General features: G+C 58.1%; 1 protein-coding gene across 1 annotated transcript; it reads right to left on the reverse strand.

Moving 5' to 3' along the window:
- Positions 1 to 14,035: 14,035 nt before the first annotated feature.
- On the reverse strand, positions 14,036 to 42,757 carry MUC5AC (mucin 5AC, oligomeric mucus/gel-forming). The gene is made up of 49 exons (XM_072758774.1): positions 42,665 to 42,757; positions 41,417 to 41,488; positions 40,744 to 40,794; positions 40,330 to 40,591; positions 39,941 to 40,055; positions 39,578 to 39,668; positions 38,788 to 38,897; positions 38,465 to 38,678; positions 38,245 to 38,370; positions 37,971 to 38,088; positions 37,569 to 37,707; positions 37,251 to 37,361; positions 36,549 to 36,618; positions 36,337 to 36,474; positions 36,077 to 36,241; positions 35,714 to 35,808; positions 35,071 to 35,197; positions 34,626 to 34,881; positions 34,495 to 34,547; positions 34,093 to 34,193; positions 33,768 to 33,919; positions 33,473 to 33,611; positions 33,256 to 33,369; positions 32,975 to 33,154; positions 32,035 to 32,274; positions 31,673 to 31,829; positions 31,048 to 31,176; positions 30,675 to 30,837; positions 30,182 to 30,225; positions 29,904 to 30,092; positions 22,057 to 29,412; positions 21,554 to 21,762; positions 20,952 to 21,126; positions 20,359 to 20,609; positions 20,081 to 20,264; positions 19,555 to 19,762; positions 19,075 to 19,253; positions 18,643 to 18,730; positions 18,433 to 18,536; positions 18,213 to 18,244; positions 17,694 to 17,865; positions 17,196 to 17,297; positions 16,897 to 16,934; positions 16,253 to 16,375; positions 16,072 to 16,170; positions 15,595 to 15,714; positions 15,335 to 15,398; positions 15,120 to 15,234; positions 14,036 to 14,737 (listed from the first exon to the last, which is right to left on the reverse strand). Exons 1-49 carry the CDS (start codon positions 42,735 to 42,737, stop codon positions 14,398 to 14,400), a joined length of 13,953 nt encoding a protein of 4,650 aa, XP_072614875.1. The 5' UTR covers positions 42,738 to 42,757; the 3' UTR covers positions 14,036 to 14,397.
- Between the last annotated feature and the right edge of the window lie 26,491 nt (positions 42,758 to 69,248).

A 69,248-nucleotide genomic window follows, 5' to 3' on the forward strand; every position in this document is an offset into this window, starting at 1 on the left:
GCTCTTACCCCATGCCTGAGTGTGTCTGAGAGCAGCCCAGGGGGCACACCCCGGGTGAGAAGCAGGGGCCCCCAGGCAGTAACCAGCTCGTCAGGTGCTGGGCAGCTCCTCCATCGATTTGGGTGATAAATAGCAAGAAGTACCTGGTTACGTCCTGCCTGGTACCCCCACTGCCTGGTACCCCCCTGCCTGGTAACGTCCCTGCACTTGTCTTTTTGAGGATGAGTTCGTAGAAGTGGATTTGCTGGGACAACCAGAAAACCACCTTCCAAACTGTGCCCCCTCTGCTTGTCTGGCGGCCCCTGGGGGCAGGTGTCTGGAGGCTCACGGTGGACACCTGGGATCTGCTTTTCATTTGGTTCCCGGCGTCTTTGGAGCAGGGTGCACCCGCCCCGGAGCCGGCCCATATTTCCTGACATCGGAGCTCCCGCGGATGGGCCTGGCCTGGTGCCTGCTTACGTTTACCGCCCTGCAAACCTCCAGGCTGCCCTTGGCCCTGACCTCCGTGGCTGGCCCCTCTGCATCCCTGAGGGTCCTGATTCTCAGGATGTGCCCCCACCTGCCAGCCCCACGTACACACGAGCAGCCCTGGGCTCCTTGGATGCCGGACTCCAATAGAAGTTATTCGGCGCTTGGAATTTGCCATCTTCCCCCCACCCCCACCCCACCACCTCGGAAGGAGAGCCTCATGCGCGGGGGCCTTGCCTCTTGTTCACGGCTGGCACACAGCAGGCACTCAACACATGCGTCAAACGCGAGGTGGAGACTTGGCGTGGCCCAGGTAGTGCCCGCGAGTGCTGTCCCCTGGGTGGAGGCAAGTGGCGGGCCCGCCGGGGTGCAGCTATTGAGACATCCCGGATGCGGCTCAGGAGCCTGTTTGCTCAGCCAGTTTACCTCTTCACACTTGATGGAGCTGAGGACGGAGATAAAGGAGAGAAGGGAAGCGGCTGCCGGGAAGGAGCGGGCTCGCCAGGGACGGTGCCAGGAGCCTGTCCCGCCTTGGGTCCACCCCGCCCTCACCCACACAGACTGGGTGGCCGTGGGGGTGGGGGCCACACGGGGCGGTGCAGAGCCAGAGCAGATGGCCCCCGCCCCTCAGGGGCTTGGTAGGTGTTCAGGGCCTCTTCTGAGCTCACCCCTCCCTGCACCCTAGCACCGCAGCGCAGGCTCGGGGGAGGCTCCCAGGATGCATCAAGACTCGGCATTTGTAGAGTGCTGCCAGTTTGCCCGGCTCCACCTCGGGCACCGTGGAGGGTCCAGGAGGACTGGGGCCTGGTCCTGGGAGTTGCAAGCATGGCCAACTCTAGGTCTGCTCACAGCCTGGCCCTGGACCATCCTGGGGGTGGGCTGTCCACACCTGCTGCCTCTTGCTCCTCAGATAGCTGTGTGGCCGCAGCCATGGGCACCCTGGATGCCCCGGTCTACAGCCCCCGGGGCTCATGCTCCCTTAGCTAAGGCACCCAGTGATGGACTGACAACCTAGGCTGGGTGACCAGGTGAGGAGGGTGACTCAGGCAGAGATGCACCCCAAGGCCCCATATGTGAGCAACACGCCACTCTCTCCTGGGCCCCCAACACACTCAGGGTGCCTCCTGTGAGGCTCCAGGGACCAGCCTGGTCCAGAAGAAACAAGTGGAGGATGCGTTGGGCCATCATGACCCCTCCAGGCTGCCAGGTTGTGCCCATGCCAGGCACCTGGGATGCAGACCAGTAGCCTTGACAGTCCCACTGGAAGGGGCGAGTCATGGTGGTAAGGGGTGAGACTGGGGGGCGCTGGGCCCCGGAGCCACCCCACTGCAAGCAGAGAGCCTGCCACCTTGTCCTTGGGCTGCAAGAACAGAGCCTCCCGAGGGACACCCCCAAACCCAGGAGGAGACCGCAGGCCACCCAACCTCTTCTACTTTTTCCTGCTCTTCACACAGATCCCTTTCCTCACCTGCATCCTCTCTTCCTGCCTCCTGTCTTCCTTCCTTCTATCAAATTCTGAGTCCCAGGGTGGTCCTGCCCTCGACTCAGGGATTCACCTTGGATGAGGAGAACAAAAGTCTTGCCCCTGCAGAGCTTACCATGCATGGGGCCATGTGGGGAGGGACTCGGGGAGACCAAGAGAGTGATGGCACTGTGTGGGGTGGGGCGCAGCCTTCAGCACTGCCCAGCCGGATCACCCCTCCTCTTTCCAAAAGGAGACTCTACCCATTAACAACTCCTCGGCCCCTGACGCCCACCATCTCCTCTCTGTCTCTGGATTTGACGGCCCCCGACCACACGAGTGAGGCCAGGCAGTGCCCACCCCTGGGTCTGGCTTATTTGCTCGGCATCACATAGTGGCAGTTGTCAGAAGGCCCTCCCTTTCTTAGGCTCAGGGGTGTCTCGCTGTGGGGATGTCACCATAGTCTGTTTCCCGGGTCATCTGCTGACCGACACGGGCTGGTTTCCACCTGTTGGCTCTGTCATTATGGGTATGCAAGTGTCTCCCCAAGTCCCTGCTTGCAGTGTCTTGGGGGACGACCATTCACGTGGGCTCCACCCTCATGACCCCATGGCCTCCCAAAGCCCTCACCTGCTGACACCATCACCTCTCAAGGAGAGGACTTCAACAGGTGGATTTGGGGAGGTCGTGTTCCGATCAAAGTAAGCTCCAACTCTCTTCTGGTGGAGTTTTTAGAGTTTTCTACGTGTAAGATCACGTCATCCATGACCTCCTTTCCAAACCAGGTACCTCGTAGTTCCTTTTCCTTGTCTGATTGCTCCCGCCCAAACTAACAGGAGTGGTGAGCGTGGGCATCGTTGTCTCGTTCACGATCTTGGAGGGAAAGCTCTCATTTTTCACCACTGGGAAGCCCGTGGGGGGTGGGCTTGTCACATGTTACCTTTACTACCAACATGGTTTCCTTCTAATCCCGCCTTGTTGAGTGTTGTTATCATCAAAGCCTGTTCTGGCAAATTCCTTTCCTGCATCTGTTGAGATGGTCATGTGCCCCGTCATTCTATCAATGCTGATCCCTGCGTGTGGGCTGTCCTGCATGCGGGTGGCCCTTGCGCCCTGGGGATACACCCACCCACCTTGGTTGCGGTGTATAATTTTCTGATGTGCTTCTGACTTGGTTTGCAGGTACTTTGTGAGCACTTCCGCCCCCATGTTCACAAGGGATACGGATGTGCGTTTGTCGTGTCCATATCTGGCGGGTGTTGGGGGAGTGCTGGCCCCACAGAGCAAGTGGGGCGGTTCCCTCCTCTGTGGTGCTTTGGGGGAGTTTGGGAAGTATTGGTGCTGCTTCTTCTCTAAATACCAGGGAACGCTTCTCCCTCTCTCTTTTTTAAGATTTTATTTATTTATTCATGAAAGACAGAGAAAGAGAGAGAGAGGCAGAGACACAGGCAGAGGGAGAAGCAGGCTCCATGCAGGGGGCCCCATGTGGGACTCGATCCCAGAACCTCGGGATCACGACTCGAGCCAAAGGCAGACGCTCAACCACTGAGCCACCCAGGCTCCCCTAGGGAAGGCTTCTCAAAGATCCCAAGATCTTTGTGGGGGCGGCTGTGATTGCCCACTCACCTCCATACTAGGGACAGGTGCGTGTGCTTCGTCCATCTTGTGAGGCAGCTTTGTTGATTGTAAGTTTCCAGGAACTTGTCCGTGTCTTCAGCAAATCTGGTAAAAATCATCCACAGTATTAAGATCACTTATTTGTTGTTAGATCAGTAGCAACATCCTTTCCATTTTTTGATGTCAGTGCTTTGAGTCTTCCCTCATGCCCGCACAGCCTGCAGCTCATCAGCTCTGCTGGTCTTTGCAGAGAACCAATGTTTGTTGGATTTGCTGGTTTTCCCTATAGCTTCCTGTCCTCTGTTTTATTTATCCCCACTCTGAGCGTTACTGGTGCCTTCCTTCCAGGACCTCCGGGTTCAGCTCTCGCTGCCCTTGCTTCTGCCCTGGGGTGTGCATTGGTGCCCACAGCTGCATGCTGCCCACCCATCGCCCCCAGTGCTCCCCTGGCCAAGCCTCTCAGGTTTTGGCATCTCCTGTTTCACCATTTCCACTGACTGTTATGTATTCCCTAATCTCTTCTTCACCCATTGTTGGTTGAGACTGTGTTTAATTTTCACATATCTGTGAATTTCACTTTTTCTTCTTCTCCTTTTTTTTTTTTTTTAAAGATTTATTTGTTTTAGAGAGTGAGAACACAGAGGGCGAGGGGCAGGGGGAGAGAGAATCTTAAACAGGTTCCCCACTGAGCATGGAGCCTGATGAGGAACTCGATCCCAGGACCCGGGGATCCTGACCTGAGCCAGAACCAAGGGCCAGACGCGGAACTGACTGTGCCACGCAGGTGCCCCCCACGAGGCTACTTCTACTGCTGACCTGTAGCTTCGCTCCTTTGTAGTCAGGAAAAAGTTTTTGCATGACTTTTAACATTTTAATAAAGATGTATTGAAACCTGTTTTGGAGCATAACACATAGTTTACCTTGGAGATCGCTCCGTGCACACCTGAGAACTTGGATCTCCTGCTGCATGGATGATGCTACGTATGTCTGCAAGTAGGACAGGTTTATAGTGCATGCGAGTCCTCTGTTTCCTGGTCAGCCTCCTGCCTGCTGGTTCTGCCCATCACAGAGAGTGTGGGGCCAGAGCCTCTGCCCCCTGTGCTGTCCTGTGCCCGTTCTGCAGCTGTGTCTGTGTGGTGCGGTGCATGCGTGTTTATAATTGCAGTATTTGCTTTCTCAGTAAATAATATCCTTTGGGACACCTGGATGGCTCAGCGGTTGAGCACCTGCCTTTGGCTCAGGGCATGATTCCGGGGTCCCAGCATCAAGTCCCACGTCAGGGTCCCTTCAGGGAGCCTGCTTCTCCCTCTGTCTATGTCTCTGCTTCTCTCTGCATCTCTCATGAATAAATAAATAAAATCTTTAAAAGAAACAATACCCTTCTTTGTCTCTCCTAATCACTTGGAATTTAAAGTATACCTTATGTGATACTGATGGGGCCACCCCACCTCTCTTTTGGTCATGCCATGTGTGGGATATATGTTTCTAACCTTTCGCCTTTGACCTAAGCTGATGGTGTGTCGTTGGATTGTTTTCTGGATCATTTCTGCCAACATCTGTACGTTTACAGGGATGACTGACTGGGGCAGACCTGTGTCTGCATGGACTGCATGCCTCCCACATGTCTTCTGGCTTCTTTGCTCCTCGTTCCCTCCATTACTGCCATCTCTTGGGTGGAGTTGATTTCTTAGAGATGATGATGATTTTTTATCTCCTTCTCCTTTCATCTTCTGCCTAGTGTGCAGGCCCTCTCTGTGCACTGGCTGTGGGGTCACCTAACACCACACACTTGCATGGGATGTGGTGCCACTTGAGCTCCTGCAGCAGATGCTCCTGTGTAGCCCCATCCTCCTTGTCCTGTCACAACAAATCACACCTGCCACAGGGTGGAGGGGCACCCAGCAACACATATTTATGATTGTTTCTGTGCATCTATGTTTTAGATACTATTCGAAATTACAGTAATATCAATGTCTGTATTTGCCACGGGCTCAGCTTTACGGCAGAACTTTAGCTCCTTGCACAACTGCGATTTACCATCCTGTGTCCTTCATCTCAGCCTGAGGGGCTCCCTTCAGTGTTCCCTGTAAAGGAGGCCTTATGATAAAGCACCCCCCTGGTGGTTGTTTATCTGGAAAGTTCCTAATTTCTCCCCCATTTTTGAAGGACAGCTCTGCCAAAAAGCGAATTCGTGACTGACTGCTGCTTCTTTCAGGGTGTCAAAGCCCATTGCCCACAGCCTTCTGCCTTCCAAGATCTCGGATGCTACGTCCTCTAACAGTGTCACTGGAGAGAACTTGCAGGTGCTGGGCCACTTCTCTCATGGCGCTTTCAGGACCCCCGCTCCATCTTGCAGCAGTCTCATTATAACATGTCGGTGTTGATCTCTCTGAGTTTATTCTACTTGGAGTTTTTTTGGCTTCTTGGAAATTTTTGCTTTAATTTCTTCAAACAATGTCCCCTTTATCATCTTTTCTGGGATACTTGTCACACATGTGTCAGCTCGCCCGGTGGCATCCTGCCTGCTTGCTTTTCTTTATTCCTGCCTTTGAGCAAATTTCCTGCTCCAGTTGCCATGCGTTTCAGCTCCAGAATTCCTGTTTGTTTGTTTTTTATTCTAGGTTTATCTGTTTGTTAATACCTGTTTTTTAAATATATATACCTGGTTTTTATCTGTTTTGTCTGTTTCTGGTCTTGGACATGCATCCGTCTGGGCTTTGCTCTGGCCCTCAGACCACACCTGACCCAGATGTTGCCAAGTCCTCATCCAGCAATTCCAACACCTGGACTTCCTCGTGGACCATGTTGGTCAGTTTACTTTATTCCTTTTCATAGCCATGCTTTCTTGTTTCTTTGTGAGCCTTGTGATTTTTGTTGAAAACTGGGGATTTGACTTTTATAATATAGTAGCTCTGGAAGTTAGATTCTCTCCCCCTCTCTGGTGTTTGCTGGGGTTTTTTCTTTTTTCTCCTCTCCTTCCTTCCGTTATTGTCAAAGGCTGATGCGTACCTTTGTTTTGAGACTTCTCCAGATGATGTTTAAAAAAGACTCTTCCTTGCCTGGTATGATCACTGCTGTCTGCTCCCTGAGCTTGTGTTCAGCTAACGTTCTGGCAAGGGTTCCATGACTCTCAGGGGCCCCCAATCTTATAGGCTGGCTCTGTGCTGGGATGGTCCTTCAGCACTCAGGAAGGCTTGCTTTGAGCCTAGGGGGTCTTACCTGAGCGTGGTCCTGGCTTTCCAAATCTCCATTTGCACGTACATGCTTTCAGATGTCCTAATTTTCCAAAAAGCCCGACCTCAACCTGTGTGGACTGAAGGTAGACAACTGTATGTCTCCCCCACCTCCCAACCATGATGGCTTGCTCCAGAAATCCATGGGTCTGCAGCCACCTAGCACCTTGTATGAGCCGAGCCCGCTGCTTTGGTTGCGTGAGTTCCAAGTTAAGCAAACAGAACTGAACATCTCATGTCAGTCTTCTGGGCACCTAGCAGGCAGCTTAGAACAGACGTGCACAACAATCTGCAGACGTGGCATTGTCTACTTCTGGTTTGGGGGGGAAGAATGAGAAGTGGGCTGCTAATCCAAGGACAAAGCTGCCAGTGCACTGGCGTCAGGGCTGGGGGGGCAAGGATGCACACTAGCTTGGTTTCTGTGAACCTTTACTGTGGATAGAGCTCCAGCAGAGTTGGCTCAGACCATTTGTCTTCGTTTTCTCCTCCCAGTGTTTCTGTGGGGAACAAAATCTTAGAGCTTCCCACTCCACCGTTCTCCTGATTGATTTATGTTTTTAAAAAGGTTCATACTGAAAATGGAAGTTCACAAGCCTGTACAGATATAAATGAATAAATGAAAAATAAATAAATGGGAAGGAAGAGAAAGCTGTTCCTGTGGCGGAATGCCAACCAGGAAGAGTGGAAGTGACTAGAAAGGTCATAGTGACTGCCTGAGGTGTGATACCTGCAGGCCCCCACCACCCCCGACATCTCCATCAGACCCTTCTTGGCTCCAGGGTGGGGGGAAGTGGCTGGTTTCAGGGCAGAGACCAGGCAGACACACCCTGAACCCAGTGACACAGGTGGATATCCATCCCGCCAATGGGTCCAATCGATGTTGGGTGCCTCCAGAGGTGACATGCAGAGGATGCAGCTTGCTACGTGTTATTTTCCAGCCGAAGGTGAGGAAGCCGCATACAGACCCAGATTTGGAGGTGGTGCATGGCCCAACCAAACTGCACCCCTTAAAAGGTCACAGTTAAGGAACACAGAATAAGACTGAGGACATATTCCAGGTGAAAGAGGGATGGCACTCACGAGACACGTGGTCCTAGGTCAAATCCAGGACTGGGACCAGGACGACCAAGGACCATGGTTCAGAGGGTGCCACATATCACTGCTGACTCTGCTGAGGGTGACCCCTGCCCTGTATCCAGGAGACACCCACCCACCTATGTAGGGATGAAGGGGCATGCCTCTTAAACCCACATGGCTCAGAAAAAAACACGTGGCTACAGAGGGTGGGCAGGTGCACGCACACACGCGAGAGCAAACAGCAAAGTGAAGGGAGCAAGATGCAAACATCCGTGTATCTGGATAAAGGGCAGGCTGGGGCTTTTTATACCAACTCTGTGATTTACCCATAAACTTGAAATCACATCAAAATAAAAGGTTCTCCAGAAAGCTTCATTCTGGTTGCCATCTGGGGAATGGACCTGAAGGAGGCTGGTGTGAGTGAGTGGTACTGATGGGGCCGTGGGGGAGAAGACGATGGGGGGAGTGGAGGAGGAAGTGGGGCAGAGCCACATGAAGACTCAGCAGATGGGTGCACGAGGGGCTCCACAGTCCAGGGGCCCCGCCCTGTGGCAGGTCCTAAGGCCGATGCAACCGGTGCCTCCTCCTCCCCATCTCTGCTCTCCCTCCTCTTTCCCCCAGCCCTGGAGGATCTCCAGGAGACACAGCTCCCCCATGCAGGGTCTTGGGAAGTCTCCGGAGCATGGCTGTGGTGGGTGGGCATGGCCCACCGTGGGCCGGGCAGGTGTGCACGGAAGGAAAGGTCAGAGGCAAGCCTCTGAGCCCGGTTTGCTCAGGATTAACACAGCAGAGGCAGAGCAAACAGCAGGCCGGGCAGCAACGTCCTGGTGGAAGGCAGAGATGACCAAGTGTCAACCGGCAAACAGACCCTCCCTTCCCTCCAGGAACCCCAGTGTTGACTCAGCACCCACAAGATTGGCAGAGGGGCCCAGATGCAGCCACACAACCTGGGGTCACTTCCCCACTACGTGCCGAGAGAGGCGTCCGTCTGGGCGGCTGGGGCAGCGGGGCATCCACACCCAGGCCCGCCCACTGGCCCTGGGGGCCCAGCAGTGACCAGCGACCTGGAGAAGGGACGGGGGACACACCCCCCTGCTGCATGCCAGCCTCATCCTGGCTCAGGCCCCAGGGTTGGGGAGGCTGAGCAGCGGAGCACAGGCCCTTCGTAAGGCCCATTCCTCTTGGCGGATGCAGGGCCCCCTGCACCCTGTCACGTTTTCTTAGGGAGGCTGTCAGGGGTCCCCTCGTGCCTGGATATCTTCCTCCTTGTGTTCTGTCAGGGTCCCTGCTGCGTCCCGACGCCGGGGATGTGGCCGCCGCGCTCGGTGAGTAGGTGTGGGGCGTGTGGAGCTACCATGGTAGGGGTGAATGTGTCCATGCTGCTCCTGTGGGGACGCGAGGTTACATCCCAGGCTTGGGTCATGAAGCCCCAGGCTGGGGCTGGAGCTGCCCCCAGGTCAGCGGTGGCTGAACTTGACTCTGACCTGTTAACCTAGCAGAGCAAGGTCTGGGCGATCAGGAAGGGCCCCTGGGGGCACAGACAGTGAGCTGGACTTGTGTGTGGGTGGGGGTGGGGGTCAGAGCCTCGTCCCCTGCCCAGCCAAGGCCTCTCCAGAGGGGGCCCTTCTGCTGCCCCAGGGTCCTGGTGCCCCCACCTGTGCCCACATGTGCACATCACACCCATGTACTGTGTGTGTGATATGCACACCCTCATGCAGACAAATGAGCAGCTCCGTTTCTTCTGAGAGCTGAAAACCAGCCCAGCTGTTGCTGGAGAGACTCAGTTTCCCTGATGTCCGGAGTTGGAGGTGTGGACACTGCCCGGGGACAGCTGTCTGTGATGACCCTGGTGGGGAGGGAGGGTCCCAGGAAGAGCACAGTCGGCTTCCTGAGCAGAGCGTATTCCTGCTACAGTGAATGAAGTGCCGGCAGTGTGACTGGGCCCCGGGGGCCAGCGCAGGTCCTGCACCCACTGGGGTGTGGGCCCCCCCGCCCGGGGATGCTCTCCACGAAGCTTGGGTTCCATGAAGTGCTGACTAGTCTCTCCTGGACCTGGGGAAGCTTAGGAGTCATCTGTTGAGGACAGAGCAGGTCTGCTGGATAGGAGGACACTTGTCCAGGCTGGGGCTGTTGGGGAATGGGGACTCCCGCCCCGTGAGCTCCAGGCCCGGCTTCCTGCTGAGACTAGGTTAAGCAGTGTCCTGGGGCCAGGCTGTGGGGGTGGACCACAGGGAGGAGCCCCCCACCCCTGAGCTCTTCTTGGGATCCCCAAAATGCAAGGCCAAAGCTACTGCCTGGGGACAGACTCCAGACACCGGGCTGCCTAGGGCTCTGGCTCCAAGCTCTGTGGGGTACTCCTGGGCTGGTTCCCCTGGGAGGAGGAAGGGCAGGAGCCAAGGCGGGCACTTTCTGGGTCCCCCTGTTCAGACAGAGCCCCTGCAGTGGGCTATGCCTGTTGACAGGCTGGGTCCCCCCGAGGGCACCCGACCTGCCCTGTCATCACATGGGGGATGGGGGCTGCGGTGCTCACAGGGGGGCAAGGCGGTCCTGAGCTTGGCAGGGGCACCTATGGAGGGAAGGGAGGCACATGTCCCTGAGCACCACTGTGGGGCCATCCAGGCTGTTTCCCTTGAAGGAGCAGTGAGTCCTCACTGAGCTGCATCAGCTCCCACCTGTCCTGGGCGTCCTTCTCGGGACCCCCCACCAGACCTGCCGGGCAGCCCCTGCTCAGGCCCCGGAGACCCTGGGGCCGGCCCTGGGTGGACAAGGATCTCCGGAAGCCCGCGTCATCCATGCATTTTCCTCCCAGATCAGGCACATGGGCTTTATAACGGTGACCCTGATGTCTTGCTTTAGCTCCATCCTCTAAAGAAATAAAAACCTGGGTGTGACCCTCTAGTGTTACGAGCTGTGAGAGGCCACCGTTTCCGCGGGTGTCCTGCGCCGGTTGTCAACGCTACCAACACTCTCTCCCGGCCTCTCCCCTTCCGGTCACCTGTCCACGTGGGCAGGGATCCAGACTTCACGCCACGAACATCCTCGGTGGTTGGGCACAAGTAGCTTAAATGTGGCCCATGTCCATGTCTTCCTCTGGCTTCCCCATCCTCCCCTCCAGGGTCCTGAGTGTCCGGAGTACAGCGAGGTGACCCCCGACCCCTTCCCTCTCCTCTCCCCCTGCCCTCTCTCCCCTCCACAGCACCCTTTCTCTTCTATCCTCACTCACTGATTTGATGACCTGACTCCCCAGTTGGAGGCCACCCCATCCATACAGGTCAGCAAGGGCAGCCCGCACCCTGTGCCTGCCCCACGCACCCACCTGGCATCTGACACCCCCACCAGGCAACTGATGGTCACAGGCAGCCTGGCCCCGTAGAGCTCCTGCCTTCGAGCTCCCCTCCCGCCGTCCATCGGCTGACCTGTCACCTTTACCTCTGACCCTCCTCACTGCCCCCACCCACCTTGAGCCAGCTCCCAGCTGGGCTCCCACTTCTTCCCACCTCAACTAGCAGTGAGGGTCTGAACGACAAGGCAGGGCTGGGCCACCTCTGCCCAGACCCCCAGCGCCCCCTTACTCGCCCCCAGGACTAGAACCTGGTCCTCTCCGACCCTTGCGCCCCCCTCGGCTGCCCCTCTCCTGGCTCACCTCGGGCACACCGGTCCCCTGCCCGCAGACCCCAGAATCCCCCAGCTCGACCTCCTGGGATTTTCTGCCTTATTCCTGACTAGTCTGTGCACACTGCACAGCTCAGCCAGGCCCGGAGCAGGAGGGGCTCCCTCGGGGTCCCCCCCAAAGCCCAGCCAGCTGGCACAGCGTGCACCCCTGGGTCCAACATCACGGCGCCCTCTCGGTCACCTTAGTCACTTTACACCAGACGTTTGAGGGCCTCGATGCATTTGCCAAAGTCCTCCCCAGGCCAGCCGGCAGCGGCTCCGATTGGGTGCACCCCTGTGCACGCTGCTCCTTCCAAGCCTGCTCCATGTCCCCCGTGTCCCCTGTCCAGGGTGCGGCCATCTGCTCCAGGACAGCCGTTCATAGCACAGCCCTGACGCTGCAGACGTTTCCAGAGGGGTCAAGGGTTGTGGGTCTAATCGCCAAGCCGGACACAACTGCCCCTTCCCCCAGTTTGTTCTGGTGGCTTCTGTTGATTCCACTGGGTTTTCTCTTGCAGGTGACACTTCTTGCCCACATAGCGTGTCACCCCGTCTTACACAGGACCAGCCCACCGTTGGCACGTCGCGTCCTCTCTTCCCTTGCCCATCTGGAAGGGGGCACCCCGAGGGCAGCACCTGTGTATCCAGCATCTAGCAGGAGTTGTGCCCACCAGCCACCTTCCTGCCTAAGCACCAAACCCAGAAATCTTCACTCTGTCCCCAAATCATCCTTCATTGGTCTCTGTTCCCAAAGCTTAGGTGGTCGCCCCCAAGGCCACTGTGTACATCACTCTGCCCCTGGACCAGACAGCTGCCCAAGCCCCCTGATCTCTCCGGGAAGCCAGCTCAACACCCAGGGCCCAGGTCTGTGGCCAAAAGGTCAGAGTTGCAGCCCCCGTGCTCCCAGGACCAGGCCAGCCTTGGGACCTTGGAGCTCAGGCTCTGGAGGCAGCTACCGCCCGACCTGCCTGCACGGTCACGGGCTCCCCAGCACCCTGTGTCCATCTCTGGCAGCACCTGGCATCCTTTTCTCTGGACAGTCTGGCCTCTCCAAGTGTGAGGGTGGAGGACCCCTTCCCTGCCAGAGCCATGAGCATCTCACCCAGCTCTCGAAGGCTCTCCAAGGCCAGACTCTGACAGAGGCTGCAGGAGGTGGGGTCTCAAGCTGCCCAGGACAGCCCAGGCCCATGGGGGCCCCTTCCAGTCACATACCCCACCCCAGAGATGACAGCTCATCCCCCACACTGTCCTGGAGCCCACGACGGCCTCCTGTGGCCTGGAGGAGCATCCCCTGTGGAAAGAGCCTCCTGGTGGCCTTGCTGACCACACCCAGCTTGTAGCTCTTTCCAGAAACCCATTGCGTAATCTGGCTGGGGTGGCTGCAGCAGGGGCTGGCGGGCAGGGCCCGCTATCTGGTTACTTCCTGCCGCCAGCCACAGATCCAGGCGGTGGGGGGTGGGGGGTGGGGGGAGGGGTGCTGTGTTCTCCCCAGGGGGTGGGAGATTAGTCTCTACGCCCTGCACCCTGAGGAAGAGGCGGCTGCTTCCGACACCCGATCCACCCCAGGGAGTCAGTGGGCGCTGCCCACAGCGTGGGGTCAACCGGTCAGTGGAACAGTGGCTCCCGAGGCCAGAGGGCCGAGAACCTGCTGCTCCCACGGAGGGTGTCCCCTTCCCCCTTCCCTGCCCCTGTGTGGCCCTGGCATCTCACACTCAGGTGGTCTCCTGAACTCAAGGGACCCCTCCCCACCAGTTGGTCACTGATAGGAGGGGTCAGGCTCTGAGGTCGGTTCCCCTTGCTGAGTGGCTGCAGCAAGAGCTGGGGTGGGCAGGGCTGGATGCTGAACCCGGGCTCCACTCACAGGGACAGGGGCAACACCGTGCAAGTGGGTGCACCACATACATTATGTGGGCTGCCCCCCACCCAGGACTGCTCTGGCCAGGCCTTTAGGGCAGGGGCCGGCCCACCCACCCCCCAGGTTGCTGCGGGGCTGGGTCCAGCCTGAGGTCCCCATGGTACAGGGTGGGGGTGGGGGTGTCTGGGGGCTCCCCAGGGCCTCCAAGGAAGGGGTTTAGGACCCCTGGAGGTGCTGAGGGCAGAGTTGGGGGTCGCAGGGAGGATGGGGGAGCAAGGGTTTGGTCTGTGGTGGACCTTTGCGCACGCACACCCATACACACACCCACCCTTGCACACACACACACCGAGCCCAGTGTCAGTGTGATGAGGGGTCTGATGCTTTGTGGGAAAAAGATGGAGCCCTCTTCTAGAAGGTTTCCCACAAGGTCTGCTGGTGTGCAGTGTGGCCAGCTGAGTGGATGGGCAGGGCCACCCTCCATCTATCCTTTGAATGGATAGGTGCTCTCACCCAGCCGTGGGAGGCAGCAGGCACCCCCAGGTGGATTTCCCTGGCCTGCCCAGTCCTGAGTGACCGGCCGAGGGTGTGGCGTGAGCCTGCTGGTACCCAGTCTGTCCCCACCTCATTCCTGGGTCTTACGGACAAGCTTAAAAATCACACAGAGTCCACAAGTTGCAAAATGCTCCAAGTGTATTTGTCAATCCAGTTGGTCATTTCCTTAGGCCCAGGGCTGAAACCGTGCCTCCTGGTGGCCGGCCAAACCACCGGCACCAAGTCCAAGTGACCGTCACTGATAGGACCCTTATGTGGAACTTCAGTCCTGGGAAGAGTGGGCTGGACCCGCGGCAAGAGGAGCCCATGCACCCCAGGCTGGTCCTGAGCAGAAGCTGCAGGTTGGACACCAGCACTCGTCCGAGGGCCAAGTGGACCGTGGGAGGGAAGAGGTGGGTGGGCAGGGCATCCTGGTCTCGGGCCACCTGGACCAGGGCTCAGGCCCCTGGAGCCAAGGTTGTAGGAAATGGGATGGGACGCTCTTATCCTTGAATTCCAGAGGAAGGTGGCCGGGAGCCCCGAGGATGGGTGCCGGTCAGTCTGCTGGGGGAGCCTGTGGTCCTGGGCCTCCTCCGCCAGCCCGTGAGCTCTATCTCCTCGCTCTGCTCCTCGCCACTCTGCTCAGGCCTGGACTCCTCTGAGTGGCCGGGGGTGCCGTGGGAGCCGCAGCGCTGCCCCACACAGCCACACTCCTCCACCTGCGGGTAGCTGAAGACCAAGCTGGAGCCGTCCGCGCAGCGCAGGGTCACGTTCCTCAGTGACACGCGCAGCTCCTGGCAGCACTGGCAGGTGTGCTTCATGGCCTTGGTCTCCAGGGAGTACCTGTGGAGGGGGGCTGCTCAGCGCTGGTGCCCCCAGCGAGCCACCCGGGGGCCCACCACCAGCTGCACTCAGGGGCGCTCTGGCCAATGACTCTGGCCACCGCAGGGCATCATTACTCCTGTGGCCGACCAGCCACCAGGGTGCCACTGCTGACCCCCAGCCACACCACCAATGGGGCCATTGAGTCTGATTTCACATGGTCAGTGGCCATCGGCCTCTGAACCTCCGGTCCCAGTGCCTTGGCGGACCCTCAGGGCCCTGCTGTCCCTCCTCCCTCGCCCTCCACGTCCCGTCTGCCTGGGCACCCTGAGGCCTGGGTGCACCCCATACAAACATCGCCCCACGGAAGCTGGTCCTGGCCGGGCTGAGTGGGGGTCCGTACCTGGAGGAGCTGTCTCCACAGTTGCCCTGGCAGTAGGCGAGGTGCACGGGCCCGGGGGAGCTGCAGCCTTGCTGGCTGATGACCTGCTGCTCGTGGTACACTGCGCACGTCGACCCTGGGGCCACAGGAGGCAGTGCAGGGGTCAGGACCGGCCAGGACCCCTGGACCCCTGGGTGGGCAGGACCAGCCACCCCCTGTAGACACCCCGCACTCACTGTTTTGGGTCGGGTGTAGAGGACAGGAAAGACAGCAGCCGTCCTTGCTTGGCAGAGCCTGTTCCTGTGCCGACAAAGGGGCCTCCTTGAGGGCCAGAGGAGCTAGGCCAGATGTGGGGGGAAGGACTGGAGGGGACGGGGCCCCACCCAGGGGGTGGTGCCCCTGCAGGCACTACACAGGGCAGCCTTGGCTCCCCACCCCCACCCTCAACCCCGGGCGCATCTCACTGCGGCCCCCTGTGAGGCCAGGGTGGGCTCACCTCAGGACAGCTGAGGGGGGGACACGCCTTCCTCGTGGTCACCACCACAAGCCCGTCCTGGTGCTTCTCACACTCATGGGTCATGCAGGGGTTCCCGGGGTCTGGCCAGGACTGGCCGGGCTGCAAGGAGGAGCCAGCCAGTGGGGTGAGTGGGCAGCAGAGGTCGAACCGCGTGCACCTGTGCGTCTGAGTGGGCCTCCCAGCCTATGGGCTTCCAGAGCCCTCCTGGCCTCCGCCAGGCACCTGCCTTGCCATGATGGCTCCCCAGGGGCCCCAGGACCCCCGGCTGGCTCGGCACTCCCCTGCCCTGCTGTCACTGAGCACTTCCCAGCAACTCTGTCCAGGCAGGGGTGGGCCCTGGCCCTGAGCCCCGGCCTCCCTGCAGCTCCTGGGAGGGGCGTGGTGGCTTCACCCCTACCCCAGGACTCCCTCCACAGCCCTGGGGCCCCCGAGCCAGGCCCCGCCACCACTACTCACGTAGAAGAGGTGAGTGGAGTTGTTGCTGCTGTTGACGACGCAGGCCTGCTGCACGCACAGGCCACAGCACTGCCCGCTCTGCGGCTGGTACTCGAAGCCCTGCGGGGAGAGCCAGATGTGCCACCTGAGCCCCGGCACTCGCTGCGTGGGCCGCAGGGCCCCGGGGGCGGCAGGCACTCACCACGGGGCAGTGGGTGTTGCAAATCTGGGTCTCACAGCTGATGATGACTGTGTCCGAGTGGGGACCACCGGGCGCCTCACACCTGCAGGTTTCACACAGACTGGAGGAGACCACGGAGCCAGGCTGGGGAGAGTCAGGGTGGCCAGAGCCGGTGAGCTCAGGGCCGTGCCAGGGCCCCCTGCCTTCCAGAACGTACCCCCGCCAAGCTTGGCCCCCGCTGGGCAGACCGGTCCCCCTGGTGACCCTAGGTTGTGCCTCCTGGTGGGTAGGGGGGGTGCGGGGACCCCAAAGCCTGTGTCTCTGTGGCCAGGGTGCCCAAGGAGGTCACATGCTCTAGACAGCCCAGCCAGAGGACACTGAGGTCGGGGTCCTCATCACATCCAGGAGAGAGCCAGGGCATCAGTGCCTCGCCCACCCCGCTGATGCTGAGGAGGGGCAAAGCCACAGGGCCGACCTTGGGCATCAGCCACATGGGCCTGTGGGTGGGTGGTGGTCCCCAGAGAGCTCACAGCTGTTCGAGGTCCATATGAGCTGGCACGGGGCCCTGGCACAGCCCGGAGGCCATGCAGGGAGAAGCGGGCAGAGGCGGGGACCACTCAGCCTCCTGTGTGCCATGGGGATCCTGACGTCTACCTGGCTCTTACCTGGTACAAGGTGCCATTCACGTTGCACACACTCCAGCCTGTTGGAGAGGAGACACGCCGTCTCATGGACCCGCCCTCACCTGCTGCCCAGCCCGCCACCCCGGCCACTGCTGCCCCCAGCCTCTGGAGCCGCCAGCTTGGCACTTAGCGCCACAGTGGCCTAGCCCCCAGGCTCTGGACAGGGGTGCTCCCTCCGCACCTTCGCCCAGGTTTACCCCAAGCCACAAAGAACCTGAGGGAGCTGGGCCCCCCAACCTGCAGCACCCAGTGCCAGTGGTGAGGAGGGGGGACACACTCACTGCAGTTCTGGCTTGGACAGCAGGCACCCTCCTCATAGGTCAGGATCGGGCGGGAGCCCTCGGGACAAGCCACAGGCTTGGGGCAGTAGCTGGTGTCACAGGCTGCAGCAGATGGAAAGGAGGCGTTCAGGGCCAGTGTCCAGCTCCGTGCACTCCTGCCTCCACCCATGTGCTATCCCCCCGGGTCTCTAGGAGTACCGACTGCCCAGTGGGCAGGTGGCGGGCTCCCAAGGGGCACATGGCCACTCTGGGAGGTGAAGCTTCTGGATGGCCCCCTGCCCTCCTGGCATTCCCACCGTCCCCCAAGCATGTCTGTTGGGGAAGATCACTGGACGAGGTCTTAGTGGGGGTCGGGAGGGTGCTTTCCCCCTTGATTGTGCTGCCCACCCCATTCCAGCACCCCAGCACCTCCCAAGAAGTTGTCCCCGGGCACTTGGCCAAAGGGACCATGCAAAAGTGGACCCTAGTAGGCATGGGGGGCAGCCACCCCAGGCTTACCGCAGTTGTACTGAGGACAGCACTGGCCAGCCTGTGGGGCCGCAGGCACGGGCACGAAGCCTGGCAAGGGGCAGGCTGGTGGCAGAGGGCAGGGCTGCCTCTGACAGCTCATCGTCAGCGTGTGGTTCTCACACGTGCACCACTGGCAGTCCACGGTGATGGAGTGGCCGGGCTGCAGAGGAGGTACATGTGGCCAGGCTGTAGGAGGAGGCTGTCTGGCCCAAGGACAGAGGGGTGCCGGGGGCCCACGACTGATGGCTGGCAGGGGAGCCAGGGGGTGCGCAGGTGGTGGCCACGGGGACAGAGATGGGGCAGCAGCCTGACCACCTCCGTTCTCACGGTGTCCAAGTGCAACAGAAGGGGATCCCAGTGGAGAACGGGGCAGAGCCACCCCAGGGGTGGGCACCCCATGTGGAAGCCCCACAGTGTGCCTAGAGAAGCCCTGACCCCTCCCTGCCCTTCCTCTGACCCTCTGGACTGAGAAGGTGCCCCGCCCCCACCCCAGCTGGCCACACTCACCTCTACAGGCTCCCCGTGGGGCCCCAGGCACTCTGGAGGGAGAGAGATTGAGGTCACAGGGGGAGAGTTCTGGCCCCTGGCCTTCCAGGGGCAGGACCCAGTTTGGGGGCACAGGTAGTCCCATGTAGAAAGCCCCAGGATCTGGCTGGCAGGGACAGCTCCTGGGGGGCACGTGGTCCCGTGCTCCCGTCAGCCCCCAGCCCCACCCACGGGAACCTACGGTGGCAGTCTATGGGCACGCAGACTTCGGAGCTCCCGCTGAAAAGCTTCATGCCCTCTGGACAAAAGCAGCCTTCTGTGATGGGCCCAGAGTCCTGTAGAGCCCTGTAGGGACAACAGAGGGCTGGCCTGGTCCCCGTGTCTCCCAGGGCAGGAGAGGCCCAGCCTGGGAGCTCTGGGGCAGGTCCAGGAGGGAGGAGCAGGTGCATACATGAGGCTGGTGTTGTCACTCCCATAGCAGTAGGAGGGCTTGGACGGGCCACAGGGCCGGTACACCTTGTCCGCAGGGCAGGTGAATGCTGTGTGGGGACAGAAGCCACAGCTGAGGCCAAGGGCACCAGCCCAGAGCCACCTCCCAGGCCTATCCTGGGTCTGACACCTGCTGGGGCTCTGCAGCTGGGAGGCCGGACCCTCGGGCCCCACCCCTGCGTGTCCTGAGCCCCAGATGCTGGGCACCCCGACCTTCTTTCCAGAAGCTGAGTAAACTGGGTCCTAGGGTTTACTCCCTTCCCCTTCCCCCTCCCTCCCTCCTCCAGGAAGTCCAGCTGCTGATTGCCAGCCGAGCGTGTCCATCCCCCGGCCACACGCTGGCAGCGGCTGCTGCATGGTGGGACCAGGTGCCTGAGGCCCGGTGGACACTCACGGCACGTGTGGTTGGTGTGGCTCCTCCAGTCGATGCACACGCCACGGGAGGCGCAGAGCGACGCGTACAGCTCCAGGGCGGAGCACATCACATTCGAGTCGGTCTTGTGGCAGTGGTCGAACACACAGCCTTCGTAGAATGCCAGCGGGGGGATCACAGCGTGGCACGGCCCAAACAGCCTACGGCCAGTGACACCAGGTCGTGGGGCAGCTCAGGCTTTTCTCCCAGGGTCTGTGTGCCCTGGGGGACAGGCTGCTTTTCTCCCTAGGATTCTCCCCTGGTCCTCCCCCTCAGCCCAGAAACCCAAGTACTCTGTCCTGGGGTGCTGAGCGGGTGCAGACCCACCGCAAGCTCACCAAAGCCGACCTGCCCGGCCAGCCCTGCACCCAGTGTACCAGCAACCACCCTGCTCAAGACGCAGGGACCATGGCTCTCCTCCCCACCAGGAGTCACTGTCGCCCCCTCCCCAAAAAATCTCACTTGCTCAGAATCAGCTGGCAGACTGGCGCCGGCGGGCACGAGGAGGGCGAGGGCGTGGGCCAGGCTGCGGTGGGTGTTGGCAAAGGCCCGTAGCAGTACGGCTGGTCGGGTGTGGTCACCCTCCAGTGGCTGGACATAGCAGAGCAGGAGGCCACTTCCACACCCCCAGGCAGGCGACACTCATCCCTCTTGTCGTTGCTGCAAGTGCCTGGGGTGGGAAGGCAGGTGTCAGGCTGACGGTGACAGCAGAGCTCCCCCCACTCATGGGCCCTGGAGCTGGGGGTGGGGACTCGATGGGGTGGCTGAGGGACCAGACTGTAGCACTCCCCCACCCTGGCTCTGGCGGCCAGTTCCCGTGGAGGGTGGACATGTGGACCCCTGCCCAGGGCCCTGTGGTGTGCCAACTGCACATGGTCCCCGGGGGACACCCCCAGCAAGACCCTTCCCGCACCGAGCATTTCAGCTACATGCGGCCAGCAGAGAGAGGGCCCAGTGTCCCCAGAGCCCGGTGGGGACGGGCACTCACCACACTGCCCCTCTGTGTTGTTAGCGAACTTGCTGAAAGGCACCTCCACCGAGAAGATGAGGCCGGAGAACATGACCTGGACGCCAAGTTTAGGGATGGTCACATACATCTTGATGCCAATTTGGGACACACTCACACCGTCCTTCTGGAAGCCGGGCCTGACCACTTGATCGTTGAAGATAATCTAGACACAGCCGAGGATGAGACAGTGAGAATGAGGCAGTGCCCCCCACAGGCCTCGGTCCGTGTGGAGCTGTCTTGTGGGGGCTGATCCCCACCTCGTTGGTCATCACCCCGAGGATGGGCTTGCGGGTCATCACAACGCGGGCCTGCTGGTACTCGACAATGATGGACTGCGGGCAGGAGAGCCCATCCTCGGCCCCACAGAAGTAGTTGTTGATGAGCACGCGGAAGTGGCCGTACACAGGCACGATCTGCTGCACCAGCACATAGGTGCAGTTGTCCAGGAAGCTGTAGTATGTGCCATCGAAGGTGATGTAGTGGGGGTCGCCCCAGCCGCTGCACACACCTGCGGGCACAGAGCAGCCTTACGTGGGGCCTCCCAATGGGTGTGTCGGCCCTGAGGACCCATGTGCCCAGCACTGAACTCTGCCAGTGGGTGCCTGGTAAGGCCTGAGTGATGTGGCCAGGCCCCCTTGGCCTCCTCCCACCTGGCATGGTCCTGGGAGTCCTGGGGCTCAGGCCCTGGGCTCGGGAAGGATTCCATTTAGCACCCTGGTGGGGCCTGGCACGAACCATTCCCTGCCTCACCGTTGGGAAGTCCTTCCTGGTGTCTGACCCAAGTCCATGCTGCCCCCTCAGGGGAATCCCCACCCAACCCACCAGCTGCCCCATCTGGCTCCCAGCTCACACTGGCACTGGTAGTTCGGGCAGCAGTCATCGTGGTCCGTCACCTTCACAGGGGGGAAGCCGTTGGTGCAGGTGGGTGGCTGTGGCTGTGGGCACGATCGTGGGTGCACGGTGATGACACCATTGCCCTGACAGGTGGCTTGAGAGCAGTTGGGCATGGGCCACGTCTCGCCTTTCTGTGGAAGAAGGACAGCTCTCAACCTCATGATGCTGCAGTCTCCCCAAGAGGGGAGCCATAGGAAACAAGAGGGGGCCGGCCTGGTTAGGGGGTTCCCCTGCCCTCCCTACCCCCTGCCACCCATTCCTCACATGTGGCCTCCTCTCCTGGTGCTCTGCATGGGCCACACACACCCTCCCCAGCTGCCTGGCCTGGTCTGGAGCCTCGCCCACCCTCTTGGGCACCCCATCATCTGCTGGTGGCACACACTCCCAGCTACCAGCCCGGTACCCCTCTTGGCAATTAGGTGGGACCAGAATTAGCCACTTCACAATGGTCAGCCTGCTTCGGCCCATAGGTGACTGACTTTCCTGCTCGCAGCCAAATTGGAAAGAAGCGGAGGGTCATGGCACCAGCCTCTGAGAAGGGCAGAGAGGGGCAGTTACCATTCTCGGGGGGACTGCATTTGGGCATCCCTGCATAGTGACAGGCACAGAAGCCGACAAGGAGGGTCCAGGTGGGGAGGTGGTTGGGGCAGGAGGTGGCACGCTGCTGGAGCAGGACTGGTCCGACCACCTGACCACCTGGCAGTCCAGGCTGCACATGGCATAATAGCAGTGACCAGCGAGGTCCGTCTGTTGGTAAATGATGGATCCTGCAAGAGAAAAGGTCAGGCAGCAATGAGCGGAGCTGAGCTGGGGAAATAGTCACAGCCCAGAGGGGCACTTCCAGCCTGGCATTGACATCAGGGATGGACCTGGTAAGACGTATTCCTACCCAGAAATAAACAGAATGCATCCTCAAAGGGGGCTCAGTGTCCCACTCAGAGACAGCATGTAGCTTAGTCACAGAGATAGGGACCCCTCCCCTCTTCCATACACCACTATTTTTTTTGTGGACAAGAGGCCGGGGGAAGGACACACCACACCTGTAATCAGTACTCACATACCTGCAGGGTAGAGCTTGCCAGACACGCTGCAGTAGCATGTCGTGGTGGACGGTGCCACGGAGCTGGGAAATGACACAGTGGACACCACGGAGGTAGATTCAGGAGGAGGCGAGCGATTGGTAGATGAAGTCACATGGGGCGTCACAGAGGTGTGACCACAGTGCTCTGGGGTCTCACAGCACAGCACACGGACCTCATAGTTGAGACACATCCCGACATTGCCCTTCTGGTCCCGGTTCCGGCACACGAGCCCCTTGGTGAGGTTGCACTGCACCACCTGACCCAGCTTGTCGATGCTGACCTCAGGGTGGCTCTCAGCCCGGCACTCCAGCTGTGCAATGTATTCAGGCCGGCGGCAGATTTTCTCTCCCCTTTTCTTGATGTTGCAGAAGGTTTCCGCATCTCCTCCATGGGGCCCCGGGGATGGGAAGTCCACGTCAAACCACTTGGTCCACGTGCATTGTGGCTGGCAAGTGACAGTCACATATGGGGAGTGGGTTGTCTCAGATGTGAGAACAGGGATTGTGCTGGTTGTAGGAGCAGACGTTGTGGTAGTTTTTGGCAGAGACGTTGGACTGCTTGCTGGTAGAGATGTGAGGCTGGTTGTTGGCTCAGTGGTTGCACTGGTTGTTGGCACAGAGGCTGAGCTGGTTTCTGGTGCAGATGTTGGACTGGTGGCTGGCACAGATGTTGAGCTAGTTGTTGGCCTAGATGTTGGGCTGGTTGTTGGCACAGTGGTTTTGGTGGGTTTTGGCACAGAGATTGGGCTGGTTGTTGGCACAGTGGTTTTGGTGGTTTCTGGCACAGAGATTGGGCTGGTTGTAGGCACAGAGGTTGAGCTGGTTTCTGGCACAGACTTTGGGCTGGTTGTTGGCACAGTGGTTGGGCTGGTTATTGGCACAGAAATTGAGCTGCTTCTTGGCACAGAGGTCGTGCTGATTGTGGACACAGATGTGGGGCTGGTTGTAGGCACAGAAGTTGACCTAGTTGTTGGCACAGGTATTGGGCGGGTTGTTGACACAGGGGTTGAGCTGGTTGCTGGCACAGATGCTGGGCCTGTGGTAGACACAGAGGTTGAGCTGGTTTCCGGCACAGATGTTGGGCTGGATGGAGACACAGAAGTTGAGCTCGTTGTTGGCACAGAGGTTGGGCCAGTTGTTGGCACAGAAGTTGAGCTGGTTGTTGGAACTGTTGTTGGGCCAGTAGTTGGCCCAGAGGTTGAGCTGGTTTTTGGCACAGATGTTGGGCTGGATGGAGGCACAGAAGTTGAGCTCGTTGTTGGCACAGAGGTTGGGCCAGTTGTTGGCACAGAAGTTGAGCTGGTTGTTGGAACTGTTGTTGGGCCTGTTGTTGGCACAGAGGTTGAGCTGGTTGTTGGCACAGTTGTTGGGCCAGTGGTTGGCACAGAGGTTGAGCTGGTTGCTGGCACATATGTTGGGCTGGATGGAGGCACAGAAGTTGAGCTCATTGTTGGCACAGAGGTTGGGCCAGTTGTTGGCACAGAAGTTGAGCTGGTTGTTGGAACTGTTGTTGGGCCTGTTGTTGGCACAGAGGTTGAGCTGGTTGTTGGCACAGTTGTTGGGCCAGTGGTTGGCGCAGAGGTTGAGCTGGTTGCTGGCACAGATGTTGGGCTGGATGGAGGCACAGAAGTTGAGATTGTTGTTGGCACAGTTGTTGGGCTGGATGTAGGCACAGAAGTAGAGCTCGTTGTTGGAATAGTTGTTGGGCTAGTTGTTGACACAGAAGTTGAGCTGGTTGTTGGAACTGTTGTTGGGCCAGTTGTTGGCCGAGAGGTTGAGCTGGTTTTTGGCACAGATGTTGGGCTGGATGTAGGCACAGAAGTTGAGCTCGTTGTTGGCACAGAGGTTGGGCCCGTTGTTGGCACAGAGGTTGAGCTGGTTATTGGAACTGTTGTTGGGCTTGTTGTTGGCCCAGAGGTTGAGCTGGTTGTTGGCACAGTTGTTGGGCCAGTGGTTGGCACAGAGGTTGAGCTGGTTTCTGGCACATATGTTGGGCTGGATGGAGGCACAGAAGTTGAGCTCGTTGTTGGCACAGAGGTTGGGCCAGTTGTTGAAACAGAGGTTGAGCTGGTTGTTGGAACTGTTGTTGGGCCTGTGGTAGACACAGAGGTTGAGCTGGTTTCTGGCACAGATGTTGGGCTGGGTGTAGGCACAGAAGTTGAGTTCATTGTTGGCACAGAGGTTGGGCCAGTTGTTGGCACAGAAGTTGAACTGGTTGTTGGAACTGTTGTTGGGCCTGTTGTTGGCACAGAGGTTGAGCTGGTTGTTGGCACAGTTGTTGGGCCAGTGGTTGGCACAGAGGTTGAGCTGGTTGCTGGCACAGATGTTGGGCTGGATGGAGGCACAGAAGTTGAGCTTGTTGTTGGCACAGTTGTTGGGCTGGATGTAGGCACAGAAGTAGAGCTCGTTGTTGGCACAGTTGTTGGGCTAGTTGTTGACACAGAAGTTGAGCTGGTTGTTGGAACTGTTGTTGGGCCAGTTGTTGGCCCAGAGGTTGAGCTGGTTTTTGGCACAGCTGTTGGGCTGGATGTAGGCACAGAAGTTGAGCTCGTTGTTGGCACAGAGGTTGGGCCCGTTGTTGGCACAGAAGTTGAGGTGGTTATTGGAACTGTTGTTGGGCTTGTTGTTGGCCCAGAGGTTGAGCTGGTTGTTGGCACAGTTGTTGGGCCAGTGGTTGGCACAGAGGTTGAGCTGGTTTCTGGCACATATGTTGGGCTGGATGGAGGCACAGAAGTTGAGCTCGTTGTTGGCACAGAGGTTGGGCCAGTTGTTGGCACAGAAGTTGAGCTGGTTGTTGGAACTGTTGTTGGGCCTGTTGTTGGCCCAGAGGTTGAGCTGGTTGTTGGCACAGTTGTTGGGCCAGTGGTTGGCACAGAGGTTGAGCTGGTTGCTGGCACAGATGTTGGGCTGGATGGAGGCACAGAAGTAGAGCTCGTTGTTGGCACAGAGGTTGGGCCAGTTGTTGAAACAGAGGTTGAGCTGGTTGTTGGAACTGTTGTTGGGCCTGTGGTAGACACAGAGGTTGAGCTGGTTTTTGGCACAGATGTTGGGCTGGATGTAGGCACAGAAGTTGAGCTCGTTGTTGGCACAGAGGTTGAGCTGGTTATTGGAACTGTTGTTGGGCTTGTTGTTGGCCCAGAGGTTGAGCTGGTTGTTGGCACAGTTGTTGGGCCAGTGGTTGGCGCAGAGGTTGAGCTGGTTGCTGGCACAGATGTTGGGCTGGATGGAGGCACAGAAGTTGAGCTCATTGTTGGCACAGTTGTTGGGCTGGATGTAGGCACAGAAGTAGAGCTCGTTGTTGGAACAGTTGTTGGGCTAGTTGTTGACACAGAAGTTGAGCTGGTTGTTGGAACTGTTGTTGGGCCAGTTGTTGGCCCAGAGGTTGAGCTGGTTTTTGGCACAGATGTTGGGCTGGATGTAGGCACAGAAGTTGAGCTCGTTGTTGGCACAGTTGTTGGGCCGGTTGTTGGCACAGAAGTTGAGCTGGTTGTTGGAACTGTTGTTGGGCTTGTTGTTGGCCCAGAGGTTGAGCTGGTTTTTGGCACAGATGTTGGGCTGGATGGAGGCACAGAAGTTGAGCTTTTCGTTGCCACAGTTGTTGGGCTGGATGGAGGCACAGAAGTAGAGCTCGTTGTTGGCACAGTTGTTGGGCTAGTTGTTGACACAGAAGTTGAGCTGGTTGTTGGAACTGTTGTTGGGCCAGTTGTTGGCCCAGAGGTTGAGCTGGTTTTTGGCACAGATGTTGGGCTGGATGTAGGCACAGAAGTTGAGCTCGTTGTTGGCACAGTTGTTGGGCCGGTTGTTGGCACAGAAGTTGAGCTGGTTGTTGGAACTGTTGTTGGGCTTGTTGTTGGCCCAGAGGTTGAGCTGGTTTTTGGCACAGATGTTGGGCTGGATGGAGGCACAGAAGTTGAGCTTTTCGTTGCCACAGTTGTTGGGCTGGATGGAGGCACAGAAGTAGAGCTCGTTGTTGGCACAGTTGTTGGGCTAGTTGTTGACACAGAAGTTGAGCTGGTTGTTGGAACTGTTGTTGGGCCAGTTGTTGGCCCAGAGGTTGAGCTGGTTTTTGGCACAGATGTTGGGCTGGATGTAGGCACAGAAGTTGAGCTCGTTGTTGGCACAGTTGTTGGGCCGGTTGTTGGCACAGAAGTTGAGCTGGTTGTTGGAACTCTTGTTGGGCTTGTTGTTGGCCCAGAGGTTGAGCTGGTTTTTGGCACAGATGTTGGGCTGGATGGAGGCACAGAAGTTGAGCTTTTCGTTGCCACAGTTGTTGGGCTGGATGGAGGCACAGAAGTAGAGCTCGTTGTTGGCACAGTTGTTGGGCTAGTTGTTGACACAGAAGTTGAGCTGGTTGTTGGAACTGTTGTTGGGCCAGTTGTTGGCCCAGAGGTTGAGCTGGTTTTTGGCACAGATGTTGGGCTGGATGTAGGCACAGAAGTTGAGCTCGTTGTTGGCACAGTTGTTGGGCCGGTTGTTGGCACAGAAGTTGAGCTGGTTGTTGGAACTCTTGTTGGGCTTGTTGTTGGCCCAGAGGTTGAGCTGGTTTTTGGCACAGATGTTGGGCTGGATGGAGGCACAGAAGTTGAGCTTTTCGTTGCCACAGTTGTTGGGCTGGATGGAGGCACAGAAGTAGAGCTCGTTGTTGGCACAGTTGTTGGGCTAGTTGTTGACACAGAAGTTGAGCTGGTTGTTGGAACTGTTGTTGGGCCAGTTGTTGGCCCAGAGGTTGAGCTGGTTTTTGGCACAGATGTTGGGCTGGATGTAGGCACAGAAGTTGAGCTTGTTGTTGGCACAGTTGTTGGGCTGGATGTAGGCACAGAAGTAGAGCTCGTTGTTGGCACAGAGGTTGGGCTGGTAGGTGGCACAGAGGTTGAGCTGGTTTCTGGCACAGATGTTGAGCCTATTGTTGGCACAGTTGTTGGGCCTGTTGTTGGCACAGAGGCTGAGCTAGTTTCTGGTACAGATGTTGGGCTGGATGTAGGCACAGAAGTTGAGCTCGTTGTTGGTACAGAGTTTGGGCCAGTTGTTGGCACGGAGGTTGAGCTGGTTTCTGGCACAGATGTTGGGCCGGTAGGTGGCACAGAGGTTGAGCTTGGTTCTGGCACAGATGTTGGGCTGGTTGTTGACACAGAGGTTGAGCTGGTTTCTGGCACAGATGTTGGGCCGGTAGGTGGCACAGAGGTTGAGCTTGTTGTTGGTACAGTTGTTGGACTGGATGTAGGCACAGAAGTTGAGCTCGTTGTTGGCACAGAGGTTGGGCCAGTTGTTGGCACGGAGGTTGAGCTGGTTTCCGGCATAGATGTTGGGCCTGTTGTTGGCACAGAGGTTGAGCTGATTCTTGGCACAGAGGTTGAGCTGGTTGTTGGCACAGTTGTTGGGCCTGTTGTTGGCACAGTGGTTTTGGTAGTTTCTGGCACAGAGGTTGGGCCTGTTGTTGGCATAGAGGTTGAGGTTGTTGTTAACACACTTTTTGGGCTGGCTGTTGGCACAGATGTTGAGTGGGATGTCACCAGGTGAGTGGTGGTCTCTTTTAGACTACTGGTGCTCACACTTGGGGTGTGAGACACTGTGACAATTTTGGTGTGAGGACACCCCTCTGGGGTCTCACAGCACAGCACACGGACCTCATAGTTGAGACACATCCCGACATTGCCCTTCTGGTCCTGGTTCCGGCACACCAGGCCCTTGGTGAGGTTGCACTGCACCACCTGGCCCAGCTTGTCGATGCTGACCTCAGGGTGGCTCTCAGCCCGGCACTCCAGCTGTGTGATGTATTCTGGCCGGCGGCAGATTTTCTCTCCCCTTCTCATGATGTTGCTGAAGCTTTCCACGTCTCCTCCATGGGGCCCCGGGGATGGGAAGTCCACGTCAAACCATTTGGTCCACATGCATCGTGGCTGGCAGTTGATAGTTATGGGTACAGAGACCGAATGTGTACTGAGCACATTGCTGGTTGAAGAGTGCACTTGCGTTGAGCTGACCCCACTGTGTTGTGTGGGAGACAAAGGAATTCCAGTAGTTGAGGTAAGCTGCGTTTGAGTCTGGGTTGTCCTTGGGGTGGTGTGTGTGTTCTCAGCTGTCACAGGAGATGTTGTGCTTGTGCACACATCCACCAACTCACAGCACTGGATCCTGATTTCATAGTTATAGCAGATTGGAGGAAACTGATTCTTATTCAGGCACATCAGCCCCACACTCTTGTCACAAATCACATCCTGCCCCAGCTCATCCAGTGGGATGTTTGGGAAGAATGCCGCCCTGCATTCCACATTGCTGGGTTTTTCACAGAATTTATATCCTGTGGCTCTCAAATTAGGAAAAGTGTCAAAATCCCCACCGTTTATACCAGGCTCAGGATAGCTACCGTCAAACCAGTGGGTCCAGCTGCACAAGTTTTGTAAACAAGGCGCAGGGGTTGTTGAAGCTGGCGTTGACCTCAGAGTGAAGGTAGTGTTTTTCACAGTTGTAGGAGAACCTAGGGTGGTTGTAGTTGCACCTTGGGTAGGTGTAGGAGTACCTGTTGTGGTGGTGGTACCTGGGACATGTGTAGGAGTACCTGGGATGGTCACAGTGGTCACTGGGACAGATAAAGGAGTACTCAGGGCAAGGGTAAAAGTACTTGGGATAATCGTAGAGGTAACCAGCAGGGGTGTAGGAGTACTCGGGGCAAGGGTAGTGGTACCTGGAGTAGGTGTAGTGGTACCTGGAGCAGGTGTTTTACTAGTTGTAGAGAGAGTGGTTGTGCCAGTTGCGGTGACAGTGGCTGGGGAAGGTTTGTTGTGTGTTGGCACAGGTGTAACCCTGATAACCCCCGATGTGGGCCCCGTTTCTGTAATCCTGGAAGGTGTAGGAGTGGAAGCTGGTGGTGGAGGTGGAGTGCTGGAGGTGGAGCAGGTCCCAGGGAAGCAGCACAGAATCCTGATCTGGTAGTTGTAGCAGAGCCCGGATGTCTGGTTGCGGTTGTAACACACCAGCCCCACGGTCGGGCTACACTCCACATGCTGCCCCAGGACTTGGAGCGGCACCTCTGGGGCACCCTCAGCTTGGCACTCCACCTCCTTTGGCACCGAGCAAACGTGGTACCCGTGGGCACGGAGGTTCTCCAGCGTGTCGAAGTCACCACTGTCAATGCCCCGTCCGGGATGGCTGACATCCAGCCACGGTGACCACAGGCACTCCTCTCCACAGGTCACGTGGGGCTGGACAGAGGTTTTGTGAGACATTGGACTAGAGGCTGTGACCAGAGTGGAGGACAGGGCACTGCTTGGAGTACTTGTGTGCACTGTGCTCTTGGTAGATCTGTGGCATGTGCGGGGCGGATGTATTGAGCTCACACCTGAGGACAGAAGAGAAGGAGGAAGGGCTAAGTCTCTTGGGGTCCCTGTCATCCCTGTCCCCTTGTCCACCAGCTGCTTTGCAGGTTTCACCAGGTCAATCTGTGTGACTGTCTCCACCTGTGCAGACAGTCCTGGCACAGGGCTGGTGTGGAGCTCATGGTAGTTGAATAGAGGTGAATTGAGCTCATTTAGGGGGAACCTGGCTCCCCAGGCATGCCCTGAGCAGAATTTGCACTCTTGGGGGATGCTCTGATAAGGCTCTAAGATGCCCCCCAGAGAAGGGAGGCCAGCCGAGGTGCCTTCACTCAAGCCTCTGCCCTGTGCTGAGAGCCCTGGCTCTGATGGTACAACTGAGGACACCCATCCTTCCAGGGAGACTGAACAAGCTGGCCCTTCCCAGCCGCAGGGACGGCAGGCTGTCCGTCCTGGGCCCCTCCTGGACTCTCGGGGATAGGACAGCCCTGCCCGGTGCCCAGTGTGTCTGCCTTACCGAGTGAAGGCGTGGAGAAGGAGAAGGTGGTGGGCGGTGCGGGGGTCGTGGAGCTGCAGGTGTACACCCTCCTTTCGATGGTGCCGTTCACCGAGCAGCGGGCGGAGATGCACCCGCCTGTGCCGTCAGTGGTGTGATAGATGACATCCCCCAGATGGAAGTGCCACCCGTCATAGGTGCAGACACAGGCTGTGGGGGGAGGGTTGGGCACATGAGGGGCTGGGGGGAAGGTGGGGACCCTGAGACCCCAGACCCCAGCAAGGCCACCCACTGCTCACCCTCAGCATCGTAGACACACTGCACGCCGCTCTCAGTGCAAACACTGGTGGCAGGAGGGAAGAGGTGAGTCCGAGGGTACAAGGCACCCTTGCTGTGCCAGAGCCACCCCTCAGCCCAAATGGTGGACATGGGGCCTGAGGTCACACCCTCTCAGGGAGCCCCTGACAATCAGTGAGTGACGGAGGCAGGCATCTAGCACACAATGCACCCTGGAGACATTCTGACAGATATCTCTGCTCCAGGGCAGCTGCCTGGGGGGTCTTCAGGGTGGCATCATGACTCAGCTTCGCTGCAACCCCTGCCCACCCCCACCCTGCAACAGGGAGGCGGCTAGCTGGACCCCAGGACCCCCAGGCTGTGGCAACCCATCCCTCCCTGTCCTGAGGGCTGAGGCCCTGGGGAAAGGTGGCCAGGGGGGCCTTTCCCCAAGAGCAGGAGCCAGTCGAACCCCCTCCCTCTCCCAGCTCCTCACCCCTCTGCCCCAATACTCACCAAGACTGGCAGTTCTCCTCAGAAGGCACAGCCGAGCCTGGCCAGTAGGACTTGCCCTGGACACGGCAGGGCAGCGGCGGGGGTGGGGTTGGGCATGTGGCCACACACTGCATCTGGTCCTCATCGAAGATGGGGGCCTCCGGCGGGCACTTGGGGTAGCAGCCTGAAGCCCAGTGAGGCTTGAGGTCTTGCCTCTCTGATCGCCTCAGCCCCATGGCCTCGGCTCAGACCCAGCCCTAATTCTCACCCACAGCATGGTGGCCGCATGGGACAGCACCCACAAAGGCACCTCAGGGCGCGGGAAGAGTCCAGCCCAGCCAAGGGTCCCAGGACCCCCAGCACCACCCCTCTGGCCACCAAGGCAGCAGCCTACCTTCCAGGCCATGCAGGTCGTGCAGACACCGGCCGCTGGGGTTCCGGCAGGTCCTCATGCAGGGCGCCCCGCACGGCTGGTAGTGCCACTCACACTGGCCCTCAGGGTTGTAGTAGTCGCAGAACAAGGCTGCAGGCAGGTGGGGGGCTCAGTGGCCCAGCACCAGCCTGGAGCGAGCCACCCAGCGGCCCCAGGCAGGACGGCACACGGGCCGGACAAGCTCCCCCTGCACCCCGACCTTCGACCCAGTCCCGCGGGCTCTTCTCCAACCATTTCGCTCCCCTGTGCCTCCTGGATAGGGCCTCAGAGGGCATAGGCCATGAATGCCCGTGGTACATGCAGCGTGGGCGCCTGGCCCCTGGGGAGGCCACCCTTTGGGGTGGGGGACAACGGCCAGAGCAGCTCCCCAGACATGTTCGCCCCAGCCAGGTTCCAGTTGGGTGGGAGTGGGGCTATGCTTACCCCTCTCAGCTCCAGAACACCCTTCCCTCTCCCCACTGACGACACCTAACCGTTTCATTTTCCTCTCCACCATCCTCTCCCCTCCCATGGGTGACCAGCCTTATCACACACGGCCGTCACTCCCCGTGGGCCTGCTCCACCCTGATGTGTCGTGTATACTCACGGCAGATGTCCGGGGTCCTCCAGGACACGCACACGCCCACGTCGTGGCAGGCCTGGGCGTAGGCGGCCACGGCCGTGCAGAAACATTCACAGTCGCCCCCTGAGTCACAGGCACACGCATCGCCCACACAGGCCTCGTAGTACTTGGCAGGCTCCACCTGGGGGGTGAGGGGAAGAGGCTTGGGATTCGGGGCCCGGGGTACCCGGGGGTCAGGCCTGCAGTGTGCCCCGACCTGGGCCGGTTTCCCCCAGAGCTCAGGGGGAGCCGAGGGCCGACCACAGGCTGGCCAAGAGGGTAGGAGGCCATGCTGGTGCCCGACCTCTGTCCCCTCCCCCTGGGTGCCCTGGGGAACAGCTGCGTACGTGGGCATGGCAGGCAGCGAACGTGGCGCTGTTGATGATGCTGCACTGCTTCTGAGACCAGGACTTGCGGTAGGGGTTGGCGGTGCAGGGGTCCCTGGAGGCTGGGGCGTCGGGGCAGGAGGGGGAGAACTTCCAGCTGTTGCCAAACTCCAGGGTGCTGCCCACCACGGACTGGCTCCGCGTGGTGAAGTCATTGACAGCATTGTCGTCAAAGTTCCCGCACAGCCCACAGACCCGGCCCTGCAGACGGGGGCACGGGAGACAGAGCGCTGGGGCTGTGCGGGAGGGGCCGGAGCTCTCCCCTGCCTCCTGTGACCCCATTTGCTGTCCCTGGCCCTCACGTCCCCAAGAGGAGGGGGGCCCAAGCGTGCAGGGGGGCTCTCTGCCTTCACCGTGTGTGACTGCCCACAGCACACAGGGTCACAGTGGCATCCCTCCTAGGGGACGAGGGCACGGGTGAGACGGCACCACAGGCTGCTTGGTATCCCCTGAAGACCAGTTCCAGTCCTGACCCATGAGCACGGCCTCATGTGGACACAGGACCACTGCAGGTGGGGATCCAGCTCCCACAAGGATGTCCTGGGTTGGGGTGGGCTGACAGCGCAGGGCCTGTGACCCCGGGGACATTCGGGCACAGACAGTGAAGACAGTCTGTGCAGGCAGTGGTTGGGGGGACACCTGGGGCCCAGAGGCTCTGGAGGGAGTGGGCGCTGAGACAGTCTGGTGGGACTTCGGGCATCCAGAACCATTAGAAGGAGCCGCGAGTTTTGCCGGTGTCCCAACAGCCCCAGGACACGGTGAAGGGCCTCCTCCCCACCACCCCTTGAGGCTCACCACCTGATTCCCCGCTCTGCGTCTGCCCGGCCACCCCACACCCATCCCAGCTGGCCCCTGGTCTAGGGCGAGGGAGGGACATCCCAGGGTGGGGGTGGGGGCCTACCTTGAACTCAGGGCTGAGTTTGAGGAAGATACTGGTCTTCCTGTCCCACAGCAACACCAGGCCAACCTCAGTGTCCACCACCAGGTAGATGCCCATCTGACGGATGGAGTAGGGAGCCGCCTGCCCTGCACCCTTTTCGATCACCTCCACACCACCACCACTCAGCCTCAGCTCGTAGCTCTGTGCGGGAAGGGGTCACTCAGACCTGTCCCCGCTCCCTTCCCCACATTCCTAGGGGTGCTCCAAGGGGTGCCCCATCCCCACCCGGCAGCCCCACTCACCCCCAGGAACAGCTTGATGGCCTTGGAGCATGTGACGCCCGTGGTCCCGCAGGGGACATTCTCAGTGACCACACGGAAGGTGGCATTGGCGGTGCTGTTCCCGCCGCAGTGGTCCTGGGGAGAGGGGGAGGCTGTGCGGGCAGCGAGGAGGCTGGGGGGCACCCAAAGCAGCACTGCAGGACCACGGGACAGCTGGGGAGCCCCAGGGACCACGTACCTGAATGAGCGTGTACGCGCAGTCCCCACTGAAGCTGTAGCGCCTCCCATCGAAGGTGAGGTAGTGGCCGTCCCCGTACACCGCGCAGGTGGCCAGGCAGGGCTCGTCCGTACACTTCCACATCCTGCTCTTACAGGTGCTAGGGGCAGGGACAGGGCCAGTCAGGCCCAGGCTGGGCGCGGGGAGTTGGGGTTGGGGACGAGCCCCTGCAGGGGCCTGACTGGGGCAGGGTCTTCAGGCAGACCTCAGGGGCTGGGGCTTCACCACCCGGTGCAGGGAGGGCCCCCCTGCCTACCAGGTATTGCAGCCCACCCAGATGGTCTGGCCAGGCAGGTAGCTGGCCTCGTTGTGCACGCAGGGACAGTCTGTCACAGCGACGCAGCCACCTTTACCGTCGGACACCAGCCCGTCGGGACACATGCAGCCAGGTTCACACTGGGAGCTGTACTGTGGGGCACAGGGGACACAGCTCAGCAGGCTGGGGATCAACAGCAGAGCCCTCCGCCTCCCACAGCCTGCAGTGAGTCTGGAGAGCACTCGGTCAGCCGTCTTCCGGGGACCAGCCTGAGACAGCGACTCGGCAGGTGCCCGTGAAGGGTCCTTGGGGTGTGGGGACTCACACAGTCCATGTCCAGGGTGAAGCAGCTCTTCTGACAGCTGGCCCCAGTGGCCCCCCGCGTGGCATTGCGACAGTCGAGGTAGACCATGGGTGGGGTGCAGACTGGGGAGGAAGAGGCCATTCAGGGGTCCCCAAACACCACCCACCAGGCTGGCCCTGAGACACACAGCTGCACACGGTGTGTTTCTCAGCAGCCAAGTCTGTGCCTCCCTGGGGCACGGCCAGCGGGGTGTGTGCTTGTGCACAGTGCTCACATGCTCACCACCTCCTCACTGAGCCCAGAGGGCACAGACCGCAGACAGAGAAACCTATGCACACCCACCAGCCACACTGACAGGGTGGGGGGTAGGGGTCACCCAGAAGCTTGGAGATAATGAGAGCCCCTCCTTCTCTGCGGGCTCACCTGGGGTGGGAACTTGGCCTCCGATGCAGGTCAGCATGCCTTGCGTGCAGGTGCTGGGAGGAGAGGGTGGTCAGAGGGTCCGCCCACCCCAACTGCCCTGCCCACCAGGCCCAACCGACAGGGGCTCTTACCAGATGGCCCCACGCTCATGGAGCGACTCCCCGTTGGGGACCATGGAGCCTCCGTGGTAGCAGGGACAGCTGGTAGGCGGCACACACTTGCCCGTGTCGTCCATGAAGGTGCCAGTGGGGCAGGTGCAGCCGTCCACAGGGACAAAGTTGATGCCACAGGTGATGTCCTCATGACTCCGGGACCGGCAGGTGGGCTGGCAGGTGTCGATGTGGTACTGGTAGGTCAGCGACTTAGGGCAGGTGGCCATGGGCTTTGCTGTAGGACACCAGGCAGGGAGAGGCAGTCAGGATGAAGGGGAGCCGTCACCACACCCCGCCCCTGTGCACAGCAGGCCTGCCCCTCGCCGCAGGGTCCCAGGCTGTGCTGGCTGGGTGCTCCGGGCCTCTGAGCCCCACGCGGGGATGAGGCCATGCAGCACATGTTCCAGTGCAGGGGGACACTCACTGCACACGCCGTCCCTCCAGCCACTGAGCAGCACCCCGTTGGCAGCGCAGGCGTGCACGTAGGAGGACAAGGCTGCACACAGGCAGTCCTCGCTCTTCTCACAGTTACACGTGTCGAACATACAGTTCTAGGGACAGGGACACAGGGGCCATTAGGGACCCCCGCACACCCAGGGCCCTTCTCTCCCTGTATGTCCTTCTTGGGACCCCCACCTGGGCTGGGAGCTCTGCCCCGAGGATGGACGCAAGAGGCCGGGGCCTTGAGGACATGGTGAGCATCCCCCAAGAGCCTGCAGACCCCCAGGACCCCTCCTCAAGTCTGCGCCAGGGCCCCATGCCCTCAGCAGACTGTCTTGGCACCTGACCCCCCTCCAGGTGGGTGTTGGAAGGACCATGGCCCCTCATCTCTGGACAGGTGCCAGCCTGTGTGGTCAGGCTCAGAGCCCAGAGCATCTCAGCCACCACTAAGGGGTCCCATTTGGACTCCAGGGCCCACGGGCCACGAGCCCTCAGGGGTTGCCGTCCTGGCTGGAGGCACCGATGAAGGCGAGGCCTCGGGACATCATCCGGTCCTCGCAGAGATGCCCCCGCCCCCCGAGGGCAGCCGCATGGCCAGAGGGCTGAGGCCGGTGGGCGCAGATTACCGAATAGTAGGTGCCAGGGTTCACGGCAGGGTGGCACTGGGCGAAGGGGCCATGGGGGTCCGTCAGCCGGGAACACCAGTGCTGAGCATACTTCTCTGTGGACAGAGGAACCAGGGCGGTCGGCGGGCCGGGTGGTCAGCCCCCTGTAGGGTCCCGGCTCCTTCCCAAGCACCCTTGCTAGGTCGGCAGGCATGCAGAGGCCGGGCCTCCCCCGCCCCAGAAACACCCTGTTCCTGTTCTTGCAGAAGTTACCACGGCTGTAACGGGCAATGCATTGGCAGGTCTGCCTGTTTACCTCCTGAATCCCTCCTTTGGGGCCAGGGGGGACCTCTGTGGCCCCAGGGGTCACCAGCACCCACATACCGTTCTCCACGCTGAGGGAACAGGGGTCCTCGAAGCTGTTCTTGACGTTCGGGCAGGCGGCCTGGGTCTTCCAGGTGTTGGCGAAGGCAGCGGCCGTGCCCTCCACCACGCCGCTGAGGGCACGGAAGTCGTCGGCCTGGTTCTGGTTGAAGTTCCCGCACAGGCCTGGGGGCAGGAGAGGCCGGGAGGGCGGTGTGAGGTCCTGCAAGCCCTGCAGCCCGGGTGGACTCTGGACTCCTAGGGACGGCGGTGCCTCTTACCGCAGGTCAGCCCGCGGAGCTCGGGCCCCAGCCTCACGAACACCTGCATGATGGGCACCAGCTGGATGTCCAGCTGCAGGCCCAGGTTGGTCTGGGCGACGATGAAGAAGGTGGAGGGTCTGAAGAGTGTGACGTTGCCTGTGGACACAGGGGTCAAGGCCTCAGTGGGCTGTGAGGGGCGGGACCCTGGGGGGCCAGGGCAGTGCCCTCACCTGCTGAGATGGGCATCTGGGTGTAGATCTGGTTCACAAACACCTCCCCGCTGGCCTTGACTGTGATGACCTGGGAGAGCAGGGAGCGGGGTCAGGGTGGCTGGGGCTCCACCAGCACCCCCGGGGGGATCCAGAGCTCCAGAGGCCATGACCCCTGCCCATGGGGACCCCAGGTACCCATGAGGAAGGGCTGCTGACCCAAGAACCGCCCCGGGCTCAGATTATCTGTGTCCCTCAGGATCATATACTCTCTCTGGCAAAAACCCAAGTCATTTTATGACATAGGGAAGTTGGAAAAATAAAAAGAAAAAATAAAAATAAATAAACAATAAAATAAAATAGGGAAGTTGCCTTCAATGAAGTCGAGCTACCGGACGTGCCCTGGTCCCTCCTTCCAGGGCTGGTTGGGGCAGGCGTGGACGCCCCGGTGGCCCTCCCCAGGCAGAAACCCGTGGGTGGGAGGGTTCTCAGGCTGCACCCTGGTCACTCGCCGCCCGAGCCAGGATCAAGGGCTTGGGCAGAGGTCACTTGCCATGAGGGGCAGACTCCCCCAACCTGCGTCTGCTCTCACTGTGCCCCTCACCCCCTGGGTCTGCTCTCACTGTGCCCCCCACCCCCTGGGTCTGCTCTCACTGTGCCCCCCACCCCCTCGGGTCTGCTCTCACAGTGCCCCCCACCCAGCCCCCCCAGGGCTATGCTCACCGTGTGTCCCCCGCCCAGGCTCAGCGTCAAGCTCCTCAAACATGTCTCAGTGTCTGTCAGGCCACACTTGCGCAGCTCCGCCAGCACAGTGAAGGTGCTGCTGTTACAGGGCTGCAGACACGGGTCCTCACCCTCTGCCCAGAGGTGCCAGCCCACAGAGTCCTCCCCGCCTCCCCGCCCTCCCCCCAAGATCCTAGGGGGCACATTCCCAGGGTGGCCGCAGAGGCAGCATCTACATGCAGCCCAGGCAGGGGGTGAGCTGGTCAGACTCGTGGCCGAAAGCCACTCCATCGGGAGCAAGGACCTTGGGGCCTGTACCTTGACCAATACGTAGCTGCAGTCCCCGTGCACTGTGTACTGCCTCTCGTCAAACGTGGAGAAGTGGGCGCCCCCCAGCACTGAGCAGGTGCCTGGGCACGGCACCTCTTGGCAGCTCCACTGGCCTCTCAAGCAGGTGCTGAGTACAGGAGCAGCCCATGCGTGTGCGGCCCCTGGAGCATCCAGCCCCAACCTCCGCACTGGCAGGTGGACAGGGGTCTTGCCGAGGCCCACCCACATCACTGCACAGACCAGGGCCCATCAGGATCTGCATGGAGAGCCACCAGCCTATGCCCAGGGCTCCAAGTGAGAGGTGACAGCCAGCATGGGGCCATGGCCCCCAGAGCAGCCTTCCCAGGACATGTCCAGGGAGTACAGGAGGGCAGGGGCTTGGGGTCCTACCAGTTGGTGCAGTCTGTGGAATAGACGGCCCCCGGAGCGTACGTGGCCCCGTTGTACACACAGGCACACTGGGAGGCAGGAATGCAGCCGGTCTGGCCAATGTCATCGAGCACCATCCCTGCAGAAGCAGGCAGGCCATACGGCAGGTGCCAGGCTGTGTCCACCACTGAACAGGTGGAGGGGGCCTGACCTTCAGGGGCTCCTCAGACCCAGGGGCCCAGAGCACATCTGTGTGAGGCTTAGGGGGGCGGGCGAAGCTGGGGGCTTCTCTCACCCTCGGGGCAGAAGCAGCCAGCCATGCAGTGGTCCTCGCAGAGCTGGGAGTGCTCTGGGTTGGAGCAGGTGTTGGCACAGGGCGAGCCGCACTCCCGATACTGCATGTTGAGGGGGCAGGTCTGGGCTGCAGGGCAGAGTGCGGGGCCACGTCATGTCCTGCCCCCACCTCCGGGCCAGGGCGGGGACATGACGGGGACGGGGCCTGCTGGGGCACTCACGGCAGAGGTCGGGGCCCCTCCAGTCCAGGGGCAGCCCCCCAGCGTGTGCGCACTGGCGGGAGTACTCGGCGAGTGTGTGGCAGATGCAGCTGCTTGGGTTGGCGTGCTCGCAGGCACAGAGGTCGTGCCGGCAGGCCTGCACATAGCTGCTGGCGTCCACCAGGGCGCTGCAGCCCGAGAACAGCCTGCTGCTCAGGATCTCCTCACAGATGCTCTGGGGGCAGAGCCGGGAGTCCACACTGAGTCCAGGCCTGGGACCCTCCCCTGGACTCAGCCCCACCCAGTCTTGGCCCCTCCAGGTGCCCCTTCACTACAGGGCTTACAGAGCCGGGTGAGCAGTCCATCATGGGCACAGGGACAGGGTCCTGACACTGCTCTGTGGGGCCGTCCATCTTCTGCAGATTCCCAAACTGGATGGGGGTGAGCTTGACACCTGCGGGAAGCCCGATGTCAGGCCATTAGGTTCCCAGCCCCTCTGCACCAGCCCCCAAGACACCTGGGCTGTCCACCGCACCCCCACACACACCTTCCACACTGCGGGGCTAGCCAGTGGCCACAAAGGGTGGCAGGCAGAGGCCTGAGGCCTGGTAACTGAGGCATGCAGCCCTTGGAGCCCAGCCTGCCGGGCCAGGGCCACCGGGCACTTGCGCAGGTCTGCTCCCCCACGGCTAAAAGCGCCTTATGGGTGAGCTTCATGGGCTTCACGGGCCAGGTGAAGGGGATGGGGCTGGGGACTTGGGCTGTTGTGGGTCACATGAAATGCCACGTCTTGGCCATAAAGACCAGAGGCCCAGGACACAGTGACGGGGTATGATTGGAGGCAGGACTGCCACTCCCCACGAGGATGTGTGGTCATGATGGGAACGGGGGGCCATGCAAAGGCCGTGTGTCAAAGTTGGTGGCCAAGTGTACAGGTGGGTACGTGTGTGCACGGGGATGGTGCAGGTGCCTCTGTGTGCACCTGTGCGCATGTCTACATCGTCCGTGTGCAGCTCTGTGTGTGTGTGTGTATGTGTGTGTGTGTGTGCATAGCGTGTAAGCTGGGGACATCTGACCAGGAAGTGGGCCCATAACATCCCAGGAGCCACTGGGCAGCCGTGGCGAGGGGCCTACCGTGGGAGAGGAACTCGTTGAACACGGGTTCGCTATTGAAGTCTCCACACAGCCCACAGGTCTGGTTGGCGTATTTGGCGTCCAGCTCCAGCTGCGGTGAGAGCCCATGTCAGACGCCGACCCCACAGAGACATCTCAGGATGCGGAGGATGGACGAGGTATGGGATGTTCCACCCCTCCCCGCACTCCCCACCGCATGCCTGTGGGGTCTCATGGTGGGGGTGGGCGATCCTAGTTCTCCCCCAGCCTCTGGGCCCCCTCCTCACCAGCCCACCCACCTTTGCCCAGTGCACTTGGTTCCCTCTCTGGGGAGGCTGTGGGGCTGGCAGTGCCCCCCACCCCAACCCCGGGCCCCGGCCTCACCAGGAGGCTGTCGTCCTGGCTCCACATGAAGACCAGGCCCAGCCTGGCCACCACCTTCAGGGAGTTGCTGCTGTGCTCGATGAGGACCCCGGACTGGCTGAAGGGCAGCTGAATTCTGTGGAGAGAGGGTCCAACTGAGGCCCCAAGGGCTCACAGGGATGGGTCATGGAGCTCTGACCCTTGGCTGGAGGCAGGCATGGGGGGGCGCCTACAGGCAGATGGGACAAGACCACTGTGCCCTCGGATGGTGCCAGTGGGTGTGAGAAGGACAGGGGACTCTGGAGCATGGGTATCATGAGGGCCTGGGAAGAGGACTGTTCCAGGGGCCGGGGGCCCAGCACAAAGGCCTGGGGACAGCCTCCCATCCCCCCACCATCCCCCAGACTCACAGCTGCCCGTTGGCCAGGACGGCATTCTTGGTCAGCTGGATGACCATGCCGTCAAGCTTCATGGTGACTCTGATGACTGTGGTGGCGTTGGACTCAAGGCCGCGGCGGAGCTGGATGTTGAAGTCCTCATAGGCGGCCCCACAGTGCGCGGAGAGGATGTAGTTGCACAGGCCCGGGAAGTGGAAGATGTCCCCGTCGAAGGTCTTGTAGTGGAAGTTGCCCCACGTGCTGCACACTCGCCCGTTGTGCGCAGGGTTCAGGGCTGCAGGCCGAGGTAGTCCTCAGAGTGCTGCCCTGCGCCCACGCCAGGGACGCTGCCGCCCAAGAGCTGGGCGTCTAGGGAGGACGCTCTGGGGAATGGGGACCCCTCCAGGCTGTGCTACCAGCCTCCTCACCTCACGGACCCTCACTCACCTCGAACCACGGGGGCCATCCGCAACGGGGGGAGGAAGTGGAGCAAGTGGCCTGTGGGAACAGGGACACGGTGTCACAGCACCTGCCTGCCCAGTGTCGGCTGCAGTTGGGCATCTCCACCGCCCTCGCCAACCCTGCTGGCTGCAGGCCCAGCTCAGAGTCTGGATCAGGTCCAGAGGGGCAGCAGCTTCCCCTCCCGGGCACCCCAAGGGGCTGTGAACCCTCAGGCCCTGGACTCTCCTTGCTCGTGGACCGTCCTTGCATCCAGAGTCTCAGAAACACCTGAGGCAACTCCAGGTGCTCAGGACAACTCCTGGGGTTCTGGGCACATGCCAGCCTTCCCCTGAGCCCAGCTGGGGAAATGACTCTCCTGGGGCGGCACGCCCAGCGTAGTGGCACAGAAGCACCCGGGGAGGCCACCCCGCCAGCACCCCCAGGCCAAGAGCACGCATATGTGGCCACAACATAAGGAGTCGTGGGCAGATGAGAGGACATGGCTGTGAGTTCAGCGGGCCTCTGGCCTGTCTGCCCGTCTGAAGCTGCGATGCAGAGACAAGCAGCCTTCAGGGGGGCTACCGTGACCGGGTGACTGACTGAGGTATCCTCCGACCCCCCAGACTCTGGTCCCCGGGGAGCTGGGCAGGGCAGCCCTGACAGGTGGGGGTCGACTCACCACCAGGCACCTGGGGGCCGGGAAGGAGGACTTGGGACTTGCCATGTTCCGCAGAGCTGTCCTGGGCCCGGCCTATGGGAAGAAGAGAGGATGCGGGGCCTGAGCCAGGCGGACAGGGCACAGACAGAAGAATGGGCAGATGGAAGGGTCGGGGCAGGTGGGGGTCCTGTCTGTTTAGGGCTAGGGACACTGCCCGTGTCAGGGCCACGACCCTCTGTGAGCGCCCCCAGCTTGCCTGGCGACCCTGTCACAGCATCTCCCATCTTCATTCATACTGAACATCTCCCCACTTGGGACATGGGAGACCCAGCCTGTGGGGGGATCAGACTGTAAAAGCAATGGGTTGGCTGCCACGTGTCAGCCGACCCGTCACCAGGGCTCTGGGGGAGAGTGTGGAGCAGGAGAGGCAGCCTGGCCCACAGCCTGGCCTTGCAGGGACTGTCTACAGTCGTCCCTGACGCAGGTGCCCAGGGAACCCCCTAGCACATGGTGGCTGGAGGCTGAGCACCTTGGAAACAGTGCCCCCTAGGCCCAGACAGCATCCCCTGGGCACAGTCCCCCCAACACCTGCCCAGGACCCAGCTATCCCCAGGGACACAGAGGCCACGAGGTGCAGACCCGGGTGGGAAGGGACCTTAGAGGGTCTGTGAGCCTCTCCCCTGCCTCCTCATGTCATGGACCTCACTATGACACCTTCCCCCAAGCCCAAGGTCCCTGGGAGCCCCGCCTTGAGGCCCCAACGGGGAAAAGGAGCTGGTAAACTGGGGGCACGTGGTGAGAGGCTCCCAGGGTCAGGTGGGCAGCTCTGCTGGCCCAGGGGCCCCAGGACCTGCTCGGAGCAGGGGGCAGAGGCAGCGAGCAGCTGGAAAACACACGTGGATGGACGTGTCAGCCAGAGTCCAGCCTGCTGACTGGGAAGGCAGACCAGGGCTTGGAGACGCCAGGTTCCTGCTTCCCCACGTCAGGGGAGCAGCCCAACCTCAGAGGTCCCTGCCCCACCTCGGACCCCTGCAGCCCCGAGAGCTCCTCCCCGGCCCCACGAGCCAGAACCCCCAAGATGTGAGGGCCAGGGGCCACGCAGCCAGGAGCCGCTCCCAGACATGCTATAGTTCGTCTGGAGGCCAGGGCAGGACTCTGAGCTGCCTCCTGCCCTCCCCGGGCCAGAGCCACCCCAGGGTGTAGGGAATCCACAGGGAGGCCAGGGCAGGGCCCAGCCAGCCTGGGAAAGCCTCTCAGCGGGAGCCTTACCTGTGCCCCGGGCACAGGCCAGGGTGAGGACCAGGGCCCAGAGTGGGGCCAGCCTCCTCCAGCTGACACCCATCCTGCGGATGGAGGAGAGCGGTCCCCAGGGGCAGCGTCTGAAGAATGACCTGAGTGGGCAGGAGCCTTTTGTAGCCTCAGAGCTGGCTCAGGCCCCAGTGGGTGGGTGGGGCGGGGCCTACCATTCCCCCCACCCAGGTAAACAATGGGCACTCACTCGGGGCTGGCCAGCAGCCCAAGACTGGCAGAGACGGGCATAGCTGCCAGGTGGGCTTGGCTTCCCGAGGGCTTCCTGAGGCCTGGCCTGGAGGGATCCCCATGCCGTGCCCCTGGACAGCTTCTGTGTGGCCGGACCCCTGAGATCCCCATACCTTGAAAGCCTGGACTTCCCTGGGCTGTTGGGACTGCCACGGCCACCCCCTCTCTGGACATGAGCTCAGGGGGCAGCACCCCCAGTGACAGGACCCTGACCTCCATTCGGCTTGGCTTTGGACCCTAGCCATGCTTCCAGTTCCTGGCTCCAGATGGGCAGTGGGCAGCCCCAGGCCAGCCCATGGCCACCAGGGGTGGAAGTGGCTGCACCCACTGGGCTGGGATGCTGCTGACTGGCTTACCCCAGGAATCATCCCAATGAGAGGGCTGAGAAGGCAGGGTGGTGTCACGGATATATGAGGGTCGGGTCTGTTGTGGTGCTGGACACTGGACTGAACTCTCCCCCACAGGGCGGCCACACACCCACCATGACCAGCGGCTCCACTGCCTGCGAGCAGCCCAACCGGAAGTCCCAGCCGGGCATGGCGGGGAGCTGCAAAGGGAGAGGGAGCAGCTGGGCCAGGCCATTCCCAGCACCAGTTTCCTGCTCTGGGGGCCTGTCCCAAGCTCCTCATGGTCACCTGATTTTCTGTCTCTGACCTATCCCCTCCCCGTACCCCGGCTTTGCCCTGGAACCTAGAAGAGAGCACCGCGTGTGTGCATTGGGGGAGTATGGGGTTATGAGTGATGGATCGTGTGGGAGCAGGAGCCTGAGGGGGGGGAGTGTGCCCACCAGGCTCCCCTGCTCAGCCTTGGAGGGGGAAAGCCTGGGGGGGGTCCCCAGGAACAGGCAGGGTGGACAGGTCTGGCTCCAAAGGACTGTGAAACTTTCTTTGATGGTCAGGAGAGTGAACGGTGGGAACCAGGCCATGGGCGAGACCCTGGTAGGGGAGGGTGAGGGACACACAGGCCTGCCCTCCTCACACACCCAGAAAGGTAGGGTGGCAACTGGTCAAGCAGTGTCCTGCCAGCACTGGACACAAGCCTGAGTGGACACGCGACCCTAGGTCCTCTGAGTCACCAGCCTGGCCCTCTGGGACATGCTCTGCACAGACAAGGCTGGGCTAAGTCACCCAGGAAGATGGGCAGTGGCAGCCCCAGGCCAGCCCATGGCCACCAGGGGTGCAAGTGGCCGCACCCACTGGGCTAGGGAGCTGCTGACTGACTTACCCCAGTAATCGCCCTAATGAGAGGGCTCAGAGGCAGGGTGGTGTCATGGACACCCAGCCCTAGGCCACACGCATATGAGCGTTGGGTCCTTTAGGGTGCTGGGTACTGGAGCTGACTTCTCCACGGTCCTGGAGCTCCGGGCACCCAGCCCTGGCCTGACCCCAACCCCGCCCCTGCCCAGCCCAGCTGTCTCAACCGAGGTGACCAGGACAGAGGACATTGGTTTCCATGCTGCCTGTCCCCCCCACCTCTAGGAATGTCAGGGTTCCTACACTGGGCTTGTCACTTCCTTCAGGGCACAGCCAGGGCCCCATAGCAGCTGACCTACTCGGTTCTAGTCACTCAGAGCACCCCTGCAGCTGTTCCCCAGCCGTTCTCCATGGGGCCTCAGCAGGTGCTCTGTCCAGGCCCAGCTTTGAGCAAGAAAGGGGGCAGCTTCACAGCTCTTCCCCACTGGGGCCCCGTGGGCTGGTGTTCTCCCGCCAGGACAAGGAGGTGAGCCAGACAGTCCTGCCAGGGCGCCCAGGCAGCTGGGAGCCAGGCCTCCCCCCACGGCCTGGTGCCCTCCAGGGGCTGCTGTGGGGAAACACCCCAGTTCCACCCTCCAACCCAGAAGTCGGCACCCCTCTCCCCCCAGGAGTGAGTCAGGCCAGACCTGCCATGATCTCAAAGCAGAGCTGGTCACATTCCCACTTTGCACAGGGGAGTGGAGAGCTATCTCACAGGCCACAGGATCCTGCTCGCCAGCCCCCTCTCGGGTGGTCCCAAGTCCTGGCTGGCTACTCCAACACACGGAGAGCACGCAACGTGGCAGGAGGTGTGGTTACCCGACTCTGAGGATGACACAGGTGGGGGGCACCTGGCCGGGGCTGGCGATCTGGACTCGGGGAGATGGTGGTCACCCCCCAGCTGTGTGCCCCGGGCCTGCACGTCACCCTTCCTGGGCCTGAGCTTCCTCCTCTGGGAAACAATGACCACGGGGCCAGCTGCTCAGAGACGTGAATCAGAGAAGCATCCGCTCGGCTTCCTTTGGTCCCCAGAAGTGCCCCCACTGCCCCGTGGGCCCGCCACCCCAGCCCAGCCCCTGAGACTTGGGCTAGCAGGGCCTTGGCAGAGCTCCCACTTCCTCATCCCTGAAACGACCTGACAACCCTGTGCTGTGTCATTTCTTGGACTTTTGCACATTAATGAGTATGGGATGGTGGCACCCCCGAAGGATGCCACGCCCTGCACCGTGGCGGTTAAACAGGCGGTACCTAAATCACTGTGCAGCTCCCGGCCCACGGCAGCCCAGCACTCAGGGACCTGCGGCCCCGCCTGCAGCCGAGCCTGCTGCACAGGATGTCCTGAGGGTGCGGGTGGGGCCCCGGCATCCCCCACCCAGGGAGCGGGTGCTATGCTCGCTGGCGTCACAGATGGGGAAATGGGCACTGGAGGAGGGTTACCGCGTGTCCCGGGCGATAGGGAAGGATTTCTCAGCAGGGACAGGCCGTGAAGAGGAAGTGGGCTGGGGCTCTGGGAGCCACCGATACCAAGGCTGGATTATCTATGGGTGCTGTTGACAGAAAGGGCAGGCTTGAGCCGCTGTCTCCAGGCCAGGAGCTTCCTTGATAAGGACAGAGACGACCCCAGCCGTCCCTGCTTTGCCGTGGGGGCCCCAGGAGAGGTATCCAGCAATGCCCGCAGTGGGGGTCAGCGTCCTGGGCCTGACGGGCCGAAACTCTCACAGCCCGATGGGCTGGGGGTCAGGGGCGTGCTCTCCCACGCGAGAGAAAGGGAGCGGAGAGTAAATTTGGTTTTACGGTGGGGCCGCACTGATTTGAAACCTTCGTGCGTGTATTTATTTATCTGAATCATTGGACAAATAGAATTCCTCCGGAAAGCTGGGCTGGCCCGCAAGGGCCACGATCTGGCCGAAGGACCAGCTTCCCCTGCACCCCACGCCCAGTGAGGGCCTCACACCCCCACTCCCACCCCGTTAACACAGAGGGCACCACTCCTGCCCCCAGAGCCCCAGGGGTCAGTGACAGTGCAGGGGGCACCGTCCACTGGGGTTGTTCCCTGAAGGCAAGCATGTTTGTGTCCTAGGGGTCAGGGAGGGGCTCACACGTTCCCCCTCCTCTGCCCCCAGGGACTACCAGCCCCACCAAGCACCATTGGCAGTGCTGTCCCCCACCCAACCCCGGGCACGGGGACCTGCCAGGCCACTTGGTCACAGGAAGCGGGGACAGAATGCACTGTCATCCTCACATCCTTCTCCGCAGCTCCCCAGGGCACGGGGGCCACCGGTCAGCCCCTCTGACGTGAGCACTAGAAGAACACCAGCACTGCATGGGGCTGTGGGGTGAGGGTACGTCTAATACTATCAGCACATTTAAAAAGTCTTTTTCTCAGTATAAAATCGTATTTGCAGTAATTAAAGCACCACTTCTGCGTATGTCCTGAAAAGAATTGAAAGCAGGGTCTCGAGATGTTTGCAACCCACATTCGAAGCGACATTAGTCACAGCAGCAAAGAGGTGAAGCAGCCCAAGTGTCCATCGACAGAGGAGGGGATAAACCTGGCCATCCACACGCTGGACAGTCACTCAGCCTGAACAAGGAGAGACGCGCTGACACCTGCCACAGTGTGGGTGGACGTGGGGGATATGATGCTGAATGACACGGGCCAGATACTGGGGGACACATCCTGAAGGATTCCACCCACAAGAGGTCCCTAGAGTCTCCAGATTCACAGGGTCAGAGAGTGGACCATGAGCACAGGGCTGGGGGAGGGACAGGGTCAGTGTCTCCTGGGGACAGAGAGTGGACAATGGTCACGGGGGAGGGATGGGGGCCAGTGTCTCCTGGAAACAGAGAGTGGATTGGTGGTCACAGGGCCAGGGGAGGGATGGGGTCAGCATCTCCTGGGGACAGAGAGTGAACGGTGGTCACAGGACCGGGGAACAGATAGGGGTCAGTGTCTCAGGGGGCCAGAGTCTTCATTTGGGACGATGGACAGTCCTGGAGATGGATGGTGGGGACACTGCACACCAGTGTGAATGTGCATAGTGGTCCTGAGCTGTGGCTTAGAGACGGTGAAGATGGTACATTTTGTTACACATGATTTTTCTAATTGGAAGAAAAACTAAAGCAAAATCCCCACCTTGAGAAAACACCCGTGAGTAACGTAGGCAGATCTAAAAGGAGGCATTTGCAGCAAACTTTCTGAGCCTGTTTGCAGCCCAGGGGTCCTCCTGCCCCATGGCCCCTCCCGCCATCCTAGCCAGAGGGGCTTCAGCTGCCCCAGTTGCCCAGGTTTGTATAAAATACAAATAAACAGGCTGGGTCTCTGGGTATGTTCACAACAGCAATGGCTTGGCGGTTGCTGAGCCAGGCTGGGGGCTGGACCGGCGCCCCTGGGGCACCCTCTGTGGGGGCTAGAAGCCTGGAGGTGCTGAGGAACCACCCTGCCTGGGGCACCCGCTCAGCAAACCAGGCCCCGGGACCCTGAGGACATCCGTGAGGGCGAACAGCCCCAGTGCTCTGTGTCAACCTGCTCCGCACCTGCCCCCCACACTGCACCACGGCTGGACTGCGATACCCCACCTCCCTCCACCTGGCCTCCAGTTGGGGGGGGAACGAGCCCACATTGGAGCAGACCCTATGCCCTCCCCCCTCCACACTTCAGCTCCCCCAGGATGCCAACAGTTCCCCTTTGCCTGGGGCTGCCCCAATTTTCAGTTTGAAAGTGCCAGGACTCTCTTTCTTCCCCAGGACCCAGGAGAGCCAGCCACCCTGGCCCTGCCCACGGAACTCATGCGGACTCATGCCGACCACACAGAAAGCCACAAGGTGGTCGGCAGGCAGGCACTGGGGACCTCGGGAGAAGTCCCCTGCTCTGAAGCCGGCGGCCAGGACCCAGACGCGTGGCCCTCGGCCCCAGTGGGGCAGGTCAGCCCAGCCCACCCTGCCCGAGCACCCATGGGCCTGGGAAGAAGGAAGCTCCAAGGGCTCTGTCCTGGGACCCATGGAGTCCACCCCCTTGGGCAACTGCATTCCCGTCAGGCTTGGGTTTGGGCCACTCTGGTGGGAGCAAGGTGGGGTCCTGCATTTTCATTCGAGACACCCTGGTGACCTTCAGACTGAGCACTTTTGTGTGTCTGTGGCATTTGGATTTTTTTAGATTGGCTTGTTTTTCTTTTATCAATTTGTAGGGATGCCTTTATATACTCAATACAAGTTCTTTGTCGGAAGTTTGTGGGATGCCTGGGGGGGTCAGCGGTTGAGCATCTGCCTTTGGCTCAGGGTGTGATCCTGGGTCCTGGGATCGAATCCCGCATCATGGTCCCTGCATGGAGCCTGCTTCTCCCTCTACCTATGTCTCTGCCTCTCTCTCTCTCTCTCTTTGTGTGTGTGTGTGTGTGTGTGTCTCTCATGAATAAATAAATAAAATCTTTAAAAAATTTGTATTTACTCATGAGAGACACACACAGAGAAAGAGAGAGGCAGAGGCACAGGCAGAGGGAGAAGCAGGCTCCATGCAGGGAGCCCAACATGGGACTCGATCTTGGGTCTCCAGGATCATGCCCTGGACCAAAGGCAACGCTAAACCACTGAGCCACCCAGGCTGCCCGAGTAAATAATTTTTTTTTTAAGTTTCCACCGTGAATATTTTTTTCATTGCATCTTTTCATGAAATTTTAATTCTGATGGAGCCAAATTTATTCATTTTATCTTCTGTAATTGATGTGTCTGTGTCCTGCTTGGCAGCCTTTGCCTCAAAGTCCTAAGGATATGCTCCCAGAAGTGCTTCTACAAGTTATACCACACACTTTGCATGTAGGACAGCGACCCGCCTGGAAACGTTCCTCACGTGTGGTGTGTCACAGATGCCAGCCTCACGTGTGTCCCACCTGCAATTGCCCCAGCGCCACTGGCATTCCTGGTGCGTCTGGCATAGATGGAGTGGCCGCATGCGTGGGTCTGGCTCTGGGCCCCTCTGTCCCACCCACCTGTGGTCTGCCTCTTTACCTCTGTCCCTCGATCTTGATTAACAAAGTCTAGGGAGGGATCCCTGGGTGGCGCAGCGGTTTGGCGCCTGCCTTTGGCCCAGGGCGCGATCCTGGAGACCTGGCATAGAATCCCACATCGGGCTCCTGGTGCATGGAGCCTGCTTCTCCCTCTGCCTGTGTCTCTGCCTCTCTCTCTCTCTGTGACTATCATAAATAAATAAATTGAAAAAAAAATTAAAAATATTTAAAAAAAAAAAAAAAAAAAAAACAAAGTCTAGGGAATGGTGGTGATTCCTCAGCGTGGCCCTTTGAAGCTCCCGTGGCTGTGCGAGGTCTCTATGTGGCCCAGCAAACCCTAGACCGAGCTTGTCGAGGCCTAAAAAGCAGCTGGGATTTGGATGAGGACAGAGTTCACAGGTCGGAGGGGAAGCAGAATCTTACCAGCGCCATGTCCTCCAGTCTGTTCACGTGATGTGTCTCGCCATCTACTGTGTTCCTTTGAGGTCACTCCCAGCAATGCCTTGTGGTTTTCCAGAGAGATCGTGCATATCTTGTTTGATTTATTCCTAAGTATTTGGAAAGTATTTTATTTTTAAAGATTTATTTATTTATTTGATTTTTTTAAAAAAATTTTATTGGAGTTCAATTTGCCAACATTTAGCATAACACATGCAGTGCTCATCCCACCAGTGCTCCCCTCAGTGCCCATCACCCAGTCACCCCAACCCCCTGCCCACTTCCCCTTCCACTATCCCTTGTTCATTTCCCAGAGTTAGGAGTCTCATGTTTTGTCACCTTCATTGATATTTTCACTCCTTTCTCTTTATTCCCTTTCACTAATTTTTATATTCCCCAAATGAATGAGACCATATAATGTTTGTCCTTTTCCGACTGACTTATTTCACTCAGCATAATGCCCTCCAGGTCCATCCACGTCGAAACAAATGGTGGATATTTGTCATTTCTAATGGCTGAGTAATATTCCATTGTATATATAGGCCACATCTTCTTCATCCATTCATCTTTTGATGGACACCGAGGCTCCTTCCACAGTTTGGCTATTGTGGACATTGCTGCTAGAAACATCAGGGTGCAGGTGTCCCGGCGTTTCACTGCATCTGTATCTTTGGGGTAAATCCCCAACAGTGCAATTGCTGGGTCTAGGGCAGGTCTATTTTTAACTCTTTGAGGAACCTCCACACAGTTTTCCAGAGTGGCTGCACCAGTTCACATTCCCACCAACAGTGCAGGAGGGTTCCCCTTTCTCCACATCCTCTCCAACATTTGTGGTTTCCTGCCTTGTTAATTTTCCCCATTCTCACTGGGGTGAGGTGGGATCTCATTGTGGTTTTGATTTGTATTTCCCTGATGGCAAGTGATGCAGAGCATCTTCTCATGTGCGTGTTGGCCATGTCCATGTCTTCCTCTGTGAGATTTCTGTTCGTGTCTTTTGCCCATTTCATAACTGGATTGTTTGTTTCTTTGCTGTTGGGTTTAATAGCTTCTTTATAGATCTTGGATACTAGCCCTTTATCTGATACTTCATTTGCAAACATCTTCTCCCATTCTGTAGGTTATCTTTGTGTATGGTGCAAGAGAATGGTCTAGTTTCATTCTTCTGCTTGTGAATGTCCAATTTTCCCAGCACCATTTATTGAAGAGACTGTCTTTCTTCCAGTGGGTAGTCTTTCCTCCTTTGTCGAATATTAGTTGACCATAAAGTTGAGGGTCCACTTCTGGATCCTCTATTCTGTTCCATTGATCTATGTGTCTGTTTTTGTGCCAGGACCACACTGTCTTGATGACCACAGCTTTGTAGTACAACCTGAAATCTGGCATTGTGATGCCCCCAGCTATGGTTTTCTTTTTTAAAATTCCCCTGGCTATTAGGAGTCTTTTCTGATTCCACACAAATCTTAAGATGATTTGTTCCAACTCTCTGAAGAAAGTCCATGGTATTTTGATAGGGATTGCATTAAACGTGTAAATTGCCCTGGGTAACATTGACATTTTCACAATATTAATTCTTCCAATCCACAAGCATGGAATATTTTTCCATTTCTTTTTGTCTTCCTCATTTCTTTCAGAAGTGTTCTGTAGTTTTTATTTGAGAGAGAGAGAGAGAGAGAGAGAGAGAGAGAGAGCAACAGCTGGTGGGAGGGAAGGGCAGAGAGAGAGAGAGAAGCAGTCTCCCCTAGAAGCAAGGAGCCCACACGTGGGACTCCATCCCAGGACTCCGGGATCATGACCTGAGCCAAAGGCAGACGCTTCACAGACAGAGCCCCCCAGATGCTCCGTATCTGAAGAGTTTTTAGCGCTAATTTCCAGTCGCTGGTTTCAGCATTATTGTCGGGGGAATACTTTCCTGTGTGTTGACAGTCTTAGGCTGGATCCTGACCCCAAAGACACCCAGGCCCCAGTCCATGGGACCTGTGAGTGAAAGGGACTTTGTAGGTGTTATTAAAGCTCATTGGATGGGGCATGGGGTTGCCCTGGAGGGTCTCAGGATCTCAGTGTGACAAGGTCCACGGCCCTTATATGAAGGAGGCAGGAGGACCTGAAAGGAAGCAGCAGGAAGAAGGCGGGGGAAGCGAGGTCGAGGGGAGAAGACCCACCAACGGGGGTGCCGATGGGGAACAGGCCGCAAGCCAGGGAACACGAGCACCTCCAGGAGATGGGTGGAGCAGGGGGCAGGTTCCCCTGAGCTTCCAGAAGGAGGCATGTTTTCTCTGTTGACGCCTCCATCAAAACTTCTGCTGATGTTTAAATTGAGCCATTGGCTTTCTTATCTTTGCTTCTGAATCCAAGCTCTTTCCCAGATCTGAGACCCGTCAACAACGTTTCCCGTCAATGACCGCTCACCGCATCCACTTCACGGGTCCAGCCAAGAAGCAGCAGGTTTCACCACGAGGAGGCTCAGTTTCCAGACTCCTTTCGTGGGTCTTGCTTCTGGAGATGCAGCTAACAGACCTTGCCTTACCCGGGCCACCAAGATCTTCTAGAGGTTTATGACTTTAGGTTTTATATTTAGGTCCAGGTCCGTGTTGAGGGAATTTGTGAACGTGGTGTGAGGTAGGGCTGGAGTTGTGTCTCACCTCCCTTCTTTCTTCTTTCTCTTACACGTCAATGTCCAATTATTTCCACACCATTTGCTGAAAAGACAGGTTAAGATATTTCAACGTTTTTTTTTTTCAGTGAAGCCATTTATTCAAGGATAATTGTGGATTCCCATGGAGCTGTAAGAAATAATCCAGAAGCTCCGTGTCCCCTCTACCCAACCTTCTCCCCATGGTGACAAAACCATAGCAGGAGGTCTCAGCCAGGCTCTGACGCTGACACTCAGGACAAGGAACCTTGCCAACCCCACAAGGAACCCTCATGCCGTTCCTCTACCGAACCCCTCCCCACGCCCACCAGCTACATAACCACCCCTGGCAACCACACCTCCGTTTTCTATTTCAATCATTTTGTTGTTTCAAGAATAGTCCCCAGTCTTCAAGGATTGGCTTTTTCATCCAGCATAATTCTCCGGAGATTCACCTCAGATTGTTTTGTGGATTGAGAGCTCGTGGCTTCTTCCTGCCAAGTGGCATCAGGTGGTATGGACGTCCCACCGCTTGTGTAACCTATCACCTGTGGAAGGACAACTGAGCCGCTTTCTGTTCTCAGCTATTCCAGAAATAAAGCTGCTATAGACATTGTGAGAACATTCGCTTTTGTCTGAGACAAACACCCAAGAACATAACTGCTGGAGAACCTGCCAACCTGACATCCAGAGGGGCTGTCCCTGGACATTCTCGTCAGCAGACATCGAGCACGCCCGCTTCCCTGCATCCTGACCAGCACCCGGCGCCCCCAGGCTTTCCCACAGCCATCCTGGTGTCAGTGTCCCCACATGCCTCTGTGGTTTCCATCTGCACTACCTCCGGGCTCATGATGTCCAGCATCTGTCCTCGTGCTTATCGGCCATTGGTAGCCCTCTTCAGGGGACCAACTCTCCATATCTTTTGCCCACTTGTGATTGGTTTGTTTGATCATCAGTGCTGAGTTTTGAGATTGTGTATTCTAGATACTGATCCTTTGTTGAATGTGTGGTTTGCAAATATTTCCTCGCTGGCTGCACCTCGTCTTTTCGTCCTCATAGGGTCTTCCATGGAGCAAAGATTTTTCATTGGGATGCAGTCTGGTTGGACACCTGGGTCAGGGCCACCAACTCTTGGACCGTCCCTGGATCCCCAAGATTTTCTCCTACTTTTCCTAAAAGTCGCACAGTTTTGCATTTTACTGTCAAGACTGTGATCCATTTGAGTTAAATTTCATATAAGCTGGAGACTTGGATGTGGGCTCCTTTTTGCTCCTGGATGGCTTGTTGAGAAGACAGTCCTTCTTCCATCAAATTGCTTTGGCAGATTTGCCACAAATCAGTCAGGCATATTACGCATCTCTGTTCCTGGGTTCTCGGTGCTGCCACACGGATGTGCATCTCCATCCCTCTACCAACACCACACAGTTTGATCCTTGCGCCTTAGTAGGTCTTCAAATCTGGGAAGTAATTTCTCCCACCAATATCAATTCCCCCTGCGTGAGCTTGGCCTTCAATTTCTGACACATTGTGTTTTCATGGTCACACGGTTCAGTCTATCTCTATGCTCCTTTTGACTCTTCCTCCCTGGTCCCTGGATGATTTAGACATGTGTTTCTGAGCCTTTGGAGATTTCCGTGCTAACTTTCTGTTCCTGCCTCCTAATTTGATTCTGTTGTCAGAGAACAAACTCTGCCCGGGTTCAATTACGCCAAACGTGTTAAGGTTTGTTCCGTGACCAGGATGTGGCCCATCTTGGTCTACGCCCTTTGGGTGCCCAAAAGGCGTGTATGCTTTGCCGCTGGTGGGTGGCGTGTTCGGTGAATGTCAGTCAGGTCCTGTTGGTCGATAGTATTAAGTTCCTCCATATCCTTGTTGATTTTCTGCCCAGCTGTCCTATCAGCCTTAGAGAGGGGCTGTGAAGTCCCCATGAGTAATTGTCAGTTTGCGTATTTCCCCCTTCGGTTTCATTAATGCTCAGTTCACGTATTTTGCAGCTTTTAGGGGACATCTTCCTGTGAGTGGATCTCCGTTCCTTCCTCGGAGGACATTTGTCTTCCTTCCACTGACACACCCCTGGCTCAAGGAGCACCACTCCCCTGACCCCAGGGGAAGGGGTCCTCTCACTAGCAGGCTGTGCAGATGGCCCTGACTCTGCTGGACTTCTAGCCGGAGCTTGGGGTACCCCCTGGCAGTCCGGCAGGGGTGGCAGGCTGGTGCCCCTCAGTCTGTGCTGGGGGCTGGCGCACAGTTTGCTCCTGTAGTTGGGCAGCTACTGGGTTGGCATCTAGAAGTGCCCTGAGGGCACCTGGGTGGCTCCATCAGTGAAGCATCTGCTTTCGCCTCAGGTCATGATCTCAGGGTCCTGGGATTGAGTCCTGCGTGGGGCTCCCTGCCCCTCAGGGAGCCTGCTTCTCCCTCTCCCCCTGCTGCTCCCCCATGCTCTCTCTTTCTCTCTCTCATGCTCTCTCAAATAAATAAATAAATAAAACCCTAAAAGTGCTCTGTTCTGCCAGCCTTCCCCTCTCTAAACCATCTTAGCTCAAATAGGTAGGTTTTGCTAGGAGTTTGCTGGCCCATTGCCCACCTCTTCAGCCCCATGCCCAGGATACGAGGCAAAGATAAAGCCCAGAGAACTCACCCCTGGGGTGCACTTTCGGCCCCAAGGCCTCTTCTCATCACTCTTCCACCTCCTTATGTTTGTCTCATATATAATGTTCAGGATCTGGGATGGTACTAAATGCTCCCCTTTGTCTTATTTGATTTCTTTTTTTTAAGATTTTATTTATGAGAGACAGAGAGCAAGAGAGGCAAAGACACAGGCAGAGGGAGAAGCAGGCTCCCTATGGGGAGCCTGATGCAGAACTCGATCCCAGGACCCCAAGATCACACCCTTAGCCAAAGGTAGATACTCAACCACTGAGCCACTCAAGTGCCTGTGTTCCGTCTTTCAATTATTATTTGTGATCTCTGTAATCTATGTTGTTGCCGTAATGCACATTTTTCTGTAATGACCCCTGAACCAGAGCATTCAGGGCTCAAAACAGATTCTTATATTACAACTTCCCCATGCTTGGGTTTTCTGCTAAGATTGTGTTTCGGGAGACTGAAGTATTTCTCTGACTGTTTTTAGTTTCTAGGAAAGTATATGATCATGAGTTCAGGCCCCACATTGGACTCCATGCTGAGAATGGAATCTACTTTTAAAAAAACACATTATACCACTCAATGTGAAATATAAAACTTTAGAACAGGCTCTTTTCATTTATCCTCCATCCTTGATGTTATTAGTTGTATGTTTATCTATTACATGTGTCATAAAACCCTACAATTAATTGTTTAACTTAAATAGTTAATAGTCCTTTAAAGAAAGTAAGAAAACTACACTTTTTTATTTCTGTTTAGCCACATATTATCATTTCTGGCATGTCTACCTTGTTGATTTGTAGGTGATTTAGAACTCACTACTTTTTGATTTTCAAATATTTTCTTGCTCTCTTATTGTTACTGGTTTTTAGTCAATATTTCTTTTAGTGAGAAAACAGACTGATGATTTGAGTCCTTAGAGGCTTACTGAGACTTGTTGCCTGGCATTGTTCTCAAGATCTTAATGAACAGTCCACCTGGACTTGTAAAGAAGGTGTATTGGGAGTTCCTGGGTAGTGTCTAAAACACGAGCTAGGTCAAGTCTGCGCATAGTGTCTTTCAGATGTTTGATAGCCTTACTGAGTTTTTGTTTACTTGATTTATCAATTACTGAGAAAAAAAAGCGTTAACGTCTCCAAATTTTGTGGATGTATCTGTTCCTCCCTTAAATTTTTTCAATTTTTACTTTGTGTGTTTTGAAGCTCTGTTATTGGGCATGTACACATTTAACATTGCTATGCTTTCCTGTGAACTGGCACTTTATCTCTGGTAAACCTCCTTGTCTTGAGACAATCTACATTGTCTGAGGTTAACATGGCCACTTTGGCCTCCTTGGGATTACTGATCACGTGGCACACATTTTCCCATCCTTTCACTTCCAAACCCTCTGCATACAGATATTTACAATGCATCTCTTGCAGGCAACATTCACAGTTGGCTTATACTTTTTTTGTATGCAATCTGAAAATATTTGCCTTATTTTTTTAATTTTTAATTTTAATTTTAATTTTTTTTAAAGATTTTATTTATTCATTCGAGACACACACACAGAGAGAGAGAGAGGCAGAGGGAGAAGCAGGCTCCATGCAGGGAGCCTGATGTGGGACTCAATCCCAGGCTCCAGGATCAGGCCCCGGGCTGAAGGCAGTGCTTAAACCACTGAGCCACCTGGGCTGCCCAATATTTGCCTTTTTAATTGGAGAGCTTAGTCCACTTACAGTTGATGTGAATTTTTATATGATTGGATCTATAGTGACCAATTTATTATGTGTTTCTCTGTATGCTCTATGTATTTTTCCCCTCTGGCTGCTTTAAAGATTTTCTTCTACTGTCTCTTTAGCACTTTGACTATTGTGTGCATAGGTATGATTTTTTAAATATTTATTCTTCTTGGGCTTTGTTTCTTGGAACTAAGATCCTTAATTTTTAGTCAAATTAGAAGACATTTGGCCATTTTTTCTTCAAATATGTTTTCTCTTTTTTCTTATTTATTCATTCTTTCATTCATTCATTCACTCATGAGCAACACAGAGAGAGGCAGAGATGCAGGCAGAGGGAGAAGCAGGCTCCCTGTGGGGAGACCAATGCAGGTCTCGATCCCAGGACCCCAGGATCACGACCTGAGCCGAAGGCAGACGCTCAACCACTGAGCCACCCAGGTGTCCCTTCAAATATATTTTCTACTCCCTTTTTCCTTTCTCATCTTCAAACAACTTAATTTAATTTCTGACATAATCTCAGGTCACTGAGGCCTCTTAGAACAACCGTTTCCTCTTTCTTCCTCAGTGCAGATAATTTCTACTCACCTCCTCCTAATCCATCGATCCTTTCCTCACACTACCTGATCTTCTGTTAATGACCACTCATTAGTAGCCATTGAATGACTGTTTTATTTCAGATACTTTTCCTTCAGTTTTAAGATTTCCATTTGGTTGGTTTTCAGAGTTTCTGTCTCTCTCCTGAAGTTCCTCACCTCTTTCCCTTCCATTATATCCATTTTCATCTGAAGTTACTTAGCATCTTTATAAAAGCTACTTTAAAAAGTTTATGTTCTAGTTCCAAAACATGATCTCTTTGGGTACTTCCTTCCTCTCAGCTGTTGGTCATACTCTCATGCCAGGTGACGCTGGACCTTGTGCATGGTACGTAGCAGAGGCTTTAGATTCTGTTATCTTCACCACAGGAGTGTTCTGTGTGGTGCTAGCAGTTTAATTATTGGTGGATTGATGATCTTGAGGAAGATGCTTTAGGGTCTGATATCTGGACCTCTTTCACTTTTGTGTCAGATTTCAGTTATTCTTGGGCACAGCTCTTGGTCCTGGGACACAGTCCTTACTCCAGAAACACGGTGTTGATGGAGTTTTAACAGAAAGTGCAAGCCGTTTATCAAGTGTCTCTGGGTGGCCAACCTGAATTCCAAACTCTGCTCCCTGCTACGTCTTTCACCCTTCCACTGTTTCTTTCCACGGTGATCTGGAGTTGCACCTGACTGGGTGCGACGTTGAAGGACTCAGCCTGTGACTTGTGGCTACATCATATCTTCCTTCCTAACTCCCAGTCTCTCCAGAAGCCTTGAGCTTGGCCTCCAGACTCCTGAGCCCTGTGAGCTTGCTGCATTCACTTCAGCTCTGCCCAGCGTGCCTGTAACCGAGGGAGGTACTTCTGGCAGGAGCCACCAAAATCTGGAACCTTCCTCTTGCTTCTCTTTCTCTAGAGCAGTACCCTTCTGATTGCCATCTGCTTTGGGTTGCACCCCATACTTAAAACCATTGTATTTTATCTTTTATCCTGAGTTCGTCATCCGTACTGGCAGCCATGTGAGTCTGACATGAGCTGCTCTGAAGACACTGAAGAGGCCACTCACGCTGGTTAATCTCTTTATCCTTTTCTTCTTCATTCCCAGAGAACCTTTTATATCTTCCACATTACTCATTCCAGGCTGTGCACTGCCATCCGCTCTCTGCTGACCCTAGTGGACACGTCAGCCACCCCTGCCACCTATTTCCTTCACACACCTGCCTGAAGTTCACCCACCCTAATCTCAAGTCTGTATTACCTTTCTCATCCATCTTTCACTAATTTTGCTTCACTGAGTCAACGTTTCTTGAATTAATATTTTCTAAAATATATTTCATTTCCCCTTTTATTTATTTATTTTTTACCAAATTATGTTCCCCTGGCCCCACCCCACCCCCAAGGGAAAATGTTTATTGTAAGAGTTAATGAATCTGTCCGCAAGCCCCACTTGTTTGTTGCTCAGTTGCCTTGAGGTGGCTCTCCTGACCTCTGGTGATGCGGGCCAGGGGTTCTATGGGCCTCCAGACTCACCAGGCAGGTAGCTTCTCAGCCAACCAGCTGAGATGGTCAGCTGAGCTAAGATGAGCTGAGGTCAGCTCAGCTAAGATGTCAACTTAGACATCTGACATGACCACATCTCAGCCACAGGCCCATTCTCTTAGCTGAAGCCAGGCAGGTGGGTCCCCCACTGGAGGAGGGCTGGTGCTAATTGGGAGAAGGGGGAACAGGCCGACACTGGGCTGGGACTCTAGGTGGGTGTGACAGGGGTGGGAAGCTTGGGTCCCACGTGGCCTTCTGGATGGAGGCCACGGGGCAGTTCCCGATGTGAAGTGGCCCCATCTAGACATGTCATCTGGAGCCTCACTGTGGGAGGAAGATGGTGGGGTGGGACCCCAGTCCAGGCCCAACACCATGGCCTTGGCTGTGGGCTCCAGAGGTCTTGGGGACACTCTGCATCTTTGTCCAAGCCCCCTCCCCCACTGCCTATGGGTGGGGCCTGTCTAGAGTGCAGGCTCCTCAGCCCACCTGGCTTTTGTCCCCTGAGCCCCTCAAACAGAAGCCAAGGCTGCAGACAAAGGGGTGTTTGCTTTCCTCTCCCCAGCTGGTGACTTCACCCTGGCCCTGGGCCAACCTTGGGGCTCCAGGCCCACTCTCCCGGAGTGACAGAGGCCAGAAGCGAGTTCCCAGGGCTCAACCAGAGGGCCCAACCTGGGAGCTTGACCTCAGGAACCTAACCCCTCTCTGCAGACACAGCAAGGGGGACAGGAGGCTGAGATGTACTCCAGGAGCTTCTCTGCCTGCAGGGGGCGCAGAGGGCTTCACGGAGGGGTGTCCTGGCTTGGCAGGGATGCAGGGTACGACTTAGAGGTAAACATGGGGCTGGAGGTGGGCAGGTCAGGGCATTCAGAATGGGCATGGTCAGGGAATGAAGGAATGGGAGAAGGAAGGGGCAGCTGGGTGCCCTGGGGAGGTTGCAGCCCGGAGCCCCAGCATCTGTACATCTGCACCCACCCAGATCCCTGTCCCCAACCCTCCCCTGGCTGTGGGTTGAGAGCGAGCCATGCTGCCCGTTGGTGGCCTGGGAACGCCCGCCTCACCTGGGCCTGCCAGCTCCACCTGAGACAACATCCTGGCCCGATAACGCTGATTTCAAGCACCAGGGTGCACACAGCACTAATCTGCTTACCCGTAAGGTCATCCAGGCCGTGCCAAGAGGAGCCCACACTGCGCTGTGACAGCAGAGGAGGGAGGGGCTCGCTCCACTGCCCCATCTAGCTGTCCAGCAGGGTCCCCTCCCCCTTCCCTGGAAGGGTCACTGGGGAGCCATGCCCACCTGCAGGACAGCTGGGCCAGGAGATGACTTCCATCCACGGTAGTGGCCAAGCTCCAGGCTGGGGGATACCCATATGTGGTAGAAAAGACTCAGGACACCCTAAAGCCCCTCCTGGCAGGCTGGACTCTGTCTGTACACCCTGGGCTTGCAACCAGGACCAGGTCCCTTGGTCCCTTTACATCAGCCAGCTCTGGGCAGGGTAGCAGGGAGGCATTTGCTGGGTGACTCTTGGCCTCAGTTCTCTGGCTGGACACTGAGAGTACTTGGGCAGGTGCATTGCACCCCTGAACCCCTCCCCGGGGCTGGGCACTGGGCACCCAGAAGGAGGGAAATGAGACCCTGCCCACAAGACTGCCTGCCCAAGCACAGGGCATCCTGTGGGATGCAGCAGGTTGGTGAGGGCAGGAAGTGGTTGTGACCATGGGAGCTGGAGCTGGACAGGTCCCAGGGAAACCATCAGGGAGTGAGGCCGGCATGATGCACACTGCAAGCTACTTAAGAGCAGACAGGGAGGGCAATGAGAAGTGGCCAGCGTGAAGGGCACTATGGAGTGCCACCTGGGCCCCTCTGGGACCACAGCCATTGGAAGAGTTGGCTATGAGGCTGGACCAGTCCTCCCTGGAAGCAGGCCGCTGCCCCCACAGCCTGGTCCAGAAGGGGTCCCTGAGCCCAGGCCCTCAGCCGGGCTCTGATGCCCCAACGCCCCAGGCCCCATCCCCAGTCCACACCTGGCTATGGGGTGGGAGTGGTGGTGCCTCTACCTGGAAAGGTGCCCCCTCCCCAAAGGTGGTGCTCCCCAGAGCCCACCCACCCCTGTTCCCACTCCTCAGTGAGACTTGGGCCCTCCTGAGGGATGGTGGTCTGTTGGTCCCTCTGTCTCCGGAAAAAGGCCTGCCTGGCTCCCAGCAGCAGCGACCTGCCCATCGGGGATTTTCTCCATGAATGCAAAAGTAAATGGAGCTAAACGGGGAGCATTCTGTTTGCCAAACCAGAAGGTGTCAAAGAGCCAACCATCCACAGGGGCCCAATGGCCAGCGCCTGAATGACCTTAGCCACCTGCCCCCCAGGACACGTGCTGTGGGGCTCATGGGAGATGTGCTGGTGACCTGGCAGGGCCAGGCCCCTGGAGGCACATCGTCCACACCAAACTGCTGGATGTTGCCCTCAAGTGGAGCCAGTACGTCCCAGGTGAGGGTGTCCTCAGGCAAGTCAGAACTGGCTTAGGACGGATCTCTGCACTTGCCACAGAGTGGTCTCGGGGTGCTCCTGGCAGCCCCTGCCTGGGAGAGCCAGTGCACGCACGTGGCCTGGACTCGGGTGTCCGCCAGCAGAGGGGGCCACCGGCCAGTACTCAGCACGGCTGGGGGCAGAGCCTGCTGGCCTTGCTTCCTGGGGCTTGCTGGGCTCCCTGGCCCCGGGTGGGATTCCCTCCTAGCCTGCTCGGTGCTGGGAGGGTGCTGGATGGGTTACTCCGACTGTGCTCCCCGGCACAGCGCCATGTGAGCTGCCCTGAGAGGCTGTGGGGCGCCGCGTCCACCAAGCAGGCAGGTGCATGAAGTTCACACCTGTAAGCACCACTGCCTCCGTCCAAGGTGGCCCAGGGACACCAGAGCCCGGCCAGCTGTGGGCCTGAGGGAGAGCGTGTGCCTCTCGTCGGATCACTCACTCCCATTCGCCTCCACGCTCTCTGTCATTTGTTCCTTGATTCCAAGGTGTTTCTGGGTCCCCGCCCTCCGGAGCTCACTGGGATTTGGGGACACACTGTGTCCAGGCACTGACAAAGCAGCGTGTAGGGCCAGGAGCGGGGCGGCACTGGGGGTAGTGGGACCTGACCCAGGCGAGTCCTCAGGCTTGAGGCCAAATTCCAGCCCCCGACTGCTGAGCCCGAGCCAGGGTGGACGCATGTTCCGAAGCCCCACAGGGCTGCAGGCCCGCTGCTGTGGGACCTTTGCTGTTCCTCAGGCCGCCTCACAGACCACGCGCACCTGCTTGCCCCAGAAAGTCAGCCCTTGGCACCCCACGTTCACAGCAGCCTTCGCCACACAGCCCAGGGGCGGACACAGCCAGGGCATCCATCAGCAAACAAATGAATCAACACAATGAGTATCGCCACACACTGGATGGTCACTCAGCCTGAACAAGGAGGGACATGCTGGCATGGGCCACAGCACGGGTGGACCTGGGGGATGTCATGCTGAGTGACACAGGCCAGACACCAGGGGACACATCGTGCAGGATTCCACCCACATGAGATCCCTAGAGTCTCCAGGTTTACAGGGACAGAGAGTGGATGGTGGTCACAGGGCCAGGGGAGGAAACAGAGTCAGTATCTCCTGAGGACAGAGAGATACTGGTTATCATTATTCCCACATGGAATTTAACCATGACTAATGACATGAAAAATCATCGTTGTATTTCAACTATAAGAACATTAATGACCAACATTCGAAAGACTCACCCACTAGCTAAAATCGTCAACGACTCATTCATCGACCTTCCCGCACCATCAAATATTTCTGCCTGATGGAACTTCGGGTCCCTGCTAGGTGTATGCCTTATTCTACAGATTGCAACAGGTCTATTTTTAGCCATACACTATACATCTGACACAGCTACTGCTTTTTCATCTGTCACTCACATCTGCCGAGACGTTAACTATGGCTGAATTATCCGCTACATACATGCAAACGGAGCATCTATATTTTTTATCTGCCTCTTCATGCACGTGGGACGAGGCTTGTATTATGGATCTTATGTATTCATAGAAACATGAAATATTGGAATTATCTTATTGTTCGCAACCATGGCCACAGCATTTATGGGCTACGTTTTACCGTGAGGACAAATATCATTCTGAGGAGCAACCGTAATTACAAATCTTCTATCTGCTATCCCCTATATCGGAACCGATCTAGTAGAATGAATTTGAGGGGGCTTCTCAGTAGACAAAGCAACCCTAACACGATTCTTTGCATTCCACTTTATTCTTCCATTCATCATCGCAGCATTAGCGATGGTTCATCTCTTATTTCTCCACGAAACAGGATCCAACAACCCTTCAGGAATCACATCCGACTCAGACAAAATTCCGTTTCACCCCTACTACACAATTAAAGACATCCTAGGAGTTTTACTTCTCCTTTCAGTTCTAATATCACTAGTCCTATTCTCACCAGATCTTTTAGGAGACCCAGACAATTACACCCCCGCAAACCCTCTCAGCACTCCCCCACATATCAAACCCGAATGATACTTCCTATTTGCCTATGCCATTCTCCGGTCCATCCCTAATAAACTAGGAGGAGTCCTAGCCCTAGTGTTCTCAATCCTAATCTTAGCACTTATCCCCCACCTACACACCTCAAAACAGTGGGCCCAGGGCTGGGGGAGGGATGGGGTCAGTGTCTCAGGGGGACAGAGAGTGGACGGTGGTCACAGGGCCAGGGGAGGGATAGGATCAGTGTCTCCTGGGGACAGGGTCTCCATTTGGGAATGATGGACAGTCCTGGAGATGGACGGTGGGGACGGCCACACAACAATGTGGATGTGGGTAGTGCCCCTGAGCTGTGGCTTAGAGGTGGTGAAGACGGTACCTTTATGTGTATTTTACCACAATTTTTTAAGAACACTTTTGACATGTGTTTTGGAAGATATGTAGAGGGGTCAACCTGTTTTAAGGGGGACAATGTTGGGTGGCTCAGTGGGTGAAGCATCTGTCTTCGGTTCAGGTCATGATCTCAGGGGCCTGGGATTGAGTCCCGCATCAGGCTGCCTGCCGGAAGCCTGCATCTCTCTTCCCCCTGCTCACAAGTCCCGTCAGCCAGTGGCGTGAGCCCCTAATGGATAAATGACAATAAGAATTGTGGGGACTAAACCACACTTCTGAGTCTCCCCCCAATAAAAACTGTGGTGCTGCTGGGGGGCTTATGGACCAAAACCACCTACCTCCCCCTTGGCGCCATGAGTGTACTTAGTGCGGCTGAAATCCACACTTAAAAACAGTTAAGCTGATAAATTTGACATTAAGTGGCTTTCGCCATAATTGGAGAAAGAGAGAGAGAGAAAGAGCGAGCAAAGGCCTGCCCCCCCAACTTGGGCTGAGGCGGGGGTAGAGGGCAGGGAAGGAACCTGCTCCACTCAGCGCTCGGGCCTCACACAGGAGGGCGTGCCCAAGTGGCTCCAGGTCAAGAGGCTTGGGGACCTTGGGGTCGCAGTGACAAGCATCCAGCTGGCTGCATGGGGCCATTCTTTCCCTCCCTTGTTCAGCAAACACCTGTTGGACTGGAGTGTGCCCCAGACCACGGTGCCCGCAGGGAGTGCTCACCCTGTGCTGCTGCCTGCAGCAGGGACCCTCGAGGGGCTGCTCGGGGAGTCACCCAAGGGGACACTCTTGGCAGCTGGGACCGCTCAGGGAGGCCCGGCCCAACCCACAGGCTTTGTTGTCATGTTGTGGTGGATCAGTCACCGCCAATTCCCCAAGGGAAGCTTGGTGACAGCCCATGATGACCACAGTGGGGGTGCCGGCCTTCGGGGCTAATCCAGGATGCCCACGGCCCTGGGCACAGGCGGATCCGGGTTCCCTGGTGAAGCCTGAGTCACACACCGTGGCCCCGTGGGGTTCACGGGCCTGTGAGCCATGGACTTGGCACCAGGTCAGCGAGAGTCACGTCTATTCAGAGACAAGGAAAATATCGTGTCTGTTCCCCCTCCTCCCTGGGAAAACAAAGGCCTGGTTCATCTGCACTTCTGGGAACATGCTCTGGGTTCGAGGGACCAGGCCCTTGGGTGACAGAGGGGAACCATGACTCAGCCACCGTCAGCCACCCAGCTTGCTGATGCTGACCCCTGTCTTCGCAGCCATCACTCATGTCTCGGCCAAGGAGGGGCCGGGGGCCTGGGAGGCACCTGCTGGACCAAGGGTCTCCAGGTCCCCACTCTCAAGGACCCCCCATCACGCTGCATGGGCTTGGCCCCAAGGCCTGGGCTCTTGCCCCTCTTGGAATTTTGGGGCACTCTGGGCAGAAGCCAGGTTTCCAGGATGCCAGGAATGCCTCCATGCACCCTCCCTGGGGCTGGGTTGCCCAGGGCCATGTGGGAGGGCCAGCCATGGTGCAGGAGGACAAGTATCAGGCTGGGGATGGGCCCGTCCTCAGCTGTCCTGTGTCCCTCCAACTTGAGAGCCTCAGGGACTCTGTGCAGCCACCTGCCCCATGGGGATGTTCTCGTGTGGGCACTACTGTCCTCGTCTCTCACACATACACATACACACACACACACGGGGCAGCCCTGCCCTGAACATCACGGCTCAAGGGAGAAGATGAGACAGTGGTCACACAGGTGGTGACCAGAATGGTCAGCACAGAGTCTGCAATCACAGCCGCCCCATGCTTCCCCCATGCAGGGCACTGGACGGCGGGACACTGGGCTCAGGGTGCTTGTCTGGCTGCCCCTGAGCGCCCCCAACAGCCGCCCAGCCTGGCCCACCAGGAGCGGGGATCAGCCCCTTGCAGTTTAGTGACCTCTGGGTGGGCACTTAAGGCAGAATGTTGTTCAAGGCACTCATGGGGCAAGAGGGAGGCCTCAGCCCACCTGCAGGCCGTGACCTCCCCAACCAGAGCCTCCCATGCACGACCCACAGATGGGGCCCCGGGGGGAAGGGCCCTCACTCACCCTGTCCATCTGGAAGCCTGGTGGTTGTCAGAGCAAGATTTGGGATTTGCATAAGCAGTGAGGGAAGTGTGGTCTGCCCAACCTGGCCTTCATCGAGCCCTGGCTCTGCCTGGGGCCCACAGGGGATGCCAGGGGTCCCAGCAGGTCTGAGAAAGGCAAGTGCCCTCTGACATCAGGTCATGGTGTTTGGGGGTCCAAGCAGCCCCGCCTCCAGCCTAAGGAGCTGAAGCCAAGAGCCTGTCAGAGGAATGGCCCACTTGCTTGCCCCTGTACCTACCTCGCAGCCGTTTGGGGTGATTCGGAGGGGTCAGACCCTGCTTGCCACAGTCCCTCCCCAGCAGGGGCTCAGCAGGACGGTGACAGAGCCGCTGTCCCCCCATGACCCTTCCCTGCACCCCAGCCCTCCCCAGCAAACCGTGAAGCTGACCCACCCCCAAAAGTCACCGGGTTTGCTCTGCCCTGGCCCTGTCACCAGTGAGAGATGGCGATTTGCAGGGACAGATCAAGGTCAGGGCGTGGCACACAGGTTCCCAGCTACCCTGAACACATTTCTGCCATCTGTGCCAGGGCCGAGGATGGTCAGCATCGGTGGACCTGCCAATGGATTGAAAGTCCCAGCAGGCGGAGGCTGCTCACGCTGTCCAGGAACGCGGTGGCTTCCTGGCTCCAAGGAGTGTCAGCGCTTTTTTTAAAAAGGTGTTAAAAATGGCAGCTGGAAAAATCCCAGGACGTCCTCCCTGGGGGTCAGATTGGCTACCAGCCATCTGTCCGCCCACAAAGGCTCCCCAAGTGTCCACGGCTGGACACTGAGGTGCAGGCTCCGGTGGTGGGAAGCAGGCCACATGGCCTTTCTGGCTGAGTCCCCGACTGCCAGGCCCCTGCACGCAAGACCCGAACTTCCAGTCCCAGCATGACTCGGGATTCAGTGGAGATGCAGTGGGGTGTGGCCTCCATGGGTCAGACCCTCATGGTGCCCGTGTCGTGTGACCCATGGGGTTGCCACACAGGGGCTCCACTGCAATGAGCAGCCGGTGTCCCAAGCAGGCACTTTGCTTCCACACAGCCTGTGGGGAGCTGGATCTGCAGGGCGCCCAGTACAAAACGAGCCAAAGCCTAGATGGTGCCGGTATAGCCCAGCGGGTCCCAGCACAGAGGCATGCTGCCCCCAACCCCCAAGCGTTTCACCCTGACCAGCACCCCCAAAGCACTGCCTCCAGGCCCAGGGCCTGTCCCCTCCCAGGGCCTGCTCCTCCCTCCTCTTGGTGAGTCACCCCAGGGACCAGGCCTGGCCAGGGCTGCAGGGGGGTTGCTGGGTGCCCTGAGCCCCCCACCCTGTTACCGCAGCTAGACCCCAGCCAGGCTGGACCACGGTCCCCTTGCATTCTGAAAGGACACCGAGTGCGGGTATGTTAGGACAGCCGGCAGGGAATGTGTCAGAACTGGCACTTGTGGGAGGACTGTCTCACCCCCCATAACTGGTCCCCACATTCCTGAACAGGGTGGAGACCACACGGATGCTTCTTGTTTGCATAAAGGGCTGGCCTGGTCACCTTATTTAGTTATGAGATTTACGGGGTTTTAATTAAGCCTCACGTAATGACGCAGTCACTGGACTGCACCAAAGTGGGGATTAGTCAGAGATGCAGAGACTCAGAGATGCAGAGAGACAAAGCCTGAGACCGTTTGGCTGGGTGACAGCTGAGCCCAGAGAGGCAGCAAGAGGCCCTGGGGAAGCAGGCTGGCCTCTCCCGGCCTCATCCCTCATCAGGCTCCCGGCCATGGGGGTCGGAGGTCTGCAGCAGTGCCCTGCCCACAGGCCAAGAGGGAAGATGAAAATCGGTGTCATAATGGCCATAAGCAGGCAGGGCCACTGGCTGGGCCGCTCAGATCTGCTCTTCCAAACCCCTGCAAGCACCCCGGCCGGTAGGTCAACCCGCAGAGGCTCCCCTTCCCTGGCTGCCCACCCAGCTCAGGTGAGGGCCAAGCCAGGGGTTCTACTCAGGGGACATGTCTAGGTGGGTCTGAGAGCCGGGGCTCATCCCTCCTTCCTCCTTCAGAAGACACAGGAGCCCCCAAACAACGAGAAAGGGGCCTCAAACAAGCACATGCTCCCCGTGTTCACAGAGTTCACGACAGCCTGAGGGTGGGAGCCACCCCGTGTCCATCAACAGATGAGGGGATAAACATGGGCCATCCACACGCTGGACAGTCACTCAGCCTGAACAAGGAGGGACACGCTGACACCTGCCACAGCGAGGGTGGACCTGGGGGATGTGATGCTGAGTGACACGAGCCAGACACCAAGGGACACATCCTGCAGGATTCCACCCACGCGAGGTCCCTCCAGATTCACAGGGACAGAGAGTGGACGGCGGTCACAAGGGCCGGGGGAAGGATGGGGTCAGTGTCTCAGGGGGACAAAGTCTCCATTTGGGACGATGGACAGTCCTGGAGATAACAGTGGGGACGTCTGCACAACAGTGTGAATGTGCATCATGACCCTGAGCTGTGGCTTAGAGACGGTGAAGACGGTACTTTTATGTGTATTTTACCACAATTAAAATTTTTCATTTTCATGACAAGGAACAAGATTAAAATACTAATAGGAATCATATCCCAACAGTAAAAGACAAAGGCCTCAGTGGGGAGGGACTCAGGCAGAGCCACGCAAGCCTAGGAAACCGAAGCCCTGGACCGGACGGTGAGCCGCCGGCTGAGGAGGGGCTGGGGCGCGGACCCAGAACAGCTCCCGGTGTGGACGGCCCGTGGCGAGACTACAGCCCCAAAGGTGAGTCACAGGCCAGCTGCAGGGGGAGACACGAGTCTGGAATGTGACCCAGCTGGGCCACCCCCACGCACTCTGATGACAGGACCACTGCTCCTATTTCTTAAGCGCCGAGAGAAAGGATCTTTCAATTTTGTTTCAGGTCAAGCCAAACCATCAAACAGACGGTAGGACAGAGCAGTGGAGTTCCCAAGGCCCCGAGGGCTTCCCACAGACCCACAGCATAGACATGCTGCACATGGGCCCAGCCCGGGGACAAGTCTACGCAGGGAGGGGGCTGTCCCCTAAACAGCAGCCCGGTGAGCGCGTCTGGGGCCGGATGGGGACCCATGACAGGGCTCGGGGGTGGGTGGGAGAGCCTGGCAGGCACGACTCCCATGTGGCGGCATCCTGATGCCCTCAGGGGCCTCTCCCACCGCACCCCCACCATGTCCATGCAGGACATCTGGACCCCCGCAGTGTAGGGGGACAGGTACCCAGGACCCAGGCTACAGAAGGGACAGCATCCAGGCTTCCCTGGGGAGGGGTCTGGCCAGAGCCCAGGGGCCCCTTAGCCCACTGTCCACCCTGCAGAGCCATGGCTAAGCCCTGTCCCTGCTCCTGGGCCGGCCGGGAGCTCCTCTCAGCCGAGCAGGACACAGGACAGTGGCTGCACAGCTCGCTGCCCCTGGAGATGCTGAGCAAGCCCTTCCTGGCCCAGGGGCAGCAGGGTGACGGCCAAGAGGGGAGACACTAGGAGGAGCCCATCTCCCTAGGGCCTCTATAGAAGCCGCTGATGCTTAA

This window comes from Vulpes vulpes, chromosome 5 (assembly GCF_048418805.1).
Source record: "Vulpes vulpes isolate BD-2025 chromosome 5, VulVul3, whole genome shotgun sequence".
Classification (NCBI taxonomy): domain Eukaryota; kingdom Metazoa; phylum Chordata; class Mammalia; order Carnivora; family Canidae; genus Vulpes; species Vulpes vulpes.

Excerpts from the sequence above, each read along its gene's own strand:
- MUC5AC (XM_072758774.1), bottom strand. The coding sequence starts at position 42,737 with ATGGGTGTCAGCTGGAGGAGGCTGGCCCCACTCTGGGCCCTGGTCCTC. Across the intron at positions 38,679-38,787 it reads TGGACTGCTCACCCGGCTCT|AGCATCTGTGAGGAGATCCT; the intron begins GTAAGCCCTGTA and ends CTCTGCCCCCAG. Across the intron at positions 15,399-15,594 it reads CCCCCCTCAGCTGTCCTGAG|GAACAGGCTCTGCCAAGCAA; the intron begins GTGAGCCCACCC and ends TTGTCGGCACAG.